The sequence below is a fragment of the Prunus mume genome, linkage group LG3 (assembly GCF_029339155.1).
Source record: "Prunus mume cultivar Tortuosa linkage group LG3, ASM2933915v1, whole genome shotgun sequence".
Classification (NCBI taxonomy): Eukaryota; Viridiplantae; Streptophyta; class Magnoliopsida; order Rosales; family Rosaceae; genus Prunus; species Prunus mume.
Window position 1 is genome coordinate 13,658,958 of NC_142700.1, and position 69,163 is coordinate 13,728,120.

The 69,163-nt window shown below is 36.8% G+C and overlaps 7 protein-coding genes, 1 long non-coding RNA gene and 1 pseudogene across 15 annotated transcripts in view; 7 read left to right on the forward strand and 2 right to left on the reverse strand.

The window, feature by feature from the left end:
- Nucleotides 1-1,562, reverse strand: part of LOC148918797 (heptahelical transmembrane protein 4-like) — a 3,810-nt gene extending 2,248 nt beyond the window's left edge. Inside the window, exons 1-3 of one of the 2 annotated variants that reach the window (XM_089049200.1) lie at nt 1,182-1,562; nt 591-853; nt 1-94 (exon numbers count right to left, since the gene is read on the reverse strand). The exon at nt 1-94 is cut by the window's left edge and continues 219 nt beyond it. In XM_089049200.1, the coding sequence (XP_088905326.1) occupies nt 1-94; nt 591-850 (354 nt within the window). In that variant the 5' untranslated portion in view covers nt 851-853; nt 1,182-1,562. The remainder of the gene's footprint in view (nt 95-590; nt 854-1,181) is intronic. The other variant, XM_089049199.1, reaches the window with a different exon arrangement.
- A 6,062-nt stretch (nt 1,563-7,624) lies between these two features.
- Nucleotides 7,625-10,718, forward strand: LOC103336477 (uncharacterized). The gene is made up of 3 exons (XM_008239526.2): nt 7,625-8,510; nt 8,608-8,759; nt 10,302-10,718. Exons 1-3 carry the CDS (start codon nt 8,258-8,260, stop codon nt 10,455-10,457), a joined length of 561 nt encoding a protein of 186 aa, XP_008237748.2. The 5' UTR covers nt 7,625-8,257; the 3' UTR covers nt 10,458-10,718.
- Nucleotides 10,719-12,874: 2,156 nt separating this feature from the next.
- Nucleotides 12,875-18,113, forward strand: LOC103336487 (uncharacterized). Of its 3 annotated transcripts, XM_016792972.2 has the most exons (10): nt 12,923-13,074; nt 13,601-13,668; nt 13,911-14,127; nt 14,597-14,754; nt 14,845-14,990; nt 15,193-15,255; nt 15,345-15,437; nt 16,650-16,811; nt 16,926-17,116; nt 17,451-18,113. In XM_016792972.2, exons 2-10 carry the CDS (start codon nt 13,656-13,658, stop codon nt 17,758-17,760), a joined length of 1,353 nt encoding a protein of 450 aa, XP_016648458.2. In that variant the 5' UTR covers nt 12,923-13,074; nt 13,601-13,655; the 3' UTR covers nt 17,761-18,113. The 3 variants fall into 3 exon arrangements, with proteins under 3 accessions (XP_088905445.1, XP_088905446.1, XP_016648458.2); XM_089049319.1 differs by lacking the exon at nt 13,601-13,668 and having other exon boundaries at nt 12,875-13,074; XM_089049320.1 differs by lacking the exon at nt 13,601-13,668 and having other exon boundaries at nt 12,875-13,074; nt 16,926-17,032.
- Nucleotides 18,114-22,371: 4,258 nt separating this feature from the next.
- LOC148918798 (protein CYSTEINE-RICH TRANSMEMBRANE MODULE 13-like) lies at nt 22,372-23,756 on the forward strand. Of its 2 annotated transcripts, XM_089048308.1 has the most exons (4): nt 22,372-22,559; nt 22,681-22,778; nt 22,918-23,095; nt 23,506-23,756. In XM_089048308.1, exons 2-4 carry the CDS (start codon nt 22,727-22,729, stop codon nt 23,549-23,551), a joined length of 276 nt encoding a protein of 91 aa, XP_088904434.1. In that variant the 5' UTR covers nt 22,372-22,559; nt 22,681-22,726; the 3' UTR covers nt 23,552-23,756. The 2 variants fall into 2 exon arrangements, with proteins under 2 accessions (XP_088904434.1, XP_088904433.1); XM_089048307.1 differs by having other exon boundaries at nt 22,384-22,778.
- Nucleotides 23,757-32,072: 8,316 nt separating this feature from the next.
- On the forward strand, nt 32,073-34,133 carry LOC148918799 (uncharacterized). Its single transcript, XR_016125276.1, has 2 exons — nt 32,073-32,473; nt 33,768-34,133. It is a non-coding gene; the product is annotated as an uncharacterized LOC148918799 (long non-coding RNA).
- A 10,247-nt stretch (nt 34,134-44,380) lies between these two features.
- Nucleotides 44,381-49,045, reverse strand: LOC103326053 (phytosulfokine receptor 2). Of its 2 annotated transcripts, none has more exons than XM_089049239.1 (3): nt 48,832-49,045; nt 48,512-48,727; nt 44,381-48,386 (listed from the first exon to the last, which is right to left on the reverse strand). In XM_089049239.1, exon 3 carries the CDS (start codon nt 47,816-47,818, stop codon nt 44,660-44,662), a length of 3,159 nt encoding a protein of 1,052 aa, XP_088905365.1. In that variant the 5' UTR covers nt 47,819-48,386; nt 48,512-48,727; nt 48,832-49,045; the 3' UTR covers nt 44,381-44,659. The 2 variants fall into 2 exon arrangements, with proteins under 2 accessions (XP_088905365.1, XP_008226481.1); XM_008228259.3 differs by having other exon boundaries at nt 44,381-48,118; nt 48,246-48,727.
- Nucleotides 49,046-51,926: 2,881 nt separating this feature from the next.
- Nucleotides 51,927-55,472, forward strand: LOC103326052 (uncharacterized). Its single transcript, XM_008228258.2, has 4 exons — nt 51,927-52,363; nt 54,166-54,387; nt 54,569-54,681; nt 54,843-55,472. Exons 1-4 carry the CDS (start codon nt 52,169-52,171, stop codon nt 55,210-55,212), a joined length of 900 nt encoding a protein of 299 aa, XP_008226480.2. The 5' UTR covers nt 51,927-52,168; the 3' UTR covers nt 55,213-55,472.
- Nucleotides 55,473-62,810: 7,338 nt separating this feature from the next.
- Nucleotides 62,811-66,083, forward strand: LOC103326051 (protein DETOXIFICATION 19-like). 2 transcript variants are annotated; one of them, XM_008228255.3, is made up of 7 exons: nt 62,811-63,248; nt 63,738-64,282; nt 64,533-64,619; nt 64,691-64,747; nt 64,849-65,087; nt 65,209-65,327; nt 65,520-66,083. In XM_008228255.3, exons 1-7 carry the CDS (start codon nt 62,955-62,957, stop codon nt 65,640-65,642), a joined length of 1,464 nt encoding a protein of 487 aa, XP_008226477.2. In that variant the 5' UTR covers nt 62,811-62,954; the 3' UTR covers nt 65,643-66,083. The 2 variants fall into 2 exon arrangements, with proteins under 2 accessions (XP_008226477.2, XP_088904435.1); XM_089048309.1 differs by having other exon boundaries at nt 64,008-64,282.
- Nucleotides 66,084-69,025: 2,942 nt separating this feature from the next.
- Nucleotides 69,026-69,163, forward strand: part of LOC103326122 (protein DETOXIFICATION 18-like) — a 2,731-nt pseudogene continuing 2,593 nt past the window's right edge. Inside the window, exon 1 of the transcript XR_016125263.1 lies at nt 69,026-69,163. This exon is cut by the window's right edge and continues 231 nt beyond it. The product of XR_016125263.1 is annotated as a protein DETOXIFICATION 18-like (transcript).

Consider the following 69,163-nt stretch of genomic DNA (forward strand, 5'->3'; position numbering starts at 1 on the left):
AAAATGCTGTAGAGCATGAAGATCAACGACCTCTGGAAGCTTAATTGCAGTGTATATGGTCAGGGAGAGAAAAAGGAAGAACCCGATCAAATGCCTGTGAAAGTACTAATTTGTTAGAGAAATGAGATTGTCAAGTGTTGAAGTTTATGCCCTTTGAGTTCCTACATTTCAGTTACCAAAACGTTATATGCATAAAAGTTAAAGACAACTAACAGGAGACCTCTGGAAAAAAAGGCAAGGAGACATACTTCTACATTAGTGAAACGCCGTAGGTTTGACAAAGAAATATGGAAGACATTTTCAGCTCATTTGTATTCGAACAGTCTAATCCACTTTAATAAACTTCAGAAGAAATAACAATATTTTAAACAGTTTTTACTTTCTCATTATAATTCACAAATGTAACTCCCCATTAAATATTATAAACTTCAAGGGGAAAAATATAGAAACTATTTGAATTAAGCACCAAATTAATAGCTGTTACCTGAAGGCGACAGACCTACTAAACAAATTATAGGTACAGACAAAAGAATCATATAAAACCCATTTATGTATTGAAAAAATGACTCATAAACAGGATAAAGCCTTACGTCCAAACATTTAGCGTCTCATTGTGGATAGTAAACATACTAAGCAAGACCTGCTTCAACGGCCATTCGGACCGGTAATGGCCCAAAATGTACTCGTTGTCCCTTAAGTAGTTGGGTAAAGTGTGGTACTCAACCAGCTGATACTTCACCTTCTTCCACAGCCGCTTTCCTTTACCTTCCTTCGGTGAACACGCCTGATGGTCCTCCATTGCTTCAGATGACAGTTTTGAATCTTCAAAATTCTGGATCTCACTGCCCATTTTCTGTTTATAAGATACCAAAGTTGACCCAAAAAAATGAAATTTATAAGATACCAAGAAATGAACCCAGATTCTAAAGCATTGATCTTTCATTGCATGGAAGACAAAAGATCCAATATCACATCAAATTTTCCTTTTTGAATTGAGCTTTCAACAATTGCAGATAGAACATAAAAGTAAAAACCCAACAAAAAGAATTTATTTTCCCTTTTCTTTTGCTGCATTTTCTTGGAAACCAAGCGGCACACAACATCAACAATCTAATAACAATCATTTGCATAATTGTGGGAAAGCAAAGCTCAACAAGAAAAACCCAGATGAGAAAACGTACCTGCAACTTGAAGAACCACCAGCTGAGAAAAATCAAAGCAGCCCCAGAAGAAGATTCTTCTGGCTCAGACGGGTTTTTAGTGTTTGCCTTTTTTATATATGTATATTCGAGCGGTGATAATCAGAAATGAAACAATTGTCGTTAGGAATAAATTCCAAAAACGAGTGTTCGGATTATGAGAAGCCAAGGAATTTTGTCAATGACTGGGTTTTCTTGGGGATCGATAAAAACCCACAAGAGAAAAATGGACGTCGGTTGCTAAAATAGCTTGGAAATTGAGAGGAGAGATTCGTTTGAGGAGATGCGGAGATGCCAATGGACGTTCCTCGATCGGGCAGAGAGGCTTATATGAGTTTGGGTTTGGCACGTTTGGAGGAAAATGACTTGTCTTGTGAATAATGAAATATATTTTTTCAAGTGCTTAGTTAGACCACGGCAGCCTCGGAGATTTTATGGCATTGAAAAAAAAAAAGGTAAAAAAGGATTTTTCAATACCAACCACACAGGAAATTTATTAAATGAACAAAACATACAGACATTGTCATGTGCCGACATTATACACTATGGACAAATTGATATGAATTCTTAAATTAAATACAAAAAAATAATTTAAAAATTACTAATCTAAAAATGAAAATAAATTAAATAGAAAACTAGCAAAGTCTTGGACATATTAAAGACCACTCGCCACTTTTTTCGACTTTTAGAGCTTTCATCGCTATATGTGAGGTGAGCACTCCTTGAGGACTATATTTCTAATTTTTTATTTTTATTTTAAATAAAAGCTAAAATCCTGAAAATATATGAAAAATAACTAAAAATTTGATTATTAATCATCACCTATGTCGTCATCATAAAATTAAAATATAAGGAATGGCAAGGGAAGGGGGAAAACTTCCTCATTTCTTTGGGCATACAATTTCAGATAACCATAAGCAATGCTATGTCATTTTCAAGTGCAATTACCAATACAAGGGCGAAACTAAAACAAGGAAACAAGGAAACAAAGATTACCTAATAAAGAATGAAAAAACAAAACAAAACTTGAAGATAGAGATTGAGAGAATGTAAAAACCAAGGGATATTTGATGGATATTGTTGAACTTGGATGGCGGCACTGCAACCCATTAAATTTGAACAAAGCCCATCCAGTCAATCTGCTGGGTCAAGGAGGATTTTTAAATGGGCCCTCTTCTTGGGCTGTCCATACAATTTGAATGTGGATGGCAACTACAAAACCAATTCTTGGAAGATCACTGCTGGTGGCTTGTTAAGGGACTCTAATCTAATGGTGCTTGGATTTGTGGTAGAGGTGTCAAACGGGCCGGGCCGGGCCGGCTCATCCCATTTAAATTCGTGTTTTAACGTTTTCGTGTTGGGCCGGGTCGGCCTATTTAATTTATTAGGCGGTGCCGTGTCAGCCCATTTAGTAAAATCATTAATCCTCGCCGCCCAAAGCCCATGTCCATATTGAAACAGGGCGCGCGGGGCTCGTGCCTTGCCCGTGCTCATGCCATACTCGGGCCCAAGAACCAATCCATTTAATTTGAATTTTTTTTCACTTGATTTTTTTTTCCACTAGATAATTCAAATTATAAACCTTAAAAATATAATTAGAGGCAAGAAATGATGAACTATTTGAAAACATTAATCAATCAAACATCCAAACAATATGAAATGTCGAATGGCAAAAAGTGTCCAACTCCACAACATCCACTTCAACTTTTCATCTTTAAACAACTTATTATTTTATATGTTAAAAAATGTATTGCCTTGATTATAAGATAAGCATATACGTCATATGTACTGATTAGATATCAAGTCCAATGTTGTTTAATTAATTTGTAGTTGATATGTTTAATTAATTAAGAACCCAAATAATTTCCCTAAAATGAAAGACATCAAATATATATTTATGATTGAAAAAAAAATATATATGAACAATGACATTAGATATCAAATTATTGCATTTTGACTTTTGAGAAAGAAAAAAAATGTTAAGTGGGCCGTGCTTGAACGTGCTCGGGCCAAGCCCGCCCATGTCGCCATGGGCCAGCCTGGTCCATTGGACCTCATTTTTGATCTGCCCGCCCAAGTTTTGTGTGCCAAGCACGCCCATTAATATTCGTGCTCGTGTCGTGCCGTGCCTCATTTAAATGGACTGGGCTCTTGCCGTGCTGGGCCTGCCCATCCCATTTGACACCTTCTTTGCTAATATTGGAACTGGAAATATTGTGGAGCCTGAGTTATGGAGTCCTTTTAGAGTTGCAAATGGCTTAGGCAAACGGAACTAGGTTCCTTGATGTTGAATGCGACTCTTTATCCTGTGTTTCTCTAATTACTAAGGCTTCTGAACAAGCTCACCTTTTTTTTGGCCTGATTGAAGATTGCAAATAATCATACTCACAACCAAATGGAATCAACAACTAGTGTGTGATTCTCTCAAATGATGATCTCCACCCAAACAAAGGAGAGAGCTTTCTATCTTGAACCAAATGGTGGCTACCAACAACTCTAAACTCTCTTCACCACTTGTTGCAAATAAATCACTTTCATTAGTAATCATATTTTAATTATTATTTCTGTAGTCAATAATTAGTTTTAAATATTTAATTAACTTCATAAATTATTATTTGATAAATAGTAATAAGTTATTTTAATATTAATTATTCACTAAGTAAATAATAATAAAAAGATAGTAGGCTTATGGATAGGGTTCGAGGCTTGAGAAAGGTTTTGGAACAAGTTTGGAAGCTAGGTTTTTTGTTCGAGACTTGGATTTGCTCAAACTAATTTTGTATATAATAATTAATTAATAATAATTAAGTAATTTATTAAATCAGTAAAATATTTAAATATTCTCTAATAGATCAATAATTCAAACGTAATTACTAATTAAAGGAATTAAAAAAGGAAGAAGTAAAGAAAGTAATTTATATCCTGTTTAAAGCGAGAGCCGGGCGGCTATACGGCTTAAATATTTCACTTATAATAGTATCGCCGTACGGCTTTACCCATAAAATATCTATTTTCGGGTATAGCCGTGCGGCCTGACGTTTAAAATATTTGTTCAAAGAGTATACGATTATCTATATTGATCTATATACGGCTTAAATATTTCACTTATAACAGTATAGCCGTACGGCTTTACCCATAAAATATCTATTTTCGGGTATAGCCGTGCGGCCTGACGTTTAAAATATTTGTTCAAAGAGTATAGCCGGCCGGCTATACGATTATCTATATTGATCTATAGCCGCCCGGCTGTACTGTCATTAGTAATTAACTAATATCTTAGCCTTATTTAATCACTTTCATTAGTAATTATATATTAACTATTATTTCTGTAGTGAATAATTAGTTTTAAATATTTTAATTAACTTCATAAATTATATTACTTGATAAATAGTAATTAAAAATATTCCCTTTTTTAAAATAATTTTTAAATATTAATTATTCACTAAGTAAATAATAATTAAAAGATAGTGGGCTTGTGGATAGGATTCAAGGCTCGAAAAAGGTTTTGGAACAACTTCAGAAGCTAGGGTTTTTGGTTTGCGACTTGAATTTGTTCAAACTAATTTTGTATATAATTAAGTAATTTATTAAATCACTAAAATATTTAAATATTCTCTAATGAATCAATAATTAAAACATAATTACTAATTAAAGGAATTTAAAAAATACTAAGATACTACTTACTACATATATTAAATTAAAGAAGTTCACTAAATAAAAAAGTAAAGAAACTAATTTTATATTCTGTTTCGAGAGTATAGCCGGGCGGCTATAAGGCTAAAATATTCTACTTATAGTATAGCGTTAGGCTTTACTAATAAAATTATCTATTTTGGGGTATAGCCGTTCGGCTGGACTGATAAAATTTCTATTTATGGAGTATAGCCGGCCGGCTTCACGTTTAAAATGTTTACTTAAAGAGTAGCTGCGCGGCCCAAAAAGTTCTAACATAAAAACCACAAGCAAGGGCGAAACTACATACAACTTACAAGGCTACCTTGGGATGTAGCCCATGTAGCTTTATGAAGAAAAAACAAAGAACTTATATAGCCCATCAACTTCCCTTCCCACTTGTTGGGGCTATCGTTTTATTGTCTTCTTGGTGGTTTCCCACTATTTCTATGAAGACATCTTTTCATACCCAAAAAAAAAAAAAAAAATCCAACACATTAATTGGGAAATGTTATTTTTTCTGAAGTCTGTTTGTGTTTAGCAGAGAATATATGTGAACAAGTTGGTCCCTTGTAAGGAACCTGTTTAGTATGTTTAAGAAGTACCCTAGGCAGTCCTAAAAAAAACTAGATATATGTGAAACTTATTTATTTTTAAAATATAATAAAATAATATGATATTTGATATTTCGAATGAAGTTAAATTTGACATAAACTTTCAAATCAGTACACAACCCATAAAATTCAAAGTTAACATCTTGTATTTGACATATGCGTTGAAGATGCTCTATCAAGAAAATTTCCCTTTTTGACATGTTTTCAATGTCCCTGCCTAAGGAGTTAAAAAATGGATGGTGATAGGAAGGAAGGTGGTGCAATGATGGTGGGACGAGCAGTTTGGTGAAACCTCATTAGGGAGGGAGGTTGGTCTTTCACCCCTCAAAACACATTTGACAAAAAGAAAAGCTTTTATTAAGAATTAGCCTAACTTCTAGTGTTGGTAAGGGCATTGACATGTTTGGGAAGAAAGGTCAAGCCAATAAAATCAGTTACAATCTCATTGACACCCCTAATTTGGTCTAATTAATTAGATCTTACAATCAGTTACATAATCAAAAACAGAATAACCAAAATGAACATTGAATAATAAATTAGTTGGGAATAGGTCTGCATTCACAACACAAAAGAGGGAAATATTAATTTTGTAATTCCTTATATACAACATGCAAACTAAAATTTGGTTACCAATTTTCAATACTATAAACGAGTTTTTTTCTTTTTCTTTTGTTGGTAGATGATATATCATGCATTGTATTGGCAATATTGGCAATATTATCTTTTTGACGTTTCTTGAGAATTTGATAAAGTTATTTCCCTATGCATGATCTTGCCCTATACTGTAATCTAGTTGTATTTTGAAAGATAAGCTTACCATTTACTGGAATATATGTATATATATATATATATATATTAATACAAGTGATACTCGGGATTGGGGAATCGAACCTATAATCTTGTGTGCTGAAATAAATACTCTTAACTATTTGAGTTACAAACCCCTTTCTTATTTATTGGAAGTTTAAATTTGGTAAAAGTAGGTGACAATTCACAAATGGCGAAACAAAGGAGGTAAAAGCAATTTTACCTTTGAGATACAAAGGATTTAGCCAGATACTACGGAAGAGGCAAAGTAAATAGCATTTTTCGCAAGAGACAAAAATGTTAATCGTAGACTCATAGGTGCAATCTTCCCATCTTTTTATAAGTGTCAGTGTCAATCTCAAAATCCAGTTAATAGTCAAAATTATTTTTCCAAAAAATTATTGGGAAAGTCACTAATTATGCCTAATATAGGAGTTTAAGGGTCAGTTTGGCATTGCTGTATTATGAAAATAATCGTTGTAAGATTTGTTGTAAGATAAATCAATTGTGAGAGAAAGTATTTTGGCTTTTGGTAAACTTTTTGTTAAAAGTGTTATTGGAAAATATTCTTGCATAATCACAAAATAAAAACACCTTATCAGCTGCTTTCCTTTATAACTTCTCTCACAACAATTTTTAACAATAAGTAATTTTCTTATAGTTTACTAAACGGATTGAGCTTCCCAAATTTTTTTAAAAATCACTTATCACCCAAATAAGCAATGCCAAAAGGGTACTAAGTTATATAATAATAAAAAATCATATATAAAACAGATTTTAGAAACATACCCAAAGCTTATTTACAATATAACAAAGACTCTTTTAACTTCTTATAAATTACAAAATTTTCATCGATTTCTTAAAACAATCAAAACCCCAAAATCTCATTTTTAAAAAACCAAAAATACTTAATAGGGCATCAAAGTAATTTGATAATCAAAATTAAATTCAATAGAGCAAGCTGTCATTTTTTGGGTTTGTTTATATAAATTAAATTATGTAGAATTTATCTGTACATTTTATCTCAAAATTATTCGTATTTGATTATAACAGTCATATTGTCACGTGGTGTTGTTGTTACTATGACACTTCTATTTATATATGAATACAGTATAAAATATGTGAATCATGCCGTCTATAAATAGTAACACGAACGATGTAAATCAAACATATACATTGTGAAATTTGTTTATATGTGCAATATAAATCAGAAGCAAAGCCTTAAATTTTGATCAGATCGATCATTGAACCTGAGCTTTATGATCCAGTGGGGTCCCTTCCCCAAGAGTCCCAGTCCTCTGTAGAGCCAACCTAGGTGGTTTTGCAGATCGAACACGTCTGCTGCCATTATATTTGCTTTTCGTTTTTCTTCTGCAGTTCGGTGTTCAACCATAATATGCCTTTCATTTTCTTCACCATCTTAAGTACGCATCCCTCTTCATCACCACCACTATCTCAACGTTGACATAGAATCTACACTATATTATAAGCACCCAGCAGCACCCCTCTTCTTCCTCTAATTTCCTCTGCACACCCAACTATTGGCTCTGAAATTTCCAGCTTCCATAATTCTATTTATTTAATTTTAATTTTAATATTTTTTTTTCTTGGGTTTCTTGGGTTTCTTGGTATTGGATTGGGCGATCGAGATCTTTGCGTTTGTCAGTTTGTCACATCCCTTTGATTCTTGACGTGCGTTGGTGAACGTGAAAGGGTCAGAGACCATTAACTGGGTGTGCAGAGTAAAAGGCCTTCCCTAATAATAGGGGACCCCCAAAACCTCAGCCTCCACGTCACCTTCTGTCACCGTACCCCCTCTATTCATATTTAGAGCTCCATAGAGCATAAGCATACCCTTCATTAAAGTTTCATTTTGCACCTTAAACACCCAAAAACAGAGCAACCCAACAAAAAACAGAGCAAATCAACAAAAGGGTTCTTATAAATTTTGAGATCACATTCGAGATGGGTAATTGCCAAGCGGCGGAGGCGGCGACGGTGCTGATTCAGCACCCGGGAGGCAACAAGGTCGAGAGAATTTACTGGTCTGTGAGCGCCCATGAGGTCATGACTTCCAACCCAGGCCACTACGTGGCTCTTCTCATCGCCTCTCCCACCATGAAGTCTGAGAATGGGGCCCCTGTGAAGCAGCTCAAGCTTCTCAGACCAGACGACACTCTGCTTATTGGACAGGTTTATCGCCTCATAAGTTTCGAAGGTCAATGTTTATCGCCACGCTTTTTATTTGCCTCTTGCTTTGTTTAGGACGAAATGTTTTTAAAAAGAAATTTCTCTCTTTTGTTATATGTATACAGATGTGTTGAAGGAGTTTGCGGCTAAAAAATCTGTGAAGCTGGGGAAATTGCTGAAGGATACAGGCGGCCCTGGCCTGGAAATGAGGATGAAAGACTTGGGTGGTCCGAATCCAAATCCAAATTTGAAGTCCGAGAACCACAACTCCATCAAGGTAACCATGCAAAACTTTACAATTTTTTGTTTAAAATAATCTAATTTATGTCGCACTCATTGCTCTGACTCTGAGTAACAAATCTAACCTACGTCTATAAAAATTTACACTTTTGAAGACCCTATAATTATTGTTTGAATCATATGAGCTCATAATACTCATTTGGGAAGTTTTGGTGATTCAAAATTTGATGTCATAAACTCATATAATATGAAGCTCGGATATCAAGCATTTTGTAGGACTTTGTTTGTGGTTGGTTTATAGGGCATATTGTAGACCCTAGCTTGTGGTTGGTTTGTAGGGCATCTTCTTTTTATTTGTCATTTCAACTCATCAAAGCATCTTTTCAATCCAAAGGGTTTTACAGAAGGTCAGAGATGTTGAGTTTTCTGAAGTTTCCGACTGGTGAATTAAGTAAATTATCGTCTGTAATTCGAAGAATCTGATCTTACTTTAAGCCCACGGATCTCAAGGCGTGTGGGTTTTTTTGGTAACACGTTTTATTTTTGTCAGAAACTTTCTCAGGATAGAAATATATGTAAGAATCTTTAGTTTTTGCAACAGCTATATATATAACGCTTCAAAAATATGGAAAAAATACGGTGACGTGATATAACTTGTTTATGTATCAAAATGTGAATTATGAATAGCAAGAAAATTTTCCATACCAAACCGCATTGTTAGGGTATTAGCCATTAGGAATTTTATGTTGCCATATTTGACAATAAGGAATGGTGGCCACCACTATGTACAATGAATTTAAAGTGCATAACATGTGGGCCAGAAAAGAAAAAAAAAAGCTACACGTTTTCAGTTTGTAAAAGTTCTTTTTCTTGTTTTGTTTTAGGGTTGGTTTCTAAGGGCACGTACAATTATTGGCATGGCCTTTGTCATGAACTCACCTTTTGATTTGCGAAATTTCCACTTGATTATTCATACATTTGAATATTTTTTGGTGGGGTTGGGAATCCACTTACCCTTTACCAATACTGGCACTGATTGAAGTAGTTATCAACTCCTAACCACATGACCAAATTATGCTTTTCTTAGAACACACTGTTTAATATTTGAGTTAGACGTACTTCTAGGTAAGACGTACTTCTAGGTAAACAGGTTTAGTTGGGTTGGGTGACCTTCAAAACTTGCTTAACATTATATTAATGAAACAGAAAGTTGTCATTAACAAGGACATTTACACATCTAATGTTTTTTAAATTTATTTTATCTACATCCTGTTTAATGCGTTGAGAAAATTGTATTTCTACTTAATTTTATTCAACTTTGATATCAAATAGACATAATGCTTTGAGAAAGTTGTCAAACTATTGTTAATAACTTTTGGATTTATCCCAAATTATCTATATTAGGGTAGAAAACCATCATTTAGAGCTTGAACTTGAGTTTTCAACTCTTATAATCGAACCTCTTCAGAATTTTTGTTTGTATGAATTGTCATTGTCTCATGGTGCGTGCGTGCGTGTAAATATTGCACATGCTCAAATATCTCCTTTACTTATCATTTTCAATTATTTTTTTTGGCAGATGGAGCGTGTGAGAAGCAATGGTGGCAGCAGTAGCACAAGCAGCAGCTTCAGAAATGTGGCAAGGAATCATGGAGGTGGAGGTGGAGGTGGAGGTGGTGGTGTTGGGGGGCAATGGAGGCCAGCCTTGCAGAGCATTGCAGAGATTGGAACTTGAAATATATATACGCACCACATGTACGATCATGAATCATGATCTCATCAGAGCCCTTGATTTCTCTGCATGTCAATCTCTCTCCCACCAATAAATTCGAAAAACCATCAGAGCAGCGCAGCAGCTCTTTTCAGTACCTTCATATTCTCTTTTGCTTTTTTAGACAATAGGCCTTTGCTAGCTATAGTCCGATAGGGTTCCAGTGTTTGATGTATGTAACTCGTTCAACTTGGACACGTATACGACTCTTGCAGATTAGATTAACCCTTTGCTTTAACTGTAATTAGCTGCAAGTCATGCACTTCATTTCCATTTTGTTAGGTTAATTAACTTCGGTTTTTCACCATCGTAGGTAGGTCCGCCAAACAACATAAGTTTAGTAAGAGAATATTAACACGCTAGATGGTTGAAATTGCTGCAGTAGTAGCACTGGTCCTGATCTTACAAACTGATTAATTGATGAATTAAATGGATTGGATGGGGTGCTGCAGTTTCAAAAGAAAGTGTGTTTAACAAGCAAGTTTTTGAAAGACTTGCTTCAAAGACTTGCATTGGCATTTACTTCCCCATACTGCACTGCATGCAACTGCAAAGGCTGATGGCCGGATGCAGAAGAGCTTTAATTTGCATTATTATGTGATGTATTGGGTTCAATAATCTCATCCACAGCCAGAGTATCCTACCAGCATTTCTCGCAAATGCATGAAGTCATTTTTGCTTTCTTGGACGTTCTTAATTATTTTCTGTGTGATTTATGGCTCTACAGTGCAACTGTTCCATGGTGACAAGACGGCATAGACTTATAGATATAAAGATTGAATTATAAAGATTGAATTTTACTGTGAGCCATTCAACTGGTACATGTAAAAATATTTAAAAATATTTGATGAAGAATACATTATTCTATTAGGGTTGTGGTCAAATGAGTCGAATGTGCCTTTTACAGTGCACTACAAAACAAAGAACTGCCAATAGGTTTTATTTTTTTCCTAGTGCTCCGTCCACTAACTTCCTCTTTGCAAAAAGGTGTACAATTAGCAAGCTCATGGTTCTTTGATTGAATCATTGAACAACGATTCAATTCTCCTTGTCAACTGTTGTTGATGCACATGCACGCCCATCTTAAATTACATCTTTATTCTTTAAAACTCAGTAGAAATATGTAAAGAGTTTGTAGATTAAGCAATTAAGAGCAGTTATCTTTGCATTTGAGATATTGTCTTCGAATCTTTCATTCCCAAATATCTCTTGTATAAAAGAAAAAAACTTAGTACAAACTTTGTTCTTTATAGTTGCAAATTTTCTTCTTTCGGTTACTTGGTTGGTGGTAGCATGGACTAAAATATTATTATCATTTATATCGAGAAAATATTGATGTCGACAATTTATCAAAGAGCACACACGCAAAGGGGGTTTCGAACCCTTGCCATTCAACTTCTCCGACGCCTTAACCACCATTTTGTTGATGTTTTTGTGTTAATAAGCTAAACTATTTATATTTATAGTCTTTTTTCGAGTTGTTTTTTAAATAATTAGATTTTTAGGTGAGCATATGACCTTTCCTTTTCAACTACTCACCACCTTTTCACAAAGTACTCTTACTCTACACATAGAGATGATGAAGATAGTGAAAATTTTGAACCTCATAGGAACTCTATGTGGTACTAAGTCACTCATATATCTTACCATGCAATGTGTACAGTGTAAAATGTTGTAGCAAATCATTATAAATAAATGATTATGACATATTTAATCCTTTTTCATTAATTACTACATATTTAATACATTCGCAGTGTTTTTCAGCTCACTATATAATCAACTTAAATCAATTAAACCCAACATGCAACGCATTTCCTTCCATTTTTTTTTTGTGATAAACTAATAGATAATTGACTAAATAAACATCTTCCAAAGTTTCAATAAAAATTTCCAAGTTTTTATTCAATTTTTACCGATATCGATAGTTTCTTGATATTTCCATCAAAATTTCTGTGTTTTTGGACCACTGATATTTCCAAAATAATAGATATTTTAGACATTGGGTGGTAGTAAATGCCAAGACAACTATTGAACTATCATTCTTTTATTTACACATGGAAATTGGTTCATGTCAATTTCGAAATTCTGACTATTGTCAAAATCCCAAATTTATTTCCCTCATTCAAATGCACCGTTATTTATTTATTTATAATTTGGCCAGAAGAAAGGAACTATCATTCTAGGGCTTATCATATTTCTTCACATTCCATTTACTGCAGCCTGGGCTTCAAGCGGGATTTAATCCAAATTCCAATTGTTAAATCCGGCCCTTAAAGACTATATATATATATAACAAAGCCCAGCCTGCTAATATCAAACACGTCTCAGCCACGGCTCACTAGCGTCGGTTGGGCCCAATATAAAAGAAAAGATTCTATCCGTTTCAAAATAGCAAACTCCCTTCTTGCCAACGGAATTTCAACGCGCGCCTTTTCCCCCATCTTCTTCTCTGTTACTCGGAACAACCAAGAAACCATGGCTTCTGCTGAACCGGGTCGGATTTTCGCCTGCGTTCTCTGGCTCCTGTTCTTCTTACTCCCGTTTTCGTCCTCTGTGGAACCATCCAGTGAGCTTTCTTTAGGTACTTTTTTTTCCATTAATCTTCACATTTTATTGCGCTTATCCACACTATGAAGTTATAAAATCTAGGGCTTTTATTACTATAAACAGAAATTTGAAACCCTGAAATTAATGTTTTGTTTTTAATGTTTGTGTTGTTGGGCTGCTGAGCTTACTGAGGAAAAAGAAGAAAGTTGAAATTTTGAATCTTTTGCTACGAATTTGCCAAGAATACGAACTCAAAATATAGGTTTTCCATGTAAAATGGGAGGAGACTCGTTTATTTGGTTACTTAATTTTTCTTAAGAATCAAGACAATGGGAAATTTCAAATTTTGGTTTGGTGTTGCATTTTCCTTGTGGCAACGGAAGTATTTTCTGATTTTCTGAATATAAATTTTTGGGATTTCTTACATATTACTATATATTTTGGTTTAAGATACCAAGTATTTTTGTTTTGCTTACTACTTCCATGGGATCTTGTGTGTGTGTGTGTGTAATGCTTGATTATATCAGTTTATTCTTTCTGATACCACTGCTACATTATAGGTGTCGAATGTATTAAAGTTGGATTTTCTTTTCGGAACCAAAATGTGCCTCCTAGATGAAAGCTTTTGGTAGGACTCAAGATCCCACATTGGAAAAATAACCTGTCCTAGGGTGGTTTAAGAGCTCTTGGGCACCCTTCCTTTACAAGCCGGTTTTAGGGGCAAGTTCTACCCATGGGCTCTTAACAGATTTGCTGGACATCTTATGGAGATTAGTTCCTTTAGGCAGATGTCAATGACCTATTTCATGTTGACTGATAAGTTTTACACTTTGGGTACTCATACCCCTTTCTTATGTTTTTCGTTTGCAGTTGCTGCCGAGTCTGCTAGGTTACAATTATCTCATGGCATGCCAGTAAAAAATTCTCCTGGTTCCAAGCCTGGCACTTTAGTGTTGTGTGAAAGAGTTCATATCCGTGGATTGTCAAGGCTTAAATATCTTGGAAAGTTTGCCAACACTGCGAAGCTGAAGATATCAGCAACAAATTCAAGCATTCGCATACTGGCCATTGAGGTTTGTCTCCACAGGTGAGTCATCAATATTGTGGGCCTTATAAGTTGTTAATACTAATTGCTTGTCATGCATTGTGCATGCAGGACTTATTTAACTGAATGGATATGATAATGTCAACGTCTCTGAATTTTGTTCTGTTATAATGAAACATTTTATCATACTGTTAGATTTATGATTGTCAAGTGCATATGCTTGGTAGAGTTTCTTGTGTGCTTTATAGTGTATATTTCCAGTTATGGCATTGTTAAAATTATAGTGAAAGTTTACAAGTGCCTTATTTTATTTCATTACAAATGTATTTTGAACTTCTATTTTCATATTCTGACCAGAATGCATCAGCTATCAACCGAGAATTTTGTTTCTCGTAATGTAATCCCCAGCTTGGAATAAAGATTTAGTTTTGATAGAAAACAGAAACAGTGAAGAATACAGTACCAGTGCATTTATTTTTTACATAAGAAATTTTTTAATATTTTGTTGCAGAAATACATCTCTGGGGATAGGGATGTGCCCTCACAGCCAGTGGGAGAAGGTTGCCAAGGGCTCCTGGTCTGGGTCCATGTCACCCTTTGAGGACAAACTCTTAGATATACGGACAGCTGGTTCATCGTTAGAGAGCTTTGAGGTGTCCATTGAAGAAGGTAACTCTTCTTAGTCTAATAACATATAACTTTACCTCTTACTCTAATCCTTACATTTAGTGATCATTTCACTAATGTTATATTTTGCAGAATTTTTTAGGTATCGCCTAATATTTTTGATATTGGGCATAATCATTATGAGCTTGGCGTCCCTCCTGAGCAAATCATTAGTATTTTATTACAGCAGTGGAATGGCAATAGGGGTGGTCCTTGTCATCTTGATTGTACTTTTTCAGGTAATGTAATCTTCTTTTCCAGTACTAATCATGTCATGTTTATTTTATGTACCATTTTAAAGCTACCTATGTAATCCGCATCCTTGATAAGATTGCTATATGTCCAAGGAAGTCCGTAGAGTCATCCAAGAAGATATAACTGATTAGCAGACTTTTTTCTTTTCTTTTTTTTTTTTTTTTTTTTTTTTCTGGTTGTTTGCAGGGGATGAAGCTTCTCCCAACTGGTCGGAAGAACTCTCTTGCAATTTTTGTGTACTCGTCTTTGGTATGTATCAAATACAAAGCTCAGTTATTTGCCTTTCTCTGTTTTTCATTTACATGATTATGATCCATGTAATTCTTACAATTTATCAGGTTGGTTTGGGATCTTTTCTCCTCCGCTACATACCTGGGTTATTGCGTTCAGTACTCACCGAGATCGGAGTTAGTGAAGACATGTATAATCCTGTAAGTGATCTTGAATTATTCTGATAGTTGCCCTGGTATGTCCACCATAAAGCAAAATGCCTTTGTAATTTTCCATCCAGATTATTCGATTACATATCTTGGTCATGTTTTGCTGAAAGCCTTTATTATATTTGAAATTATTTGTGATTTCTGTTTTGCTACTTGTGGGAAGCTACCACATTGGTCATTTCTTTATTTTCATCTTCTGGAATTGTTGAGTTAGCTGGTTTACTTGGCCAAATATAGTGATTAATTATTGTTTTTTGTTGCAAGTTTTAACAACCATAACAATCGAGGGCACTATGGAAACTTCAGTTGATTACCCAATGAAGCTGGCCTTAGAGGTTGTTTTTATTTAAAATTAAGTTATTGTAGGTAGTTTCAAGTTGCTTTATTGAAAAAAGAAGGTAGTTTTAAGTGATCTGCCTGGAATAATCAATAAACAGCCATCTATTAGGGGAAACAAATTCTCTCGTATCTGCATGGACTTCGGCATAAAGTTGCATATGCTCTAATAAGATATAAACCGGTAAACATCGTTTCCCAACAAAGTATGAATTGTTAAATATCTCTCTCTAATAAAATATGAACACTTTGATATGCTTTTTGGTTTTGATGTACTCTGTATTCTCTTTCAGGTAAGATGTGCTTATAATTCTGCACTACTCCATTACTCTTACCATCTTGGATTTTAGTTTTATTCAGGTGTGTACTAATTGATGCCAAATCAAAATTCAAGTTTTTGAATGGCATGATACCTCGGAGGCTTAGAAGCACACTGTCGTTTTTTACATGTGTCATCTGATATTAGTTATTCTTGTTCTTGCTTTTGCTATATTACGGTTTTCATCTTGCATCTGAGGTTTTAGTCACTTGAGGTGTGTAATGGTTGATGGATCAGAAAAAAGGTTATTGATTCTCAAGATACGCCTGAAGGGTCATTGATGCTAGTTATTGTTCTTGTTGCTTTTATTATATTTAGGTTATATGTTTTGTATGTGGGACTCGCATATCTTTTTCTTTGGGTAAATTACTTTATGAATAGACTTTACATTCTTCATTCACATGATACCCTGGAGTTGACCTTTGTATCATATGAATGATTTAAGAGATCTTGCTGCACCTTATTTTATTTTTGTTGCGACCCAAACACTAAGGATTATGCAGTAACTGTTGGGGTAATACTTTGGAAATGTTTTAAATGTTTTGCAGTTGGCTATATTTCTTCTGGCTTTTGTTTTTCTGGCTGGAGCATGGTTGGGCTTCTGGGCAGTCCGCAAACTGGTTCTGACAGAAGATGGATCAATTGATATAATGACATCTCAGTTTGTTTATTGGTCCATCCAAATTGTGGGTGCTCTTATGACTTTTCAGGTATGTTGTATCAGCCTACACTTCAATTATTGTCTATCAAAATTTCAATAGCAGTGAACATGTAAATGTCTCATTTTCTAGAAAGTGATTTTTTTTATATCCCTTTGCTTTCAGAGTTCTGCTGATCACCTTCTGGCAGCGGAAGCTACAGTATTTGGATTCTTAGCATCGGTAATATTGAAGAAAATCTTTAGATGGAGATTCCTCCGTCGTGTGTACAGGTATCTGTCTTTCCCGTTCTGGAGCTTAGTCATGGCCTTCCATTACTATGATCTGCCATCATTTCCTTCGTCAATATCTACAATGTAAGTAACCACCAAACTATTCCTTTGTCATTATCGACAATCTAAGTAAACACTTACTTCGGAGTTGTCTCCAGATGCCAATAATGCTTAAAGCGCGAATAGGTACAAGTGTGGGTGTTATAACAAAAATGGATACTCATTTCTCATTGTTCTAGTAATCAAAAGGATAATATATAACTTGTGGATGTTATACATGCTTGTAATGATCTTTTGAATTCTCCAAACTTGTATCACATGATCTACAGTTTCATAATTCATGCATGTTTCTTAACTTTCTTTCGATTTTTTGTGATTTTATTTGGCCATTCATGATATGTACGAAATGTTCCTGCAGGAAATTGTCGAAATCACCCAGAAAGAACAGCAGAAGATTGGAGATTCCTGATTCTCCACCTTCTCCGCCTTCTCCACTGTCAGATTCGGGGTTATTTGCCTCTACCTTCCACACCACACCTGAAAGGAGAAAATTCTCAAAAGAAGAGTGGGAAATGTTCACCGCAGAGACGACAAAGCAAGCCTTGCAAGAACTTGCTTCTTCTCCTGATTTTCACAGATGGTGCTCCTCAAATGTAGAAAGAATCAGTGTAGGCCCCCGGAGCACGAGAAAAGTTGCTGATCAACCGCGCCGTTGGTGGCTTCTTTAGTGGTGCTAGGCAAGCAGCTGACAACATTTCCTTCGCAATGTGGGCATGGGCAAAGTTAAGTTGGAAAGAAGCCGAGATGCGTGTTTGGACATAGTCTGGAAAGAAGAAGCAGGAACAACTGTGATGTTGTAAATTCCATAGTTTTGTGCGGTTCATTATTTTTGAGCAACCTGTAGGCTGTATGGAACAAATCGTTGTTTAAGTTAACAGTAGGCTGATTTTTTGGCTCTCTCTCGCAATGATGTAACCCGGAAATCTAAAATTTTCAATTTGTCGTATTACTTGTACAATTTATTTTGTGATTAACATTCAAAAAATTAAATTATATATATTTCTTTTTCTGTGGGATTAAATGCTGTCTGTTTCTCATTTGCAATTCTTAATGGGAACTGAGTTACTTGTCAAGCGCCAACGTTGATACGAAGTGTTTTTGTCAAACTTTTTTGTTTTTAGATAAAAATGTTTTCTTAATGAAGAGAATTACGAAAATATCTTCTGTGAATATCAACACCCTATCGAGATAAGGGTGTATATGTCTATCATTTTCTATGAAAATTACAATTAAAAATGAAACTATTTCCTAAAAATCTTATAACTGTATAAACAAATTTTAATATTAAAATAGGAAAAGAACATATATGCATCTATAAACAATCTATTTTCCATCTTGACCAAAAAAAAAAAATCTATTTTCCTCCGCATCAAAAAAATAATAATCTATTTTCCATCTTGACCAAAAAAAAAAACAATCTATTTTCCTCCGCATCAAAAAAATAATAATCTATTTTCCTATATTTTCGTTTTGGTTATGATAGAGGGATCCGGATCATCTGTTCTGATTTTCTTTGCTTTACTTTTGTTCTTCACACGCCACTTTATTAAAATTTAATTTAATGGACTTAAAAGTTGACATATTATTCTTCAAGCAAAAACCCAATTTACTCCTAATTAAAACAGAAAAAACAACATCATGACGTCAAACTTAATGTCCTATCCCTTTCTTCTTCTTTTTTCTTCCTTCTTCTTGTCACACGTTTTCTTCCTATCTATAATCACAATCCATTCTGGTTTTTCCTTCTTTCTTCCCGCCACACGTTTTCTTGTTGTTTATAATCACAATCCATTTTGGTTGTTACAACGTTTGCTTAGTGGTGGAGTTTGTTTACTCCTTAAACTTGTACGCTATTTTCAATTTGCACTCTCAAATCTTTCTTTTTTTTTCTAGAAAATTAGGTACATGAACTAATTTTTATTGCCAATTCCCCCTATCGTCTAAATAAACACCATCTCATTCAATAATCCGTCAAATCATTAAAAAAAAATTGAAAAAAATTAGAGAAAAAGAGAACAAAAATAAAAAAGAAAAAAATTCCTAGGGACCCACCCTGCGGTTTTCTTCCCCTCCCATTCCTCGTGATCATCACTCTTCACTCCTTCCCCCATTCCCCCATGACCACCACCTGCAAACTCCAGCCCCAAACGAACCCAGAACCCACAGATTGCTTCTTCCTCAATATCTCCGACGCATACTTGTAGGCTCCTTAAGCAATATCCATGTCCATCAGTTTCTGAAGCACCATTTCCAATGTTGTAATCACCCAACTCAAGCATTTTAAGGAAATCTATTTCTGATTAAACCCATTTTAAGCAATCAAAAACCCAACTCGTGAAACCTAACTGTAGTAATATACCACCGCATCTATCAACCAAACTGTTTAAATCTTGAAATGTGGTGGATGGCCTGATAAATGTAAGGAACAAAACAAATAACAAAATATTTTTAAGTTGACCAAATAATTTTCATCTTCTGTAAGCTTGGAAACAAAGAACAAGCTAAGCAGCAGACAAATCAAATCCATATCACCAGATTTCTTCTCCCTCCCCCCTTTCTGTTTTTTCACCCCATCCCCCGCGTAATCAATTGTAATTTGTCACACCAAAAACAAAAACATCAATTGCATAGTCAAAATAATGATCCAAAAAACTAGTTCTGATCCCAAATCTTAGCCGTTTTCCTTGACCTCGGTATTTCTTTTGCTCCTCTCTCTGCCCCCCACCCCAGAACCCCAGCCCGCAACCACCCATTTTCTTCTCCCCCATGACCACCACCGCAAGCCGCTCTCCACTCTCCACCCCAAACCCATCCCCCCCACCAACAGACCTTCCTCGCCTCCCTTTTTTCCCTTCTCTAACTCTCTCTCTCCCCTCCAACCCCCTTCTCTCTCCCGCATTCGGGCTCCAAGAGATGAAGTGGATGGGCCCCGGTTTATTAAAAAGGATTTTATTTTATTTTATTTATAATATATTTTTTTAAACAAATAAAAAAAACTAATTTACCCTCACATTTAACGCAAATTGAATAAAATGTGCTGATTTAGAAAAGAGGGAGAAATTGACAATGAAAATTAGTTCGTGTAGCCATTACGTTTCAAGACCTGGATATTGGGATTGTTTTGTAAGGTCTATTGACTGATGAGTTATGGTTATTTTCCCGAATCAATGGATATGGAATATTTATATATTTTTTTATTTTGATAGAGGAAAGAGAAGGGATTGTGATTACAGAATTTTTGGAGAAACGGCAAGAAGAAGACGTGCTAAGGTAAGACGGTAGGAAAAAGAAAAAAAAAAGAAAAAGAAAGGGAGAGTGTTAAGTTTGATGTTAGTTGGGTTGGGGTATTGTTTTTCTTTTTTTAATTAGGAGTAATTTTTTGTTTTTGTTTGAAGAATGATGTGTTAACTTTTAAGCCCCTTAAATTAAATGTTAAAGAGGTGGTATGTGGAAGACAAAAGTCAAGCAGATTATGGTAGAGAAAATCAGAGCAGAGAATCCGAGTCCATGATAAAGACCACAATTGACTTTTGAAAATGAGTTACTTGAGTGTGAGATAAATGCAAAGAATTTCTATGTAATGAGAATATCATGCAAAGAATTTGTATATAATGGGAATATCATTGTTTTGCTATTCTGACCAATTACATTCCCGCTATGGGGAAAAATTATCACATACATGATGAAACATTGGAAATAACAAAATAGGTCTATTCCCACAAAATAGAAGTTTTTCTCCTTTATGACCGAAGCTATTCTATTTGTTTTCATTAATATTATCCTACTCTCTGTTTATGTGGAGGAAAATAATTTGAAATTTAGCTAAAAGTCAGAAATTGAAAAGGAGAAATTGATATTTCCATTTTTTGGCAACTTAACGTAAAACTCGGGGGTCTTTCGATATAGGTCCAAATTTGAGTTTGCACTATGAATGCAGTTCATCTCTCTTTTGACGTAGAATTGGATCAATTGACTCAACAAGCCAGCCAACTATGCAAAGCCTTGGCCACTGTTTTTAAAACATTTACACATGTTGCCATTGTACAATCAATTCTCTAAATTGTATTAATTACTGCAATCAATAAATTAATATCACATTTCTATTATTAATCTCAATTTATCAAACGCTTTCAACCAGTGAATACCTTATGGCGAGGTATGTATGTCTTTGGGTGGTTTGATTTACCTGCTTTGCAAGTTTGTGTATACCTCCTTCATAGGTAATTTCATATCATATATCTCCTCCATAGGTAATTAACATTCAAATGTATACCTCCTCCACAGATAAATAGCATTCATATGTATACCTCCTCCATAGGTAATTTACCTATCCATACCTAATTAACATTCATGTATATTCCTAGTTCATAGATAATTATACATCCTCCATAGAATTGTAAGAAGAAAAAGAAGGAAGAAGAAAGAAGAAGATGAACAAGATGAAGAAGGAAGATTATAGAAAATCTATTTATTTATTTATTTTTTGTATCAGAGCATGTTTATGAGATTTTCAAAATTAAAATGGATAGACAAGAAAATATTGTATAAATTCAAATTATAATTAACTAAAAGTTCAAATATAGTAATTATTGGCCTAAAATTAATTTCTTACCCGTTTGTGAATTGCAATCAGAATCAATAGTTGTATTAATTAGCTAATTATTATGATATAAATTAGTCTTTCCCGATTTAAATCATAAGGGCATAATTGGAACATGAAAATAAATTTATATGATACATCATAAAATTAGAAAATGAATGTAATTCTATGTGGCATTGAAGTTGGAGGACTTGGATTACTAACAATACGTGTGTGGATTGCACCCAAATTCTATCATAAGAATTAGACTTATACCGAATTATTTATTAAACTTATTAAATGACTCACAAAAAAAAACTGTGGAATATGGGGACCGAGAGTTCTGAGTTTAATTTATGCTAAAAAAGACATCATTTTGCAATTTATATTGACATACATAATAAATCCAAACACTTTAAATTATTAATTGTAAGAAATTTAAACTATAAATATCCAAATTTCGTAATTTAAGAATTCTATACAATTTTCAATTCATCCATTCTTATCTTCCATTATTTTCTTCATTAAAAAAATTTCCCATTTTCGTATAGATTAACACCAAACAAGAATCTTTTATCTTATAACAAGAAACCCCTAATTTTTCTGATACAACCAGTGTAAAAGGACTCAGTCGAGTTGTTGTTGTTGTTAGGTTTATTTATTTATTATAGACTCTAGAGTATTAACACTAGTCAATAGAAATTAGTAGAACAACGGTAAATATTTGGAGAAAGAAAAGAAAATATTCTTTCGAATCCATCCACTACGTAAATTCGCATTATTTCTCCTTTTGTGCGCTGTTAAAGCAGCGTGGAAACCGCGTCTCTCACCGCCTCTTAAGAATCAGTTTCTTGAGCTTATAGGTTTTCAGAGGAAACTTGGTTTCAGGTTCAGTCCTCGAGCTTTAGCCGACTCTCAAAAGTCTTATAAATTCTCTCAAATCTCTCAACTTTTTCAACATTCAATCAAAACTCAGTTGCTAATTTGTTCTCAAAGTCTTAAAAAGCAGGTCTTTTTGGTCTCAACAGAGAAATACAGAGAGAAATTCAGAGAAGATGAGTTACTACAATCAGCAGCAGGCTCCAGTTGGTGTTCCTCCTCCACAAGGTCTGTATCAAGCTGCATGTTGTTTGTTCCTTTGGGATCTTTTGATTTTGATTTTGGTTTCTTCAATTTTGTTTTCAGTGATCAGTTTTTTGTTTTGGTTTTTTCATAATAATACTAACAACTATTGATCATCAAACAGGGTATCCTCCAAAGGATGCTTACCCTCCACCAGGGTACCCTTCACAGGGTTACCCTCAGCAGGAGTACCCTCCTCCACAGGGTTACCCACAACAAGGGTACCCACAGCAAGGCTATGCTCCCCAGTATGCTCAGCAGCCCCCTCATAGGCAAGAAAGTGCTGGTTTGCTTCAAGGATGGTAAGGCCCCTCTCTCCTCGCTCCTCTCTTAGCTTATCTTAATAAATTGATGTAGACTCGTAATTATGAGATGGCACGATTTTGGTGGTTAAAGATTTACCCTTTTGTTTGTGTGTTTGATTTTTTTATTAGTGATTGTTGCCTAATAGTCTAAAATAAGGTGTAATTTTTATGCCGGAAAAAATTGATATTTGTTTTTATGGTAAAAAATTTCCTCTTTTGTTTGTTTGTTTAATTTCTTTGTAATTTTTTTAGTGAGTGTTGTTGCATGACAGTATATATGATCCTTGACATAAGGACTTTATGTTGAAACTTCAACATCCTGTTTTTGTTTTGTTTTAAGTTGAAGCCTCATAAGGACTTTATATATGATCCTTGACATAGTTTGTTTTGATCTAAATGTCTTGCAGTTTAGCAGCACTTTGCTGTTGTTGCCTTTTGGACGCGTGCTTCTGATGGAAATCTTGGCGATTTCATCTTTAATGATTCGTTCACGATTGCTTTACGTTGGGGTAAAGTCTCATTCAAGTTTAGGATAAGCTGTAGTGTCTGGCAATCAGTGCTGTTTAGTTTGGCAATATGTAATGCAGACTCCGGGAATTATATGATGGATTTATGTAAGGATATTTTCTTTCTGAATTGAATGACAGTTTGTTTTCGACATTGTCGCGCTATTGTTCATCAGCAAAATGAATTTACTACGTTGTCTATAGTTAATGGTTCAGATTCAGAGGGTATGTGCATGAAGTCTCTGAGGATTTTAGAACAATCCTCATGGACAAAATCTGAGAATTCTATGACTTTCTTCTTTGTTCAGAATTCTTGTTTTTGGATTATCTTTTGGGTTGGATGTCATGATGTGTTGTATAATGGATGTAGCATTCTATAGATGCCTTACCACTCGTATCATTGGGATACAGATCATAGTCGGCAAGTATAGTGCTTTGCTAATGTATAGAGATGCTTTGGTTTGGCAGGTTGCTAAGGTGGTCTCTTTATTCTTAAGGGGTGTATTCAATTAGGATTCTAGAGAGTTTAAAAAGATTTTAAAAATCCGGATGTATTCAATTTGGATTTATACAAACTTTAAAAAAATATATAACTGTTAGGGTGTATTCAATCTAGACTTGTTTGAACTTTTAAAATATCCGTCTAAATGTGGGTGTATTCAATTAGGACTTGGAAAAAGTCCAAATAAATTTACTTGTATTCAAAAGGGATAGATTTGGAATGATTTAATTAAGTGTTGGAGAATTTGTTGGGTTGCTTGTCTTGACTGAAAAAAACAGTGAGTAGGCTCAGCACAATGATGAAACCAGTGGACAACATATGGATAGCAAAGTGGAGAGGCGTTCGGTCCCAATTGAATTGATGATGAAAGGACTTTTACTTTACTCTAGAGAGATCAAAATGAATGAAGATATTTACTCAACTTGCTCCAAACAAATAGAACTTATTCCAACTAATAATCTTACGAATTAAACAGATACTTATTATATGCCACAGCAATCTGGTCTCATAATTCCATGTCCCTTCATCATCTCTCTCCTATTTTGTCGGATGGTTCAAACTTCATCCCAACTTAAGCAAAGCATGAGGAACTCGATGATAGATGTATATGAACAAAATTGAGGTGATATAAATGGTCCCAGTGCTGGAAGCCTGGAACCACATGTGACAATATATAGTACAACTTTATTATTTTTTATTATTTTTATTATTTTTTATAAAAAGGACAAGTGTCCTTCAAACTCCCGAGTCCCATCCCAACTCAACAGACAAATTTTTATTATTTTTTATGTTAACCCTATCGTTTTGCCGCCTCTCTGCCCTCTCTCTGTGTAAAGGAGAATTTCCCGATGAATATTTCATTAGCTTTGATACAAAAGGTAAGAAATATGAAATACAATCAATTACAATTAATCAGTAATTAGAATCAGTGACAGCTATTATCTAATCAAGGCAATGAAGGAGAAGATCTTGCAGAGGAATTGGAGGAGAGTTGACCGGGCTCGATTGCTGCCCAACACTCTGTAAGTTGTAACCAAAATATCTCATGTTTTAAATACTTGGGTTTTGTTTTGAACCAAAAAAAAGAAGAAAAGAAAATGGCTGCTTTAAGATCAAGGCCATGGAATTACCACCAAACTTTGTGTTCATGCCACTGCAAACCCAGAATTTTCAATTACAATTTGAAGGTGAAAAATCAAAGGGTTGGGGTTATTGGGTTGGCTTGTTTGTGGCAGGGAATGGGAAAAAGAAAGAGAAGGTTAATGGAGGCCAAAGGGTTTGGGTGGGAGGGCCATGACTTGGGGGCATAAGTTATTTCTGAGGAAGATAATAGATTTGTGGAGGCCCTGAGGGAAGTTCAGCCTTATGTTTTCTTAAACAGAGGCAGAACATTTGTTGTGGCCATAGACGCTCTCTCTCTCTCTCTCTCTCTCTCTCTCGGAAATGTATCATGCTCCCCGATCGGAGTTCGGACCCCAAATATGTAAATTCCTGATGCGTCCTTTTTCCATTCTTCACTCCAATTCTTCTTCTATCCATTCAGCCATATGTTCTACATCACTGATTGGTGATGAAACGACCTTACTGCAGAGATCAAAATTAACAATTTTCTTAACTTTTGTTGGTCGAATAAGAGATTTCATATCTGCCTAAAGGCTAAGATACAACGAGGGAACCCAAAGGCTAAGTACAACAAGAGATCTCATAATCAAATGATCATGTGAGGAAGCAAACAATTAACAAAGATATAATTTTTCTTAACTTGGTCCAAAAAATAGAGAGATTCCAACTGAATTCTTATATGCCACTGGAATCTTGTAATCTAATTGAGCATCATACCTTCTTTATCTTTCTTCTATTATTATGGAGGATGGTTCAAACTTTATGGTACACTTTTCTCTTGGAGGATTACAGAGCATATTCCTTAGCAATGCCTTGTAAACATTTGTCAAATTTACTCCACTCCATCCACAGCTTACATTAGGATATATTTCAATGACCCGATCGTCAATTTTTTAAAGCTTCACTAAGCAGTTGGGATGATTGAAAACAGTCTTCATCCACAATGTTCCGAAAAAACAATGTCAAATGAGTTCCACAAAGTGTCAACTTAATAACCTTATTTAAAAGATCTTTCAATAGCGAGGACTCTATCTATATATATTTATGGTGAAGTATAATTCCTACTTTCTAGTTGAAATGTCTAAACTCATATGGAAATAATTAACATCATATGTTGAGATTTTCCATGAGTAACATGGCACATTTTGCTAAGTGGTAATCACTTCATTCTAATTTGTTTATTTGTAATACAAAACCTAACAGATAAAATAAAAGGAAAATGACCAGACTCAAACTTTGCCATAAATATAATAGCCAATTTTCTCTCTCTATCTTAAGCAAGCATCAGAAACTTTAATGGTCCCATGAATTTTGTGTTATATATATCAGGGTTTTTCTTGTTTCTTCTTTTTCTCCAATCAAACAGTCACTTGGCTATGTGAACAAAATTGAGGTGATAGTTGTGGTCCCTCCCCGTGACACATCATCACCTGTCCTATGAAGTACTGTTACTAAATATCTACACTAGTTTGAAGCTTTCTTGTAATGTGAGAAGAACTTATGTGGAAACCGCAAAAAAGAAACTGCGTCTCTTTTTGTGTGCAAATGTGTTATAAAAGCAGGTGTTTTTGGTTGTGAAATTGACTCAACAGAGAAATACAGAGAGAGATTCAGAGAAGATGAGTTACTACAGTCAGCAGCAGGATCCAGTTGGTGTGTTCCTCCTCCACAATGTCTGTATCAAGCTGCATGTTGTTTGTTCCTTTGGGATCTTTTGATTTTGGTTTTGGTTTTTCAGTGATCAGTTTTTTGTTTTGGTTCTTTCATAATAATACTAACAACTATTGATCATCAAATAGGGTATCCTCCAAAGGATGCTTACCGTCCACCAGGGTTACCCTCAGCAGGGGTACCCGACTCCATAGGTTTACCCTCAGCAGGGGAACCCTGTACCCTTCACAGGGTTACCCTCAGGCTCAGCAGGGGTTACGGTTGCCTTGATGGATTGTAAGGCTCCTCTCTCCTCTCTTAGCTTATCTTAGGAAAGTGCATTTTATATTCTGAAGAAATTGATGCTTGTTTTACATGTTGATTGTGACTTGGATATTTGGTGGAGCTTAAACTTCAACATCCCCTTTGTTTTGTTTTAAGGCCTCATTTGGGATCACACACTTTAAAAGTCGCTCATGCATTTTTTTCAAAATAATTAAATTGTAAGTAAAGCACCCGTGTTTGGTAAACAATATTTTTAAAGTGCTGTTAGTAAAAAAGCGTTGTCAAAACCGCTTGGTAAGTTTTAATATAAAATTGTTGTAAATCGGAATAATGACTCAAAAATAGACATGATGTTAAAAGTGCATATGTACTAACATGTGGTAGTAGTGGTAGGTAGTGATGGAGTGGAGGTGGTGGTGGTGGTAGGGATGGCGCCAGGAGGTGGTGGTAGTGACAAAGATGGTGGTGGAGGTGGCATGGTGGTGGTGGTGGTGGTGGATGTGGAGGTTTTGAAGGAGGTGGTGGTTGTGGTGGTGGTGGTGGTGGTGGTGGAGTTGGTGGTGGTGGAGGAGGTGGTAGTGGTAGTGGTGGCGGTGGCGATGGCGTGTGGTTGTGGAGGTAGTGAATGTGGTGGTGTAAGTGGTGGAGTTGGATAAGGAGGTGGTGTTATTTTTAAACCGAATGATGATATTTTGGGAATTAAAAATTCATTAAAGGTTCATCTCTCGCTTTTGAAAGCAGCTTTAAAAGCAACTCATACCGCTTAAAAGTCACAAAAGGCCAACGCTTAAAACAATCGAGATATTTTATTTTTACTAAACACTCTAAACCGCTTAACTTTTGAAGAGTTTTTGATTTAAAAAGTAATCCCAAACTTTGGCCTAAGTTGAAGCCTCATATGACTTTATATATAATCCTTGACATAGTTTGTTTTTGTCTTTTGCGCTTTGACGGACTTTGGTGTTGGGTGAATTTTTGCCAACCACAACCACAACCACACTACATTGTCTATAGTTAATGGTTCAGATTCAGAGAGTATGCACATGAAGTCTCCTGAGGATTTTAGAACAATCCTCATGGACAAAGTCCGAGAATTTGACTTTCTTGTGTGTCCGAATTCTTGTTTTTGGATTATCTTCTGGGTTGGATTTCATGATTTGTTGTACAATGGATGTAGCATTCTATAGATGCCTTACCACTTGTCTCATTGGGATACAACTCATAGTCGCTAGTATAGTGCTTTGTTAATGTATAGAGATGCTTTGGTTTGGGAGGTTGCTAAGGTGGTCATCTTTCTCCTTAATTGTTAATTAGAATCGATAAGAGGTTATTTTAGTTCTGGCCACTCCACCATACTCCCTAATTTGGGCTTAATTACAGTGTTGGGGAAGGGTTTCTTGAGTACTGTGTATTAACCTGAACATGTCTTCCAATTTGGCATGAGCTCCCAAACATTAAAATGTGTCCATTTTCAGTAAAAAAAAAAGTGGGCAGAACTAACAAAAAAATAGTGCGACAAATTTGGGCTTTAGGGGGAAAATTGATACTTTAAAATAGCCTAAAAGAAGAAGTCATATTGGGATACATGGGAGACTTTGGAAAAGACTAAAGGAGAGAGAAATTTTTAGAAGAAGTCAGTAGGGCTTTTTCTTCCTAAATTATTAGCCCTACACCTGACAGAAGGGCAAATGGAAGAAATTGCCCTGAGCCCGAGTTCGAAGATTAAGCCCCAAAATACCTCTAAAAGGCAAGAGAGCCTTAGAAGTATTTTGCTATCTTCACCAACTAGAATAATGGTAACTTGTATAGTTTTGGCATGCTTATAGTCTTTTCAAATTTCAAGATGAGTGGTATGTGGCATTGGAGCAAAATCAACATGGGTTTAGCACTAAGAGAGAAATTAGGCTTGGTTTATGAGAAAAGAAAGTGTTTAAGTAAGGAATGAGGTGTTTTGTGAGGAATTCGACTAGGGAAAGAGGAAAAAGAAAGGCAGAGTTCTTCCGCACGCTGAAAAACAAATTGGAGAAGAAGATGAACAATGCACGAGTCTGAGTTTTGCAAGATAGAGAGAAAAGCTTGCTCTCTGCAGGTTGTGAGTTGAGTTTGTTGGGTAGGGGAAGGCTCAATTTATAGCTGCTGGAAATCACCATTTTTCAAGAAACCCTAATGGCTTCTACTTACTTTGGCTAAGCTTTTCTCCCTTTCTCCTCCCCTTCTCTGACTTCCCTTGGCAAAGATTGTTTCATGCCATCTTCATGAATTCAGGAATTTGGGGGCTCAACATCCCCTTTCCCGCTACTGCAATGAGAGCTCCAATCTTGGTTTGTTGCTTTTCTTCTTTTCTTCCTCTTCCTTGGCCAACTGATGAAGGAAAAGAGGTGCAAATGTATGTTGGTCCAAGGATGCTTCGACAAAGATGCGGATGATATTCATCTGCTCTTTGATGTCTTTGGCTTGGGACTGTTTCAGCAATTTTGCTTAAGGAGCATGCCATCTACCCTTCACGTGTTCTCTGCTTTTCAAAAGGTCTGAAGCTCTTGTGGGCTATTTTGGTTTTTTTCTAAGGGCCAAGATGGCTTTCTAAGCAAATGGGCTTGTTGGGCTTCTTGATTTGGGCTTATTATTTTTGTTGAAGTTATCTCTGGCTAGGTTATTTTGCTTGGGCTTTATTATTTTTTCTCTCGCTTACCCACATGTTAGCCTAAGAAATGGCTGAGTCTCGAGGTTCAAGCAACCCGAGACTTTCCATTTCTTGGTCCATCAATGGGCCTCATGTTGATTTATCACTATCCATGCCACAACCCACTCAAGCAAGCCCCGTATTTGAGTGGCTTGGGCCCACTTAAGCTTGTGTGATTAGGTGTGAATGATAATTCCTGCTTAGCGTGGCGGTAGTTTGCGTGGCATGTGTGCGCTTATATGATGAACTTCGCATGCCCAAATCGGGTTTCTTCTGGTAAAGCATCACATTGGGCCGAGAATTTATTTGGTCGAATGTGAATATTTTGGGCCTCAACATTAGCTCCCTTGATTATCAGCCATGAATGTATTGAAATGGTCCAATAATCAATTTTCAGCCTAAAATAAATTTCATGGCATGGCATGGCATGAGTTTAGGAGCAACTCAAGGATAACAAAGTTAAGAGTCTCAAATTACACCTGTGTCTTTTCCGTGAAGGTTGAGGGGTCACAATGGTCCCACTTAAACCCAATCATTCTTAAACAATCGAGGTGTTGCCTTGAAGAACTTTCCTAGACACTCAGAATTTTGAAGGTCACTTACTAGAGTTACCAAGAGTTGACCTTATTTTGTGGCATGATATAGAAGAAAATGCTTGGTGGATTAGCTCAAGATAACTACTTAGCTCGCATGATTTATTTGCTTGAGTGACTAGAGAGGCTTGATTTTGCATGATTGTGGTTTGCAAGAGTTGCATTGACTAATATTAGTTATGTATGCTTGATTTTGGCTTGCATGATTTGCTTTGACTTGTATATTTGGTATTTGGCTTGATGCTTAGCATTGGTATGTATGCTTGATTTTGGCTTGATACTTGGTATTGGCGTGTATGCTTGATTTTGGCTTGCATGCTTGGATGCTTGGTTTTGGCTAAGGTAGCATGGTTTAATATGGCTTTTGGGACATTTAGCATGGTGGATGTCATTTGACGTGAGTTGACATGCTAGTGGATAGTGGGATCCAATCTTAGAGTTGCGGATGCAATAAGCTTGGATTCACCATTGTGTTTGACTTTACAGTACCAGCCTCCGAACACTTTGAATTTAGAGGACAATGTAAGAAGGTTTATTACATTAAACCTACTAAAGTGATCTTCTAATCAACTTAGGATTACAAAGACTTATTGTTTATTAGGAACTCAAAACCTATCTCGATTAGGCAAGCCTCAAACAGTGTTCAATAAGGATAATGAAGGCTTAAGGGTTTCTAGTTCTACAAGGATTGGAATGGATTAATCCTTATAGCATGAAGGATATCTCTAAGTGTTTCTTGATGGGCAAGACACTTAGAGAGATGCATATAAATAGAAGGCTCCCTCCTAGATCCGAATAACACAACACATAAACAGAAATTCACCCATCGAGTTATAGCCAGAAGGATCTGATTCTCGTGAGAAGAACTTATACCTTGCATCACTAATCTATTCCAAAGATCATCCAATCTTTTGATGCCTTGAAGAAAACTAGCTTTAATCGCCCAGATCACCAATCGCTCCGATTTATGCTCAGAGATCACAGAGACCTAAAAGGCCAGCCTTGTCAAATGACTACTTTGTTTACCTTAGATCGCTAATCTATTCCAGATCATCCAACTGCACCAAAGACCATGTCGACCTCAAAGTTAGTGTTAAACATGTTATGGCTTTAAGGAATTAATGTATGTAACTTTAATGAAGGTGATATCGCATACATGATGGCTAAATATTGGAAGAATGCTTGAAATAGGTATGTGCTGGAAGGATATTTGGAATATAACAAGTGCTGGAAGGATATTTGGAATAGGATAGGTGCTGGAAACGGTTTTGTTTGGCATGGAATAGGTGCTGGAAAAAATGTGACTTGGCTTGGCATGATTAGCTTGGACTTGGATAATCTAATGGTTGAGTTGAATCAAGATATAGCTTGATCCGCATGAGGTTCACTCTTCCGGTAGCATGAATATTGGTGTTTTGGAAAAACGATACCCCTTTGTTGCAATGAGGACAATGATAGCATGACTTCTTCTATGTGCTTCCAACAACTAGAACTGCCAAGTTCTAACATTGCCATTTTTATGATGACTGTATTGCTTGAAAAGCTTGATATTGTGATATTTGGTTTGGTTTGCTTGAAATGATTGCATCTAAGTGAAATGCTTGAGTTGCATGGTTTATGCGTGGATTGATTCACAAATGCTTGTATTGATGGGTGGAAGAAGAGATACGAGTTTGAGAGAGCATAAGAGAGCTGGGCACGTTGTCTCCTTGCTGGCTTGGCCCCCAAAATTTTGTTGCCCCTTCCCTTTGAATTTTTTATTATTTGCAAGTGTCTACCCTCTTTTCCTTTCATTTGGCATGGCATGCTTTATTTTATGATTTTCTCTCATTCTCTTCTTTCTTCTTCTTCAAGACCCAAACCCGTGGGTATTGTGCATCAGTACATAAGTCATATTTCGGAAGCTCGGATCAGAAAACTTCCTTGATCAAAGTTGTTCATCTGCTCGAGTACTATAGCCAGTAAAATTTGCAGAATTTTTTGAATTTTTCTGATACCTCAAAGCTGGTTTGCAACTTCTGAATTCATCCATGGCTGGTGAGTTTTTGCAGATTTTTCTTCTGCATGTGTCTTTAACTTATGATACTCGTATGATTGCGCTTGCTTCACAAAATTTGCTTGAAATTATGTTGTCTATAACATATCCAAAATTGAGGATCATCCACCCATTCTAGTGCTCTCTACCTCCATTTTTCTAAAGCATGTTCATGAGTTGATGTTGATGCCTTTGTTGCATGCTTGTCTTCTATGCTTGAATGCTTGAGTTCCTCTGTATTTCCCAGAATTTGTGAACTAGAAATCGAATTCTAAGGTTGAGCTTTTGATTTAGGATTCTAGCTTGGTGATAAACAAGAGTTATACAAGCTCACTTGGGTATGCATGCCAAGTGCTTGTCAAAATATCTCAAAGTAGCTTGCTGGCTGTTTTTTGAACTTTTGAAATGTTTCTTTTCGAATCTGAGTTGGAGCTTTTGAGACATAAAAATGGACTTCTCAATGGTTATGTTGGAATTGGTCTTGCATCACTTGAAGAAAAAATGAATTTTCGGTGGAATTTCAAAGTAAGGGTTAAGGTGCTGGAGCTGTACAGTTTCTGCTGCATGGGCTGTTTTAGAAATCTGTTTGACATGCTTCCCTAGCTCGAAATGCAACGAAATTTTGGGAAAATGAAGCTTGATATGTCTAGTTCTAATCTGGAAAGTCTGGGATTTGTTGGTTGTAAGCTTGATTTATAGTGATTTTCTAAAGGTGGGATATTCTAGCTAGGATGGTTGGAAAGCTTGTGTATAAGTTTTGCTTGGCATGTTGCTTTTGCTTGGGAATTTAGCATGTCTTTTCTGTTGGCATTGAGTGCCGATCTGAGTATTGCTAAAGCATGTTCTTGAGCAATATTGTCGTGAGAGCATGAAGTGGATTGGTATTGTTGTAAGAGCATGAATTCTTCAATTTGCTTTATCACGCCCGAATTGCTTGAAATGCTTGAATGAAATGAAATTTCTTGGCATGTGAATTGGTATCACACCTTGTGAATTTTGTCAAATGCTTAATAGATGAGTTTGCTTGCACTTTGAGAAAATTATGCTTCCAGCACATCCGTTTGTGTATGAGTACCTTTCCGCGTCTGATTTGGCTAATATATTCTCTTGTTTTAAAAGCTCGAAAGCATGATAAAGCATGAGAAGTCTAATTTGATAGCATGAAAGTGAGTCTTGGTCTCTTGCAACTTGTCTTTGGAAAACATTATGCTTTAATAGCAATTCTACTTCCACTTTTGTTTTCTAGTTCCCTTCCTAACACTGATCCGACCAACGTACTCTTTATTTCCTTTTCAGGCTTGATTGAGAGATTCCACAGCATGAGAAATGCCATCTTCTTACTAATTTGCAAGGAATTTGGTAGCATGAAGGTGAGTTTTGGTTGTTTGTACCTTGACTTGCGATATGAAGGCTTTTGGAAGATTTGAAACTGGCAGAATGTTTGAAATTAGGCATGTACTGGAAGGATGTTTGAAATAGGGTAGGTGATAAAAATTCTTTGCTTATGGAGTAGGTGCTAGAAGAATGTAACTTGGCTTGTTTCAAAAAGGGGAAATAGAAAACTGTTTCTCACCATAATGCAAGATTATCTAGGCTTGTTGTAATCAAAGAGATGATTTATACTGTGTGGCAAAAAAAGGTAGATGAGTTTGCTTGTTTGGATGGCATGGTGTACTTCCTTGAATTTGCTTGGCATGAAGCCCTCAAGTCAGCTTGTTGAGGTCAGCAATTGGTTGCAGAGTTGGGTTATATTCTCTTTGGCTTACTCAGGGTCGAGAAACAAAGTAGAGGCCTGCTTGTAAATATATATATATATATTTTTTTGCAACTTGCTTCAAAGAAGATCTTTGGAAGAAGTAGACTGAAGATGAGAAGGAATAGGCTAAGCGAGTTGTCTGGAAGAGATTCATACAACTTATTTTCCTCCGATAAGTAACAAACAGTTTGCTTTCCTCCAAGAGGAAAACTGAAATTTACAACAGCTTCAGGATTCTTGTCTCTTTCTTTTGCTTGGCATGAAGCCCCCAAGTCATTTTTGCATGTGCTCTTTGCTATGATGGATTCTCTTAAGCCCCCATAAGCCTTTCGCAAGATGTTTTGTCTGAAAAGCTTTAAATTTTGCTGTAGTGCAATTGCATGAATAAAGCTTGTGATTTTTCAGGAGTTGTCGTATGGCCATGAAGAAGAAGTTCTTGCAAGTATTAGTTGCCGAAGTATCCATCTTCAGAAAGACCAATTCTTAAGTATGCCTGAAAATAATGATGGTGCCAAAGTCTGCGCAGAAAAACATGGGGATAATGCAATGATGGGTCAGCTGTTGTGAGCCAGTAACCTTCTCCCGGCACCTACTACCCTTCTTCCAGCACCAACCTCCCTTCTTTCTTGGTGCATTTGAGGTCGCCCTTTGAGGTGATTGACAAGGTATGCCCTTTCCTTTTTGCAATTTCTTGAATCTATCGAGGGGCTTGTTGGGCTCTTCATGCCCATGGGCTTTGCTCGTTCACTGGAATCTCAGGTCCTTCTTTTTAACTTCTGTAGGAATAGATATAGACTGATATCTTGGCCTAGGCTTGTTTTTCGCATGCTTGAATAAATTTGGACTTTTCTCCCATGTTTGTGGAAATAGAAATTGATAGAGTGCATGCTCTGCAATGCTTGAATCCTTTTGCATTTTGAGGAAGAATTTGCTTGTCATGGGAATTGCTTGAAAATTTCGCTTGCCATGGATAAATTGTATGCTGCTTGGGTATTTGCTTAAGTGTTTCCTTTGGCCTGAGTTTGACTTGCCTCTGCTTGGCGATATTTTGCGGTGTGCTGCGTTCTTGACCCACTTTTTGTTGTTGAACTATATGCATCACGAGCGCATGCTTGTAATCGTATGATTAATACATAGGATTAGAGGCTATTGAAAGCTTTGAGAAAAGCACCATTGGTTTATTTTTATTTTTATTTTTTATGAGCTTAGAATTTGGTCATGGGTAACTGTTTATTTTTTTGGCTTTATAAGGATAGACATAAACATGTGTATGATGTGTCTGCAAGGATGTGTAACTCGTAGGTATTTCGTTTTTGTGAAAAAGGTTACTATGAGGTAAATAGTGCTCAGTTTGTAGCACTTGCTTTGTGAAAATGGGTCTGCTGGAATGATTGATTGAGCATGGAATGGGAAATTTGCTCATCATGAGCTCGAGTAATAGATTGCATGATGCTTCAAAAAATATATATATATATATATTTTTTGTTTATGCATTTCGCTTGGCATGAGATAGTTTGCTTTGCTTGGCTTGGCTTGTAAAGTTCATAGGGCTTGCATGCTAGTGTGGAGATTGCTTGGCTTTAACACAGAGAACTAGCTTTATGCTTTGCCGTTTTTTCAGCGTATTCTTTGTTGGCAATTCTTGCAGGGATTCATCGCTTGTCAAGACCTGCCATGGCATTCACTAACCCGTTGTCAATTATTAGTGGCTACCTTTATTCAACGGATGATCAATTGAAGAGGGGAAGGCCCCCTCCATTTTTCAAGAATGCTTGTGAAGATGTTGCAGTAGGCGAAGAGCCAGTGTTGTCTTGCTGCGTTTGTATCATTATGGTTCGGGAAATTCCTCCTCTGTGACTTTTCCCTAAGAAGCATTGTCAATGCATGACGGCATGATTCCCATAGCCCCTATGTTCTTGGGACATCCGATGCGGGGTAGACAATGCCCCGCCTCTTCTAGCAAGGTCGCCTCATACTCATTCTTTTCTCTAACATCCAACATAGTGCCGCAAGATCGCCTGCACCTTCCAAAGAAGGTCTGCCTCCTACTCATTCTCTTCTCGAACATGCCGACATAGCTGCGCTACGCTTCGCATCTTCCAAATAGTCGCATTCTACTTCTCCTCTTCCTGAACATCCAACATAGCCGCACTCGCGCACCTTCCAAAGGTCGCCCCTACTCATCCTCTTCTCGTAACATGCGACATAGCCACGGTCGCTTTGCATCTTCCAAACATAGGTCGCCTCCTTTATTTCGCAGGTTGTTTTCTTTGGCTTGGGGTCAGTTGGCTTGGTGCACAGCTTCCATCTTTCTTGATACCATAGGATGTACTAATCTCCAAGATGTGTAACCTTGTTTTATGATGGTCTGTGTACTTTTCAGATAATCTAATGACTATGTCATTATGACCTTTTAATGTACTACTGAACCACTGGAACTTGCATTAATTTCTGAATGCTTGAGGCATGTTGCATATTTCCTGTGTAGATATGTATATGTACTGCTTTGTTGGCCAGAATTGTCTTTATGAACTGCTTGAATTTTTTTTTTTTTTTTTTAGAAGCAAAATCTTCAAAAGCTTCTTTTGCATGGCTTATCTAGATTCTAGGCTTGACAAAATAGCTTCCCACCTTCCCCAAAGGGTCGAACCAATATGTGCATGATTTCTACTCGGGCTTTATAAAGCTTCCGGTGTTGTATCGTGTTGTTCCAAAGATCATCCATCTTTGATGCCTTGGAAGAAGATCACCTTAGAATCGCTCAGATCGAGCATCGGCCCAATCAGCAGGCTGGAAGAAATGCAGATCACGATCGAAGAAAGCGAAGCGCTCCAGATCAGCAAAATCGCTCCGGATCAGCCCGAAGAAAGAAATCAGCGAATCGCTCCAGATAGATCAGGACCGAATCGTGAGCTCAGATCAGCCAGAGCGCTCAGATCAGCCGCTACAATTCTGGTGAGGAGATCACAGAGACCTAAAGGCGCAGCCTTTGTCAAATGACTACTTTGTTTACCTTGCACTGCCAATCCGTTCCAGCATCATCCAATCCCCATCAAATTAAGCCCCCAAGTATGAAAGGGCCCAAGGTTGTGCATGACTTGCAATAGCACGAAAGCTTGCGGCTTAGGTTGGCATGTATTCGGCATGTGTTGTACTAGGATGCCATGCTCAGAGATATTTAACAGAGCCACGCTGTTCTTGCTTTGCTTGCCTGCAGCTCATAACCAAACTAATCAAAGAGTGATTTGCAGCTCCTAACCCATTGTACTTTCTTCAACCTCTGTGAAGTTATGAGAGGTTACAACAACTGCTTCTTGATAATCTTGATGACCAAATGAAGCCTCCGAGGTGGCTTTCTTCCAAAGCATGTCCAACGTGAATACTTCATCACTGGAACCATGCTCCCATCAATTAGCAAGTAGCCATGGGGTGTTATAGCTTGCGATTTTGAATATTTGCCTCTGTTGGCATTCCTCATATTTCCAAGGTTGCCACATAGCCTCCAGTTTCTTTGGGTCATTCTTCCACAGTGGCACAATACGTCGCCGTCGAGCAAGTCATCAAAGCACGTAATGACAGTAGCCATCTACTTTCCCCTTCGTTTTGGCAAGGGGTCCTTGTCAATAGCTTGCCTCTTAGAGTTTTGTCATGTATCTCGGCGTGTAAGAACTTCCTTAGAGTATGGCAAGCAGTGGTGGATGTTGCAGGTGAAGAATGGATGAATATAGGAAAATACGCTTCCAAAGCACCCTTTCTTGAAAGCTTGACATCGCTTCAAATTCTGATTGCTTGGTAAAATAAACTTCATCTTGACAGCATTTAGGTTCTTCCAGCAGTATCATAGCACTACCTTCGCAATATTTTCCTTTCATTCGCCATGAATTGAGATGTTTTCCTTCTTGAGTAAAGCATAGTGCTTGGATTCCTTGACTAAAGCCTCTGGCTTGATGATGCTTGATTATGGAATTGTGGCAATTGAGACATCCCTGATAGCCTTTTGGTTTTGACTCCTAAACTTAGTCATTGGAATGGTCAAGGCTTAGAAAGTGCTTGAGGCGTTGGAACATATCAGTTATGGCAACTTAGGTATTGTTTGTTGCAAGTAGAACATGTTTTAGGAACCAAAAGCTTGGACTTGGCTATTGAAGCTTGAGCTTTGCATGTGGTCATCTGAGCAAATGTGTTGGGTTACAACAACAAGTGATGGCGAACTTGGAGGTCATAGTAACATAATTGGGATTTTAAGGAGATTTTTGGTCCTGGGAATAGTGGTTTTGGTAATAATGGATTTTTAAGCTCATTTGGGGTTTTGGAATCATTGTGGTGATTGCAATGAATTCCTTCCTCACCAAGTGCACCATAATCATCAAAAAGATTTGATGGGCACAGGCTACAAAAACTCTTGCAACATGGCCTTCTTAGTATTTGTTTGGGTTATTGCATGGCATGATGAACTTGGGATATCCTTTTGTTGCAACGGTGACTTTGGCATGATTCGGTGGTAGCATGTGCTTCTGGCAGCGATTCTTCCAGCAGTGGTGTTTGGATTTTGACTGGCTCTGTTCTTCTTCCACCCTTCCAGTGGCTCTTTCAGTGGTGCTTGAACTTCTATGACTGGAAGTATAGAGAGAGATTTGTCTAAGGAATAAATGATAATGGCAGTGTGTTGAGATGTTGGGTAGGAAACATGAGAGCATTTGTTTTCTTGTTTGTTGTTTGGAGGCTTGGGTCCCTTGCACAGACCGATATAATGCTGCCTTGGTGAAGCCATTCGCAGAGATGAGGCTAAGAGCATTGAGCAAGTGTTCCTTCTCCCTCTCTCACCGTGTTTTCACAACCCTAGAGAGGTGAGGGCTGCTATGAAGGTGATTTACGGCGATGGCTAGACTTGCTGATGATGTATCATGGCGGAGAGGTGAGCAGAGCTAGCCTCAACCATTGACGACGGTGGTCAGCGGCTTGCACGTTGGTGAAGCCCCCAGTCGTCTTACAAGATATTGTTTTGCTTGAGAATGGATATCTAAGACACAAGCAAAGGGAGCACGTGAGTAATCTATATTATGTTTGTTCTACAAAGTAGATAGCCAACGAAAGGAAAAAGAAAAAGAAAGAGGAAATGCTCTTATCTCTTTATTTCCTCCGGTTTATTGCTTTGGTCTTCTTCTTTGGAGGCATTGGTGCAGATAGTGGCTTAATCCCCAGCAGTAGTCGCCAATTTATGTAGGGCTTTTTTCTTCCTAAGCCTACTACGGGCCGATCACGTAAAGGGCAAAATGGAAGAAATTGCCCCTTGAGCCTGAGTTCGAAAATTAAGCCCCAAAATACCTCGAAAAGGCAGTAGAGCCTTAGGAAGTATTTTGGTTATCTTCACCAACGAGAATAGTGGTAACTTGCAGATAGTTTTGGCATGCTTACTGGATAGTCTTTTCAGCTCAGCATGAGTGGCATGTGGCATGGGAGCAAAATCAACATGGGTTTAGCACTAAGAGAGAAATTAGGCTTGGTTTATGAGAAAAGAAAGTGTTTAAGTAAGGAATGAGGTGTTTTGTGAGGAATTCGACTAGGGAAAGAGGAAAAAGAAAGGCAGAGTTCTTCTGGCAGCTGCCAGAAAAACAAATTGGAGAAGAAGATGAATAGTGCACGAGTCTGAGTTTTGCAAGATAGAGAGAAAAGCTTGCTCTCTGCAGGTTGTGAGTTGTTTTTGTTGGGTAGAGGAAGGCTCAATTTATAGCTGCCGGAAATCACCATTTTTCAAGAAACCCTAATGGCTTCTACTTACTTTGGCTGAGCTTTTCTCCCTTTCTCCTCCCCTTCTCTGACTTCCCTTTCTTGGCAAAGATTGCTTCTGTCTATTTTCATGAATTCAGGGGATTTGGGGGCTCAACATCCTCCTTTCCCGCGGCTGTGCAATGGGAACTTCCACTCTTGGTTTGCTGTTTTTCTTCTTTTCTTTCCTCTTCCTTGGCTGAATCTGACGAAGGAAAAGAGGTGAAAATACATGCTGGTCCAAGGGATGCTTCGATAAAGACAGCATGCGAGATGATATTCATCGGTTCTTTGGATGTCTTTGGCTTGAGATGGTTTCCAGTGACTTTGCTTAAGGAGTCTGCCATCTGCTCTTCACGTGTTCTCTGTTTTTCAAAAGGCTGAAGCTCTTGTGGGCTATTTTGGTTTTTTTCTAAGGGCCAAGATGGCTTTCTAAGCGAATGGGCTTGTTGGGCTTCTTGATTTGGGCTTATTATTTTTTTTGGTTGGGTTATCTCTTGGCTAGGTTATTTTGCTTGGGCTTTTGGGCTATTTTTTCTCTCTTGTGCTTACCCACATGTTTGGGCTAAGAAATGGGCTTGAGTCTCGAGGCTCCCAAGCAACCCGAGACTTTCCATTTCTTGGTCCATCAATGGGCCTCATGTTGATTTATCACCATCCATGCCACAACCCACTCAAGCAAGCCCCGGGTATTTGAGTGGCTTGGGGCCCACTTAAGCTTGTGGTGTGATTAGGTGCGGAATGATAATTCCTTACTTAGCGTGACGTATCGTTTGGCGTGGCATGTGTGCAAAGCATATGATGAACTTTCGCATGCCCAAATCGGGTTTCTTCTTGGTAAAGCATCACATTGGGCCGAGAATTTATTTGGGCCGAACCGTGAATATTTTGGGCCTCAACAGTAGTCTAAGCCTTTGCTAGATCTCTCAACTTTCCAATATGTAACTTTTTACCTTCACATTCTCACACGCCTCCACACGTGTGGCGAATTTTCAAGCTTAACACGTGGACAACACATTTTGGGCTTTAATATGTGGGCAACCTGCTCTGATACCATGAAGGAAGTTGAGGAATTGTCTAATTGGGCTGCTCTCCCATTGCCAATTGGTTTTGGGGTGGAACCTGTGTTGGCCCCTACGGCCACACGTGCTCCCACACTACCCAATATGTGTTATCCACGTGTTGAGAGTATTTGTCCCACATTGAAAAGTTAAGGGACTTAGCCTGCTTTCGACAAAAAAAAAAAAAAGGACTTGGCCTGAGTTTATAAGAAGTTAGGCTACTCCCCCATTACCAATTGGTTTTGGGGTGGAATCTCAATTTCCTTCACATTATTCGTAATAAGCTTGAACAAATCTTGTTCATAATCTAGATGATCATTTAGTTTAGTAACACTCGGTCTCTACTTTATTGGAATAGTTATTTGAAGTTCAAATTTCATGGAAGATAGTTGTTAGAATTAAAGAATACGACTAAGGAGTATGGACTAAGGAGTATGGAGCCTTATAGAGCTCAACACAATAAAAAAAAACTATACCTCAGCGCGTTCATAGGCAGTGAAGAAGTAAACCTTGGAGAATCCGCTACATGGGTTGAGTCAAAGCTTCAGAGGCAACTGCTCTTCTTGCTATGAACGTTGTTGCTGCTATGTTTTGCTTACTTCCCTTTTTCGACCTTGTTATTTTTCTTCGGTTCTTCTTCATCAAAACTATGCTAGCGGTTGATATAGTCACATAAACAAATAAATATCATGAGAAGGTGAGCGAAACGTGGAGGGGTTTTGGAAACACAAGGACCTCCTATTTTGGTGATCATACACATTACATTTGGGCTCAGAGAAATGTAGGCTCCAAATAAGACCCAATTGAACAGATTGATTCTGGTTTGAGCCCAAAAAAATCAGCCCACTTCTCTTTTCCTTTATGTGGACAGAGCAGAAAGTTGGTGGTGGAGGTGTAACAGCAGAAGTTCTATAGTGAGGGTGTTGAGGTTATATCTGTTAACTGTTGTATTAAATTGGTTAATTGTTGTATAAAATTAGTGTTTCCCTCTTTTCGGCCAGGTAGGCCGATTGAAGGAGTTTTGGGTCCTTCTTCTTTTTGAGTGTGGGGCGTGCCACCACCAAGCCCCGAATTTGAGCTTGAATGGAATGTGAATAGATGAATGTGTTGCGTCCGAGATCTGACTTTAATCAAACGATTGTTCGGCCGAGCAAGGAACCTCCTCACGGCCTAGGTTCTTTCACTACCTCAGATTCAAGGCTTTATGTAAGTAACCAAATTATGTGGAGTGGGTGGAGATGAAGATTGAAGGTGAAATGTAATGAAACGAAGAACACGTGCATAAAGTATAAGGTGCTTGAATTTAAATATAATTGAAAGACAAGTGCAGAAAGTAAAGTGCGTAAATAAATAATTTAAAGACCAATGCGTAAAGTAAAGAATGTAAAGACAAGTGCGTAATTTAAAGTGCGTGAAATAAAGAATTTAAAGAAGAGTGCGTAATGTAAATTGCGTAAATTAAATAATTGAAATGCAAGTGCGTAAAGTAAACTAGATTACGAAGAACAGTAAAGAAACATGAATTGAAGTTAAAATAGAATTGAAAAACAAGAACAAGAATGTAAAGGCATAATTGAAATCTACGGAAACTAGAACGGGAAAAATAAGAACTAGGCTATGGTTACATTATGCTACTCTTAGAAGAGAATGTAAAATGACAAGTTGTGTGTTGTGGCGGGGGTCCTTTTTCTCTTCCATAAACTTGGTATTTATAGGGGCTTCGGTGCGTCTCAATTTGGTCGGTCGTCAATTGGCCTTCAAATCAATCATAATTGCTCCAGAATATCTTTAATCCCTTGCGTGTGATTTAATGTGAATAATAATATTTGATTTGATTTTCCTTCCATCTTGAGCTCTCCCACAATAACTTCAGTTGACCATCAAGTTGGCATAATTCCTATTTGAATTGTAACCTATGATAAAATTCTCATACGGATTATCTCTCTCCTTATTTAAACATTGACTGATTTTATGTATTCGGCCTCTTTTAGTCTTCCGACCGTATCTATATTTTTGGCCGCATATAGGCATATCTACATTTTCGGTCGCATATAGGCTTTCGAACGCTTTTATGCTCTCGACCATATTGATGTGTTCGGCCAGATTGGTGTACTCCACCACATGTAGATATTGTGCTATATTTATGATTTTGGGCTTCTATCTGACCTTATTGATTAGGCCCACCGAAATATAACTTGGGCTCACTATTAGCTTAATTGTCGGATCTCAGGCCCGACATGGTCAAATTTCAACCAAACTCAAACAATTGGTTAGTTTGATCCGATGATTAAGTATAGAATGATTCAGTGTAACATAGCATATAACTTTAGGCACTTGAATAAAGTCAAGCGAGTCAAAAGAGGAGGATTTCTTTAGACATCTTAGAGCTTAAGATATAAACCCTGGTGGTCCACTGCAAAAGATGCAGCCATGCCATCAACTTTCATAAGTTCCCATTAAAGAGAAGTCCAATCATTGTTTTGGCAGGGGAGGAAACAAAGACTTGATTACATCATCAAAAAGCTTCAGCACACAAAGAAGATTGGAAGCTCAAAGCCTAAAAACATGTTTTATTCTCCTTGTCCCAAGTAATCCACAAAGATAGTGTTTAAAATTATAGATGATGCTTAAAATAAACCTACATAAATACATAAAGATTGTTCTCTTATCAAACGTGTCGGTCCAATATGAGATTTATATTGCTAGGTTGTGAATTTAGATCACACATTCAAACAAGAATGTTCTCTATTTTTACTTATTCAGTCAAGAATGTTCTCGTTTGCAATTTGAATGTGGACATTTTAATGCAACAAATGCATGCATGTCTACAGTCCATTTCAGATGTAAAGGCAGGGGAGTAGATAATTTGCTTTTGGAATCACTATCCTTTTGAATAAGCATGTCCAATAAGAACACATCTCTGTTTAATTATTTTCTGAAGATTTTACAAAGGTGGAATGTCCATTGTGATTGTTATCAGCTTTTCTCTTGGGGGATGGTGACTCCCCCAACTTGGACAAGAAAAAAAGCCAGAAAGCCCGTTTATCAGTAATGAGGGTTCTCTCATAAGAGAAGAATTTAAAAAGCCTTACAGGTCTTGAATTATAATGAACAAAAAAGATATGGATGAAATATTAGAAACTCACTGTCACTGTATATGTAATAAGTAACAATTCATATGCATTATAATATTATATACATATAAATAATTTCAGGTATTCAAGTCATGTGTCTACAATGAAGCAAACTAGATACAAATGCTAGGAAAAGAAAAAGCATTTCAACTGCTATGTGCCTTTCATCACCAGAGAACACAAAACTGCCTATAATAATAATAATAATAATAATATATAAGGAAAAGAGGACAGAAGTTCTACAAATTTTGAAATGCTTATTTCGGGTAGAAGTGGCCAACATAGCCTTTGTATACATATTACATCTTTGAGCATAAAGTACCGAAGGAGTGTTTTCTATAAGAAACCAAAGAGACTGCACCAACCATAGACTTGCAATAGTGTTGCTTTACAGGTATACCTTTCCATTTTGGGATCCTAAGGGAACCTCAGTTCAGTTCCATAGGATGAAATGAAACGCAGCAAGGATATTCATTGTGTCGCACTCTCAAATCCAATACCGTCGAGCCACGAGACAACTTCTTCAATAGACGGTCTCTGCCTTGGATTGGGATCTAGGCATTTGCAGGTCACACCAAGCACTTCTAAAAGCTGCTTCTCATGATCCTTATTCCAAATTGATGAGTCTATGATCTCCTCCTCTCTCTTCTCAGATTTCATTTGAAACATCCATGATACCAAATCTCTGCAGTTTTTCCCTCTGCAAACTTCTACAGGCCTCCTACCAGTAAGAAGTTCAAGAAGAACAACACCAAAGCTGTAAACATCGCCCCTACAGGTTGCAGTCAATGTCTGACTATATTCAGGAGGAATATAACCCAAAGTCCCCACCAAATCTGTCGTAACATGAGTGTCATAAGGACGAAGTAGCCTTGAAAGACCAAAATCAGCCAGGTGAGCTTCAAATTTTTCATCCAGAAGAATGTTGCTCGTTTTTATATCCCGATGCACTATATTTGGCTGACAGCCCTTATGCAAGTAGGCTAATCCACGAGCTGCACCTTGAGCTATCTTAAGCCTTGCATCCCATTTCAGAAGCGAAACACCATCAACACTTTCATGCAGCCAATAATCCAAACTTCCATTCTCCATGTAGGAGTAAATTAACAACCTGTCATTACCATGCCGACAATAACCTTGAAGAGAAACAAGGTTCTTGTGCTGAGCTCTTGAGAGGGCTTCCACTTCAGCTTGAAACTCACGTTCCATCTGTCCACATTCCCCAGAAAGTCTTTTGATTGCAGCTTTTGTGCCATTGGGTAGGTTGGCTTTGTAAACCAGACCATAACCACCACAACCAATTATGTTTGCTTGGTTGAAATTGTTTGTAGACTTTAACAAGTCTGTTACTGTAAGTTCCTTACAGTCTGAATTCTGAAAAAGCACCAATTTTGAAGATGCTAGTGCTCCGGATAACCTGTGCGGCCTGCTGAGGTCGTCATCAAAATCATCATTTTGATCCTTTACTCCCCTCCTAGACATTTTAAGTAGACCAACTGCAAGAAGCAAAGCAATCCCAACCACTATGCTGATTGTGACACAAAGGATGCTGTTCCGACGAAATCTGTTGTTTGAACTGGATGGCATTACAGGCTTGAGACTTGTATTACTGACATCACCACATGGGATATATATTTCCCCACAAAGTCCAGCATTACCCTCAAAGCTTGAGCTCGGAAAGCTTAAGAACTGTCCTTCGTTGGGAATTACCCCATGCAAGTGATTATTTGCCACACTAAACTTAGACAAGAATGTGAGCTTGCTAAGCGACGGAGGGATGGAACCATGCAGATCATTGAATGATAAATCCAATGTTTCCAAGTTCTCCATCTCTGAGATAGAGCTGGGGATGGTCCCAGTAATGTTGTTCCTGCTCCAATCCAAAGCATGGAGCTGCTTCAGTCGTCCGATTTCAGGCCAAATTGTTCCGTTTATTCTGTTATTGCTCAAGTATATTGAAGGAGGAAAATTCGAGACCTGGTTGTATTGCAGGCCACTAGCACTCTTATTTCGTTTAACAAACAGCGGGATGCCAGCAGATGCAATAAGATTTGAATGACTGCAATTTGTAGATACGAAGCTTTTCAGCTCTGTCAGACTTTTCGGGATTTCTCCAGTGAGAGAGTTATTTGAAAAGTCCAAATAAAACAAGTTCTCCATCTGACCAATCCATGGAGGGATGCTGCCATCCAATTGATTCCATGACAAATCAAGTACTTGTAACTTCCTGCAGCTCAATAACCAAACTGGAATTTGGCCTTTAAGAGCACAATTCCCAAGTGCTAAAACCATTAAGCTTTCAAACCCACTTGCATTTTTTGGAATCTCCTCACCAAGGAAATTTTTTGTAAGAATAAGAGTCGTGAGATTTTTGCACTGCTGCAGCACAGAGAGTGCCCCAGATAAGTTCACAAAACTGTTATTTGACAATGAGATAAAGAAAAGGGATGTGAGTTTTGAAAAATCTTCAGGGATTGAGCCCCTGAATTTATTCTTAGCAAGGCTTAAAGTTTTTAACTCACGACAATAAGACAGTGAATTTGGAAGGAAGCCAGAAAAACGATTAGTAGCAAGATCCAGTGTGCAGAGATTAGGAAGACCAGTGAAATTCAGATCAATAGAACCTGATAGAGAATTGTTTCGAAGATCAAGAACTCGAAGATTTGAGCAGAGTGCCAAGGTTGAAGGCAATGGCCCAGATAACATATTTGAATGTGCAACTAACAGTTCTAGTCGTCTAAGGTTCCCAAACACATTTGGAAGTTCACCAAAGAATTGGTTTCCAAAAATGACTATGGTCTTGAGGCCAGAGAGCTTACTCAGTTCCTTGCTTATCGGGCCGGAAAGAGAGTTCCCAGAGACCGAAAGCTGCTCCAAAGCTGAAAATGAATACAAAGACTCAGGTAGATGGCCTGCAAATGAATTGTAGTCCAAGTGCAACTGTTGGAGAGACCTGCTGCAATTTTCTAAGCCTTCAAGACTGCCCGTGAGACGGTTCCAAGATATATCAAGAATTTGAGCTTCCCTGGAAGAGCTACAAATTTGAGGATTGAACTGACCAGTGAATGAATTGTTGCTTATGTTAAACACCACAAGATGTGGGAATCCTCCTAGCTCAGACAAATTGCCTTGGATTGAATTGCTTGAAATATTCAGTACTTTAATAGACTTCAAACCAGAAAGCGCACCTGAAACTGGTCCTGACAGCATGTTATTGCTCAAGTCAAGAACTTCCAGGTGATTCAAGAATGAGAGCTCTGCAGGCAATCCACCTTCAAGATGATTCAGAGAAAGATTAAGCAACTTCAGCTGATCCAATTGTCCCAACGAGCGCGAAATCGACCCTTTGAGACTCCTGCTGGGAAGAATCAACTGGGTGACTCTACTAGCAACTGTCCCATTGTTCACATTCTCACAGACAACACCATCCCATTGGCAGCAAATTGAAGTCTTGTCCCATGCTGTGATAATGGACCCATTTGTAAGGTTTCCTGCAAACTCTCTCAGTGCATGGAGATCATTTCGATCACAGGATTGGATTGGGGAATTAAGACCCAAAGAAGAAGCAAGATAGCAAGCCAAGAATAGACATTTGAGGAATGTCATTGGAATAAACCCCAGTGTCCCCATTTCTGAAACCAAAGCAGAGCCCCAACTCAAGGCAAGGCTAACAATCCTATAAAACTCAGCTGAACAAGATGTTATTGGGCATGCACTGCTTTTCAGAAAAAGAAAAAAAGAGGAAGGAAGATATCCAAATGAAGAAACTTCTACACCCAAATCCCCAAAGCCCTTCACTTTAAAACCCAGCTTGCAACTTCAAATGAAGCAAAATTTACAAGTGAGTAAAACAAATGCAGTCACCAATGCCCGCTTGGAGGATTGAGATCCCAAGACCACAAATATGGAAGCGCAGAAACTTACTTCAATCTGAAGATGTTGAGCAAACAGTGCCCCGTTATAGAAAGAGAGAACACACACAAAAGAAGGAGCTTAAGTACTCACATCCCAAAGCACCTCATAAAAACAACTTGCAAGTGAAGCAATGAACACTGACCGCTTAAAAAAAGTGAAGCAGTATTTCAAAACCAGTTGAAAGATCCTCCAAGTCCCCACATGAGCTCAAGAGTCAAGACCCTTGACTAAAAATCAGCAACCCCAACCAAACCCCCTATTTTGCTGAACAAGCATCCTCCGTCTACACCAAAAGAGAAACACCCAAATGCACAAATTTCAAACCCACATCCCAAAATCATCACAAAACACCAAATGAAAAAGCACGCAAGAGAAGCATAAGAAAAGGAGGAAGCTTTTGAGGCCTACCACTAGAACCATGAACCCTCAGAGCCCCACAGTGAAATGGAAAAAGGTTTCAGGGTTTCACAAGCATTGCCATCACTTGGCAGTAAAGTAACCCAACACAGCAGAGTCCCCCGCTTTTTTGTACCTAACATCAAACAGTGAGTGAGTGAGTGAACAGTGACCACCTTTTCCACATTTGGGTCTTCTCCAATTTCAAAACCAGACGTCTCTCTCTCCCTGAATTTTCAAAGCCAAAAAACAAATGAGATAGAATATAAAAAAGAAGAAGAAAAAAGCAGTCAGATATTTCAAATCAAAGACACAGTAGTGTAGTGCAGTACAGAAAAGGAAACTTCTCTCTTTCTTGAGAATCTTTATTTTATTGGGCAAACACACTGCTGAGAGGCGAGAGGTTGGGGGTTATTTTAGTGGGTTGATTTTGATTTTTGATTTTGATTTGAACTCGGCACTCAAGGAGCTGACTTTTTGCTCAAATTTTCTCTTGGATTTTATCTCAGTCTGCAAAAGTCACACTCTTTGTCAATACCCAATACCTACTATTGTCTCCTTTCTCTTCTCTCTCTGCAGAAAATCAAAATTGTAAAAACAAGTCAAATTATTGAAATTATTTTTGTGTTATGGTAGGCCCCGGTTTGATGAGGTTAGGACGAGGTTTAGTGCGGTCTAACGAGGACAGTATACTCTTAGCTTCACGCTTTCGTGTCGCGCGTGGAACTAGTTACTAGTTTATACTCTTCACATATGTGAAAGAAGTGGAGAAGGATGTTTGGGCGTGGCCTACACGCGTTGTGCCAGCCCGGCTGGTGAATGAAAATAGTTGAGTGGAGAGTCAAAGTGAGCAACAGTAGATGCTTTGCGGTGGATCGAGCGGCGGTAGGCGGACGTCACGGGTATAGGTTATAGGCAGCCGTTGGATCCAAAATAGGGGAAGTTCTTTTCTTCAGCCACCGGATTTTCGGGTCAACTACTCAACCTACCCTCACGTGAATTCACCCAACCCCCATACACTTTTTCTACTTTTTCTTTTTACCAAAAATAATTTTTTTTTATAACGAAAATTAACCCCAAAATAACCTCTTCCCTTTTCATTTCTTTCTTCTTATTATTCAAATCTTGATTTTTGTTTTTGCTTGGTGTTTAATCTTAGTCGTGTATTATAAATCTAAGGATGTGTGAGTAACAATAAGCGATTTGTAGTTCAAGCGGTTAAGATCAGTCTCCTGCATCCTGAGGTCTTATAATTTCTCATCTCTCAATATCGTTTATATAAATTAGACTAGCCCCTTGGCACATGCCCACGCACGTACCAATTGGTTTCCTTTTTTATTTTATTTTTAGAATTAAGAAAAGATAACATAGGTAGTTATGTTCTATAAAAGTATGACCTATTATCTGATTTTGTTTTTAATTTTAATTTTTTTAAATATGAAAAAAGTGAATTTATCATATTATTCTCATTTAATTAATAATTTCAATTCTTAATATTTAAATTAACTAAGGGCATTTTATGGTATTTTGAATGTTTCACCATTCTCTGCCTTTTGCTCTATATATATAGATAGATAAATAAATGTGTGAGCAACAAAATAAAAAAATTCATAACATGTACTTGTTAGTTAGGCAATAACAAACAATATCAAAACAAGTTTGCTTAAAATTACAAGATGAAATTTGATGAAAAATATTACAACCCCCACCACCCCCAAAAAAAAAAAAAAACCTTGACAAAAGTCAACTGGTAAAAGTTATAGCTTAAAAAGTTGACATGGGTTAAAAACTCATTATGTTATCTTGGCTGGTTACAATTTCTTTTTGCCTTCAGTGCTGGGAACTTTTGGTAAACTTTCATGATTAAACCTCACAGCTGACAAGTGAAAAGCTTTACACAAATCAAGGGATTCATCCTTAAATTGATGACATTTCCCACGATAAAAAAACATCACTGATAGCTTATTGATGGGCTTTGGCTTTAGGTCGTTGACAACGCTCAAAGCAATGGTTTAGAAAAAGATACCACACATTAAATGTTAATTGGATTTTCTCCATCAACCGCAAAGTGCTAGGACTATAGATGACGAACTAGCTCTGGCAAAGCAAACGGATTATCAAATGCCCAAGAAGGAAAGAAAGGGAGAGGTTGCCGGCAAAAAATTGTTATAGGATGTGGAAAGAAATTTGGAGTTGTTCTGTTAAGAGAGTAGTTTTCCGGTGGGATATGTATTTATTGATACTATATATCTTATGGCTTGTATATTTATTAGGAATGGACTTAAGGATTTGGAATTGGACTAGTTGATCAGATTCCTAGTTTTAAGGGTAAATAATTATGGATTAAGATTTTAACATAGGACTCACATGATTTTTGATACTTATGCGTTAGTAAATGCATGGGATTAGCTCAGTTTTTACTCAGTTGGGAGCCTCCTGGTTTAGATATGTTGAAATTAAATATGGATGGTTCTAGGAGAGCAGCTTCAGGTTGTATTGGTGCTAGCGGAGTGATCCGTGGGGTTAATGGCAATTGGATTTGTGGTTTTGCTGTGAATTTAGGCAAGGGGCAAATCCTTGAGGTTGAGCTTTGGGGCTTGTATTTTGGGCTTTATTTGGTATGGGATAAAGGTTTTTCTAATCTTCTTATTGAGATGGATGTTGCAATTGTTGTTTCCCTTGTTCAGCAAGTTGGAACCTTAAGTTGTCATCCTCTTGTTGCGTTGATTCAGAGCTGTTGTGTTCTTATGAGGCGTATTAGCAACTGTCACCTTACTCATGTTTACAGAGAAGTGAATGTTGTAGCTAATCGTATGACTAACTGGAGCTTTAACTTGGATTTGGGGGTTTGTTATTTGGATGAGGTCCCTGCTTGGGTTAGCTTTTTCTTGGAGGATGATTTTTTAGATGTTGTTAGGCCTCGCTTGATTTGTACTAGTTAGTTGTCATTTCTTTTGGGGGTTTGTCCCCCCTATCTCATAAAAAAAATGCATGGGATTATAATAATTCTAATATCCATGTGTTAGGGAAAGAATGAATTCGAGTAATTCAAATACCCATTTTTATAAGTAAACATGTCATGAAAGTAAAGCTTTATATTTTCCAATGTTATAACATGTGGTCAATGGGGTCTAGCACAATGTAAAATGACATTGACTTGCAGACTAACGTGTCAGGTTCAACCGCCACGAGACCTTAACAGTGTGTATGAAAAAACACTCTCTCCTTCTTCTTAAACACTTTTAACCGCTTGAGTTACAATTCCTTATTCATTATATTTTCTTGAGATTTATACATAGTTGCAAAAAACTGAAAAGTAAGATGAAGCAAGTTGCAAACATGTCTTTAGCTCAATAGTAAGTAGTCTCAGGTTCGAACCCCAATTAAACCTCTCCTTCCCTCCCCTTCCAAACCCTGAGAAGAAAAAAGACTAGGTAAAAAAGCCCAGGACCAAATGTGCCCCGAAACCCAACCAAATTACCACTTGGGTTAAGCTTGTGAGTTAGGAGCCTCCCTAAACGGCTAAACTTGACCCGAATTATGTAAAGAATCCGAATCCGATTAGCTTGATCTGACCCGATTATAAGTGCCACCCCCGAAGGCCTATCCGCTTGTCCCTGGTGAACCCATTTGCTCTGCAATGACATTGCTGCTCTCATCGGTGAATTAATGGCGGAGATGAAGAGTTTCAAGACAATTGGGGTCGTGGGTAGCGGCCAAATGGGCTCTGGAATAGCCCAACTCGCCGCAACGCATGGCTTTGACGTTTGGGTCCTAGACACCGACCAAGACGCTCTCTCCAGAGCCACCAAGTCTATCTCTAGCTCCATCCAGCGTCTGGTTTCCAAAGGACAACTCAGTCAGGTTGGGAACTCTCTTACTTTGAAGTTACAAAGAAAGTGGAAGAATAAGAAATGAAAAGGAGAGATAATTTTGCCACATGATGTTGATGTTGAATTTGTTGATAAATTGGAAAATCAGTTAAGTTTGAGCTAGAGGGTTGTAGCGGCCCCTGGTGGGTAAAGTTTAGTTTTTTATTTGCTAGTGAATTTAGTGATTTTTAAAACTAGTTGTTGGTGGTGTGAGTTTTATTCTTTATATGCTTCCTTACATGATGGGCTGAGCTTCCATTTGTCATTGATTTTGTGAACTGCTGTGAGTCGATGTCATGAGTACCCTATACTTGCTTAGGCGGAGGCTCGATGTACACTTTTTTTCTATAATTTTATGCCTTACATAACTGTGACTCGGTGTTCTTTGGCTATGAGTAATGTGTGGTGAGAATTGTAAATGTCTTTAAGTTATGAGAATACGGCAGGGGTCCACGTACCCATAAGCGGTAAGGGGCAAACACGTGTTGCAGGCAAACCTCAAAAGCTCTGGTTGAAAATTAACCGAACCCTTGATGATACTAGTGGAGGTATATATGTACACAGCCAAGAGGATTTTGTCTGATAAGGGTGCAAAACAACTTCAGCTTCACTAACCTGAGAGTCAGGTTTTTCATTCTTACTCTGTCTGGATATATATCCACTTTACAGAGTTCTAACTGGAGCTCTACTTGATTAGATTGTTTGAGTTTGATGGGCATTGTCTTCATCTGAGCTTATGGTAGTTTGAGCCATTTCCAGCTACGAATTAACCTTGTTGATCATCACCGTTTCAAAGTCTCGCATTTTACCCTTTTCAATGAAAGTAAAGTTTGTAATATGCTCCTTTAGTTGAGTTTTCCTTATCATCTCATTTCCCGATTGAAGATGGTGTCTTCTTCAAGTAAATCAGCATTTGTTTTATATAAATTTGGAGAATACTGAATTAACTTATTAGCAGTGGAATTCAAGCTGTTCCAAAGTTTTTGTTTTATGACGGCCTTATTTAGTTATTGTTGAAGAACTATATAGTTACAATCAGTGCTACTTTGATCATATGTATAGAATGAAAGGAAACCATACACATGTTCACACTCCCGCACACCCACAAAATTAGGGCTTGCATGCACAGATCACACAGGAGAGAGAGCTTTGGGGTTCAGTTCTTAAGAACTTGTCAGTGCTACTTTTGTCCTGATGGCTCTTCACTAATTGTTCTCATGAGCTACTCTCAAGCATCAGTTGATTAATGCTGTTATATTCTTGAATTATAAAGGGTACCAAACTGGATAGTGTTAACACCTAAAATGTTGGCTTCAGCCAACTCATCTGGTTCTATCTTTGTGTTTGTGTTCTATGACAGTATCGGGAATTGGAACCATGGTGAGTACTTGTCGAAAAAATATGTGTGTGTCTGTGTGTATATCTAGATTTAAATAAAGAACAATTTCAAGCTGAATGGAATCCTGAGGAGGAATTGCATTTGAAGGCTTTGCTGTGAAAATGGTTTTTCCTAGGAAATAAACCGTATTCAATTTTAACACTTCACTAAATCCTGCTTAAAAGGGATATCTTAGCATTTATCTTTGAGACAGGGATGACACTAACTGAATAGTTTTGCAGCTAAGCTACAATGGTGAGCTCTTGGCATACCTGAATTCAGAGTAAAAAACCACTGATGAAAAAGAAATGTTTCCTCTGTGATTTGAGATCTGTCATATGTGCATTATATAAACGAGAGCTTGTTTCACTGTAAGGGTGGGAAGTTTAACAAATCATTCCATTTCTTTTTAACAGGCTGTAGGTAAAGATGCTTTGGAACGTCTATGGTTTACCTCAAACTTGGAAAAGCTTTCTTCGGCAGATATAATTATCGAAGCTATTGTGGAATCTGAAGATGTGAAGAAAAAGTTATTTCTTGAGCTAGATAAGATCACAAAAAGTTCGGCCATACTGGCATCTAATACAAGTTCCATCTCCATTACTCGCCTTGCGTCAGCAACTAGCAGACCACACCAGGTTATGCTCAGAATATGCTGCTTCTTTTTATCCTGAGATTATGCTTATGATGATAATGTTAGAATTAGAACTGAGAACAATTTATAATTTTTTTTAAAAAATATTTGAAAATAAACAAATCTTGTGCTGATTAACTATCTATGAAAATATGTGACGTTAGAAATCTGATTGTGATCTCCAGGTGATCGGCATGCATTTTATGAATCCTCCTCCTATAATGAAACTTGTTGAGATTGTGCGAGGAGCAGACACATCAGATGAGACATTTGATGCTACAAAAGCCTTGGCAGAAAGGTTTTTGACTTGGATACCTTGAATTCCATGAAAAAGGAAAATTTTCCTTTTGTTCCCCTTGGCAATTTACCATGCACATTTCTGATTAAGTTACATTTCCTACTCATATAGCCAAATAAATTCCCTGCCATCTTTTTAACTGTGGACTGTTGAATTGGCAGGTTTGGCAAGACAGTAATATGCTCGAGGGATTATGCGGGCTTTGTTGTAAACAGGATCTTAATGCCGATGATTAATGAGGCATTTTTTGCACTTTACACAGGTGTGGCAACAAAGGAAGACATTGATGCAGGAATGAAACTGGGAACAAATCATCCAATGGGTCCTCTAGAGCTTGCAGATTTTATTGGATTGGATGTCTGTGTGTCCATTCTGAAAGTTCTTCACGCTGGCCTTGGGGACAATAAATATGCTCCCTGCCCCATCCTTGTACAGTATGTTGATGCAGGTCGTCTTGGAAGAAAACGAGGTATTGGGGTATACGACTACCGTCAAATGCTTGGATCAGTTAATCCCTCATCCAAACTTTGAACTATAGGCGTTTCCGGAATATCTAATAGCCATTGTCTATATGGTACATTGTGGTTCACTTGAAATAATCGTGCAACACATTTCTATTTCAATCTTGACCTGCCAAATATAAAGCTTGAAGGTTCTGAGTTGTAAAGGGGAGCCACTTAAGAGGAATCTTACAAAAACCAATGGCAAAGGGGATCCTCATAGGCATGTACACTGGTTGTGGATTGTATTACTTTTTTCTTTTAATAACATAATTCCCCCAGATTATTGCATTTTCCCCTTGTTCATTTTAATTATTTTCATGGTGGAGGCAATGCCAGGTTAAATATGCACTCAATTTAACTACACATTTCACTGTAAAATATAGTAAATCCGACTATACATTGTTGCTGTAAGTTTCTGTAACCACACCTTTGATTTGAGATGGAAGCATTTTTCTTCATCCATGGTATTTAAAGCTACAAAGGAATCGGTGACTTTTTTGACTCTGGAAACCACAGCGTGGTTGTAGACAGAGGGCGGTGATAGTTACAACTCAATTGAGAGAATACAGTGATTCCACAAGTTGTTGATTGGCACTCACATGGCATGGCTCTCTCAACTCAACTTTACCCGGAAGAGGTGGAGCAAAAAGAAAGCTATTGTCAAACACAAAAATAGTTAATTTGTTTATCAAACATCATCATTCCTCTTAATGGTGATTAGAGTAACAATTACACTTTCTGTTTATCTTGTTTTTCATCCCAGCAATGAAATTTATACCCACTCTTTACGTAAAGTGTCTTCATCATTCCATCATTGAAATGTGTTGTCTATTTGATGCAGCAGTATATATCCTAATTTTTTAAGGTTCATTTAGCAGCCGAAGTCATGATTTCACAAAATTTGTTTTTTTCCTTCTTTTGAAATTAAGGAAAGGAGGAGGCTAATAATTTCTTAGTGCAAGCGATTGGGGGAGGAGGAGGTTTTCTTTTCACAAATATTCATTAGGTGTCTTGCGGTTTCGAACTTCTGTTCACATAGATGAAAGTGCAAGAGCTCAACCAATTGAGCTATACCCCACGGGAAAGAATGCTAATAATTGGTAATCTAAAACATGTTTGCTTTTATTGCTTGCCAGCTCACTGAGGACTGAGCTCACAAATCTTTAGTATGTGAGAAGAAATCAAGAACAGTCACTCTTGTTCATTATGTATGCTTAAACATGACCCACAAAGGAGAGCCTATTAAAGAGATTTAGCTTCATTGTTGATCATGGCCAGCCCCACAGGCAGACCCTAGCAAGTTCCATTATAAACCTGGCATTATTAGGCAGGCATCTGCTTTATTGAAAGTGATTGAAGTGGAATCCAATGGGCTCTCTCTTTTCTTTTTTTCTTTTTGTTTAAGTAAAAAACCCCCAACAACATTAATAATTAGATAAGAAAGAAGACAGAAAGGGAAGGCAAAGCTGAACTTTTGCTATACATAAGATTTGGAGGACAATCAGAGAGCAGAGAGTTAAGGTGAAAAAGCTATGAAGTTCTTATTCCAGTGCCCCTGCTGCTCTTGTTTCTGCTTCATGAAGCCCAAGAAAGGCAAGGCAAGGGTGAAGGCAGCAGCAACTGTAGCATCCAAGGATGAGAAGAAGGTTGAAACCAAGGAAGAGAAGAAGGTTGAATCCAAGGAAGAGAAGAAAGAATGACAACAATGCAGCTACCTACATCTGATAGTGCATGCATAAATGAAAGCATATGTGCTTTGTTTATGCTTTTCTTTCTTTCTTCTTGTTGATTAATATTGGTGGGTGCTGTAATTAGTATGTACAACAAATTGTACTTACAGTTTGATCCAGCAGCTTGGTATGTTAATAAACTACTGGCTTGTGTTGTGTGTCCTACTTTTCAAAATCCTACACATAAATAATCAAGTGTCATCTGATCTTTAACCTAAGTTTCACATAATGTAAGTGAATTTTCCCATTCTCATATAGATCTAATTGTTTATTTTTCTGAGAAGATTGCTCTCTCTCTCTCTCTCTCCAACATGCAAATTTTTCAGGTTCTGATTTTAATGTGAGGATGCAGCATGTTGTTGTAACTTGTAACAGCGAGAGCTGGGATTTGAAATTAGCTCTACCAGTCTGTAGTGCTTTCAATGATACATGTTGCCTGAAAAATCTTGCATATGTTTGCAGATTTTCTTCATTTTTTACAGATCTGATAAATTTCCCTGCCTTACCTGTTGCAAGCAAACATGTACGGGTGAGGTGTCCACAGTCCATGCCTCTGCCTTTGTTGCCAGTACAGGAACAAAAAGTTCAATTATTTGCTTTGAAGCATAATGCAGATTCCACATTTATGTAAATTTATACAATAACTAAATTCAAAGTTCAAACAGTAACTTCTTTACAACCTTCTGCACTTTTTATTATCTGGGTTTGAGATTGAGTAGTAGCCTAGACAGAATGAACAACTGAATATTTACTTCTTTGGGAAAATGAAAATTTATATGGTTTCAAAGGAACCCAGAGATGGGTAAAATATATATGGGCAAAAATAACAGCACTGGAAGTAAATTAAAATTGATCTCAACCATTATAAGAGTGAAAAAAACTCTGGTCAGATTTGTGATTTTAATGGTAGAATATGAAGTTCTGTATCAAATCTTTTTACATGACAGTGAGTTCTTACTCTGTCGAATTTTGTATTAAAAACAAATCTTTTGGAGCAAAGAAAGGGACAGATTTAGGTAAAATGCATGTCAATAATTGAGTACGTTCATGTGGCCCCAATCATTGACCTAGCTAACAAAATTATGTCTCCCTCACAGACAGTCACTGGTGATTCTTAGAATCCGTCCAATTCTGTGCAAGTGAACAGAGAGATAGATCCAAGCAAAATGTTTTTATCATACCCACGCACATGTGAATTATATATTGATTGGTGTAACATCTGTGCTGTAGGAGCCAATGAAACTTTAAAGAGTGAAGGAGAATGGAGAGCCATTAATATGAGAGGGAGGTTCCCACATGTTGGCAAATAAATGGGCCGAATAGGCTTGGGTTTGGGCTTCCATCTTGAGCCTGGGATTAGGCTCTCGCTCTTGCAATGATTGAGCCTAGTTGAGGTTAAGGGTTATGTTGAGGCAAGAGATAGGGACTTATGTAAGGGTCATATATAAGACACTCACTATAGAATGACTATATTGAGGAGTGTGTTGGAGGGTAAGTAATAGTCTAAACTACAGGGGAGGGAGATTTATCACACACACACAACTATAATGCTGTGGTGATTCGAAACTGAGACCTCAAGTCTACAAGTCAAGACCCTTTTTCACTGGGCTAGACCGTATTGATGATTAATGTTGCTTTAAAAACTTTGTATATGATAGAAGGAATGTTGAAAATTTATTATTAAAAAATGATGTCATCGTATCAGTGAAAAATAAGAGTGATAATAGAAGCAAAATTGATCTCAACCATAACAAGAGTCAAAACTCTAGCTAGATTTGTATTCTTAAATTGTAATGGGAGAATATAAAGTTTGGTAACAATATTTTATAGGACACTACTTCTCTCCTTCCCTGTAAAGAGGCATTCATATTTCCTGCAAATCACAGTTAGACACAAGCAAAAACAATGTATCAAAAACATAAAAAGAAAAATCTATACGCACATACATGTCAAATTATGATTGGCAAGAAAGTAGAAACTCCTATTTTAGAGAATAAAGCAAGTATTTTCCCTATTTTAAAAGCCACGGGTGAAAAGGGATTGTTACTTTTGTTGAATTTTGGATTACAAGCAAACCATTTGGGCCAAAAGATTAAAAAGGGACGTGATTAGGAGTTCGTCAACCTTTTGGGACAATGCTAGCTAGCTATACAGAATTTATAATTACATCTATTGAATGTATGATGTAATCATCTACGTTTAGACGTGATTAGCACTTCTTTGTTAAAATGTTGACATTTTCTTCTTCTCCTTGTGGATTGTCTTGTTTGTTCTAAGCATATAAAACATAGGACGAAGAGAAAAGGGAACTTTCTTCTTCTTCTTTTATTTGGACCAAAAGGAACTTTCTTCTTGTTTGTTCTTCTAAGTTTTTATATATTATTTGGGTTCTGCACATACCCATAAATAAAATCAAGATCATCCTTCATCTATTTTCACATACTCACATCCATTCAATTTTCTTTTACATACAAAAAAACTGCACATACCCATAAATATAATATAATGTTGGGCTTTTAAAAACATTTGGAGGCCCCTAAATTTTGGGGGCTCTGTCGCACAGCCCACACATGTCATGGGCCGACTCTGCCCATACCCAATGTAATTAACTCTTTTTAACTCAGGTTGGGTATATGGGTGAGATAATATTTTACAAATTAACCATGGCCATGGTCTCCAATTGTTCTGAAAATCTCCAATAAAGTAGGGGCGGCCATGCATATCTCATAATAAGAAGCTGATATTGTTGACTTTAAAAATAGACACCTCATGCTCCCAATGACTTCTTTATACATTAGTATATATGCATTCTTGTATATAATTCCAAACACCAACACACTCATGCACACAAATGTTAGAAGATGTATCAAATTTGATTTCTTCATTTTCTACTTATAAAAATAAATCACTCCTAATTTCAGTCTTTGTGGGTCCTAATGTTTTGGAGGCCTTAGGCGAATCACCAAAATGTGGCCTTCTACTCTCTATGTATATTTATGTGCATTTTTTTTAGTAAGTTAAAAAAAATTATATGAACTCAAAGTCACAATTATAATCTAAAAAGAAACAAACAATATGTAATTCACAAAACAAATTTATAAAATGCATCAAAACATCACTTAAATATCACTCGTCTTGCAATTTTCAAAGCAAAAGTATCAATTGACTTTACATAATCAATTTTTTTATATCATGTAATGGATAACATAGCTAAGAGTTGACCGAATGTAAGACTTGATCAACTTCAACTTTGAAAAGATTTTTTTTTCCCCATTCAACTAGGTTAATTTACTTAAGCTGTAAGTTTAAATAAATATTAGCCCTTTATTTGAGTTTCCTCGTTTTAGTTTTAGAGTGAATAATTGGCCTTTTATTTATTTATTATTTTATAATTATTTATTTTTAAATAACGATACTTGGGCCTAACATAAAATTAATCCAGTACATTTTTTTTTGGGAGTTTCACTAAAACACCCAAAATGGGGGTTGAAATTATAAAAAAACCCAAGCACTATTTAAACATATAAACACACCCAAAACCCATCATTACACACACTCAAAACCCATTTATAAACACACCCAAAAAGTTGACTTTAGGGGTTGATTTTGGGTGTGTTTCTATGTTTAAATAGTGCTTGGGTTTTTTTATAAATACATGTCTAGAATTGAGTTTATTTATAAATTTGTATTTTTTTTTTAAAGTAACATACGTATGTATATATAGAGGTTTATACATCCAACGGAGTCTAGCCCAAAGAAAAATGGATATTGACTTGCAGACTAGTAGTCTCAGGTTTGAACTCCCATGACACCTTGGTAGTGTGTGTGAGAAACCACTTCCCCTTTGTAGTTAGACTATCGCTTGTATTATAAAATAGAAGTTTATACAAATTGGGGTCCTCCCAATTTGGACTAGGCGGGCGCCTTACCTATGCCAGGGGCCTCCCATGTGTCTCATTCAGTAGGGGTTTCAGGATTCAAATGTCGACTAGGCAAAACTTACATACTAAACTCGACGGTATGAGTAAATTTCATTAATAAACATAAAAAGATACACCTTATTAGGAGACGTATGAGCTTTACATTCAAATGCATCTCTATTTATAAATAAAAGTTAAACAAATACAAAAACTAAAACTAGACGACGTAATCCTAAATCACGTTAAATTAATAAACTAATTCTCATAATATCATCAATGTGTTTAATCAAATATCTCAACAATAAAAAAAAAAAAAAAATCAAACATCTTAACCGAATTTCTAAAATGAAAGCCCTAATTTAATTTCAACAAAATTTTCAAATTATAATTCATTCCTAATTAAACCTAGAATACTCAATTTCAAATTAAAGATGCATATGATGACTAAAAAGGAGAAAATTAAAAGAATAATTGTTGCAAAGAAGAGAGAAAAACAAGAAAATAGGAAGAAGAAAATAACTGTGGAGGAAAAGAAGAAAATAAAAATAAGAGAGAAAAGAGATGAGGAGGAAAGAAAGGGCAGAGAGAGAAGAATAATATATCCCATATATATATATATATATGATAAAAAATAGTGTGAGTATAGGCCATGGCCCATACTTGTCCTATGCTGGGAGGGAGAAGTTGATGTCACAAGGAAGAAAACAGAAATAAGTTGCTGTAGACGTAGACAAGAGGAGAGAACTGCTACACCAATCTTGTTTTGAGAATGCTAGTAACCTTCTTTCTAATATTTTCTTTTGGACTTTCTCTATTTTTTACTTGACATATGTCATTCTTTCGACAAAAAAAGACATGTGTATTCTCCTTACACTTAAAACAATGTCATTAATATATTATATAAGCTAATTTTTACTTTCCAAATTTACCTTTATTAAATATATTCAATTTATCCCAAAAAATTTCACAACTTTCTCACAATCTTATTAATTTTTTTTTTTAAAGTCAATTTTTTTAAATTTTAAAAAATGTCTGCTTTTAAAAAAAAGAGGAAATGTCCCTTTTAAAAAAAAGTCAAGTTTAGACTTTTTTTTAATTAAAAAAAAGGACATTTCCTCTTTTTTTTAATTTAAAACAAACATTTTCTTTATAAAAAAATAATTGACGTTAAATTTTTTTTATTAAAATGGTAAGAAAGTTGTGAATTTTTTTTGGATAAATTGAATAATAAGGGTAAACTTAGAAAGCAAAAGTTAGCTTATATAATATATTAATGATATTATTTTAAGTGTAAGGAGAATAACACATATCAAGTAAAAAATAAAGAAAATTAAAAAAAGTTAAAGAGAAGATTACTAGCATTCCTCTATTGTTTTTAGAAAAACGCACCTGGTCTCACTGTTGTTAATTGTGAATGTGTACGTCAAGTTTCAAATCAAGTGGCCCATGAAACAAGTGGGATCTTGTGTGCTAGCGGTTCATACTTGTCTGGTAGCATATCTCTTTGCCCAAAAGAGATTTCTGTTCAACAAATCTTCCTGCCTGCCAAAGTCACAGCTTTTGCCTCCTTATTTATTAGGGTTAAATAGCATTTTTGTAGTTGTATTTTGTTAGAATTATCATTTTGGCCCATATAAGTTGACGTTTATCTGTTTTGACGTGTGTGTGAGCCTCAGAATGTGCCCGTGTGCACGTTTATGCCCAAATTATACGAAAAATACCAAAATCAGCCAAATTGAACGTGTATATATCTATATATATAGAGTAAAATGCAGAGAATAGTGAAATATTTAAAATACCAGAAAATACTCTTGGTTAATGACAATATTAAGAACTAAAATTATTAATTAAATGAAGATAATATAGTAAATTCACACTTTTTCATATTAAAAAAATTAAAATTAAAAGAAAAATCAGATAATGAATATATATCTCTCTCTCTCCTACCCTCTTGTCTGTGTCTAGATTGGAATTTGAGATCTTGAACCATTCTATATCTTAAAATAAATATCCACATGCCATTTTTTTTAATTAAAAAGAGAACGCATTGCACAACAGCAGAATAAGAAGAAGAAAAAACAAGAAACAGAAGAAAGACAGAGGTAGTGCTAGAGATAGATATGCCAGCAAACACAGTTGCAGAATCTGCAGACAGGAGCACTGCTACACCGTTATTAGAGGCAGGTGGCCATGGCGATCAACAAGGAAGAAAAAGGGGGTGGTGGAATAAACTGTTGGACATGGAGGAGGCCAAGAACCAGGTCTTGTTTTCCTTGCCAATGATTCTTACCAATGTTTGCTATTACTTGATCCCCTTGATATCTGTCATGCTTGCTGGTCACCTTGGTGAGCTTGAACTTGCTGGTGCCACACTTGCCAATTCATGGGCCACCGTTACCGGTTTCGCTCTCATGGTAAGGTAACTCTCTCTCTCTCTCTCTCTCTCATGTCCTGTCCATTTTGTATACTATTAGGAAAACCAATGGAACAGTCTGTATGTGGGACTGGAGTAATTTCATTTGCTCTGTCTCTGTGAGAAAGAATGGAAGCCCTTTTTTTAATAATGCTTTAGATGTGCTCTTGTTATTAATTTTTCAGAGGAGATGAGCCTAATAGAAAATCCAAGCAGTAGGTTTAAAAAAAAATTTGTGCTCTTGTTATTGGTATTCAAGTTTCATATGGGAAAAGCCATGTACAAGAATTGTGCACCTAGCAAGCAGCCTGTGCGGTTCAGAAAATGATCACCAATATAAAATTTGGACTTGTCTTTATATTTTAATATTCTAGTAGCTAGCAATTCTGAAGTAGATGTCCAGAGTTCTATCTGAGATGACATAGATAAATTTGATAAGATTCCAGGTCAAACTTTGAATTGTTTTCTTGTCTACTATTTATTGGTTTAGATTGGGTTAAGTGGAGCTCTTGAGACACTGTGTGGGCAAGGATTTGGAGCAAAGTTATACAGAATGTTGGGGATATATCTACAAGCCTCATCCATAATTTCTTTCTTGGTCTCTATCATCATATCTGTAGTCTGGTTCTACACAGAACCCATACTTATCTTACTTCATCAAGATCCTCAAATTTCAAAATCTGCCGCTCTTTATATGAAATTTCTGATTCCGGGATTATTTGCATTCGGCTTCATGCATAACATATTGAGATTTCTTCAGACACAATCCGTTGTAATGCCGTTGGTCTTCCTCTCACTGATCCCAGTGGTTATTCATATTTTCGTTGCATATGCTTTGGTACATTGGACAGCTCTTGGTTTCAAGGGAGCTGCCCTAGCATGTTCAATTTCAATATGGATAGCGATGCTGATGCTGGCCATGTATGTTATGTTTGCAAAGAAGTTTGAGCTTACATGGGAAGGATTTTCGATAGAATCGTTCCATTATGTCCTTGCTGCCTTGAAACTTGCCCTCCCCTCAGCAGCAATGGTATGGTAAGTGTTCAAATTTTCTTTGCCTTTTTCTGTAAGTTAATGCTTAAATCCCAGATGAGGCACATAGCCTCATTCAGCTATAGACACAGACTATAGAAGTAGTTCAAATGCTCAGTCAAATTCAAATACACGAAAGACTGATTGTCAGCTTAGATTTAAGACCATATGTTAGAAAGAAAAAGAACCATACATCAACTGTGCATGAGATTGATTTGAAGTATTAAAATGCTTCACATTTTTATCTTTCCAGCTTGGAGTACTGGGCTTTTGAGATTCTGGTGTTATTGGCAGGACTGATGCCAAACGCAGAACAAACCACTTCACTAACTGCAATGTGGTAAGCTTTATGCTCTAAACTTCTGATTATTTCCACCTGCCCCAAGTAGCCTTTTCTGATTATATCTTCAGTGTGAATACAGAAGCAATTGCATACATGATTACATATGGCCTCAGTGCTGCTGCAAGGTTGGTTTAACAATAATTTCCCAGGTTCTCCTTACTCCTAGTTTTTCGGTATCAGCATTCTGTTTCATACCTTGAAACAAACATTACTTGTTGTGGTGTAGCACAAGGGTGTCAAATGAATTAGGAGCAGGCAATCCTGACAACGCCAAGAAGGCAATGGCTGTGACTCTTAAGCTCTCTGTGCTTCTTGGTCTCCTTGTTGTTCTGGCTCTAGCATTTGGTCACAATATATGGGCTGGCTTTTTCAGTGACAGCAGTGCAATAATCAAGCTTTTTGCTTCTATGACACCATTTCTTGCAATTTCAATAATGGCTGATTCTGTGCAAGGTGTCTTGTCAGGTAGGATCCTCCACTTTCCTAGCAGGAGCCAATTCTATCTGTTCTTTTGCATTTGAAGTTTGTTCTTTTTCCCTTCTTTTTCTTGAGCATCCATGGAAGTTAATTGTTTTTGGTATTTCAGGTGTGGCCAGAGGATGTGGCTTTCAGCACTTGGCTATGTATGTAAACTTGGGTGCATTCTATTTGGTTGGCATGACAGTTGCATGTGTTGTTGGATTTAAGTTGAAACTATATGCTAAGGTGAGACAATTAACCTTGTAGCTAGCTAGTAGATGAATAGTTTTGTTTTGTTTTTATACAAGCGATATTGGGGAAGGAGTAATCGAACCTAGTACAAGAATAAATGCTCTTAACCATTTGAGCTACGAGCCCTTGCGAATTGTTTTGTTTACGTTTCAATTCACACTATGTGCTCAATTTCTTTTGGTACAGGGATTGTGGATTGGCTTAATCTGTGGTCTTTGCTGTCAAGCCGCCCTACTTTTGTTGGTTACACTGCGCACAAAATGGACCCAATTGGATGTGCCTCATAATAGAGATGCAGTTTTGGTCTAAATGAAGGTCAGGCAAAAGTAAAAAACAACAACGTGACCACTTGAGCATACTATTTGACTCCACAACCATTTTCAGTTTGAGGGGGAGGAAGTCATTTTATTCCTCCCCTCTCCCTTTCTCTCTTCCGGCCCTTTCCTCTTTTCCTCCATTTTCAGAGACATAAGGTTTATCCTATTTGTTTTCATTTTGTAATAATTTTCCTCACTCATCATAGGCGGATGCATCTCGGCATTCGATCTCCACCTTCGTTTTAGTGTTGGATGTCTACCACCATCCTTTTTGCGATTTCTTTATGTTTGGAATAAGTTGTAGAGACTCTTTGAGTTTTCTGTGTAGTTTTCACCTCTCCTTTTATGAGGGTTTTCACCTCTCATTTGTGAGAGCTTTCCACCTATCTTTTGTGGGAGTTTTATTTATATTATTATGACTTGGTTTTTTCAAGCTTTATCTATTTTTGGTTGTTATGAGTTTGCACTCTTAGTTGGGATGCCTATGCCAGAGTTTCTTCGATCTTGCATGATCTTTAGTGGATGAGCCCCAGAGTGTCTTAATTTTGATGTTAGATTGCCCTATTATTGTAAGGCCCATTGTGTCTAGGCTGAATTATCAATGCAATCCCATAATTTCTCAACAAAAAAATTAAATAAATAAAGGGTTCAATTTCAGCATTTATAAGTTCACCAAACGTGTGACATGACTTTTGTTCAATTTAACTAAAATAGCACAATCGAAGCCATCAAGCGTGGCTTATTGGTCTTAAGTGATCAAATTAGAAATACCAATAATGTTGGATCAAGACTAGTATTTTATGTTCACGATAGTTCGTTTCCTAAAAAAAAAATATAAGTCGGGACATACCTCACTTGGAATATTAAAGTTTTGCTTCGTTTCTTATGAAAATGCCTGTTTCCCCGCGGGGGTCCTCGTCTGTCCCCGATCCTAACATGGGAGATTTCGGGGCCAAATGGGTATCGGGTACGGGATTCCCGAACTTGAAAAATTCCCCGACGGGTATGGGAATGGTATTGGCGTCCCCATCCCCGAAAATATATATGTTTACATTTAAAGAAATAATTATAATATTTATATTTAACCCTAAGTTAACCCCCCTCTCCTAATTCTTCCTAATTTTCTCTGGAATTTCATGTTGATGTGATTTTGAAAAGTTGAGTTGAACTTTATAGTTAATTTGCATATGTTGAATGATAATTTAATATGAAACTTTAATGTTAAAATGTATAATAAATATTTTTTATGCAAAAAAAATCGGGAATTTGGGAGGGTATGGGATAGTGCCCCGACAGGAACGGGTACAGGGACAGGGATTCCCGAAACCTATTAAAAGGGGATGAGTTTGGGGACGGGGTCGGGGATAGAGAGCGGAGATGAGGATAGTATTGTCATACCCGGCCCTTACCCGCCGTTGCTATCCCTACTTTTTCTTCAAAGATTTGGCCCAACCTTGAAATTTTTTTTGGTCAAAAGGAAATTTCATTACTAAAGAAAGATTATAAAAGGATAGCTACATAAAGTAAGCTCAAAATAATTAGGTTAGGTTAGAGAGATGTAGGAGGCACATAGTAATTCTTTTAGATAAAGTAAGCTCAAAGAAATACATGGTCCAGTTCCTCCATCCACGCAAAATGAGCCCAATATGCCTAAAATCCATACAATACCAGACACTTGCTTCAGAGAGAGCTTAGATCTTGCGCATATAAAGTTGACACAAAGGGCCATGTTAACTTCCATACCAAGTTGCCAACCCTAGAGAATTAACATGCCTTATTGCAACGTACGTTATGGATCATTTCCTATAAAGTCTTCAAAAATAAATAGAAGGCATGGAGAAAGAAACAGATATTAATTACCGAAAATTTAAATTAAAAAAAAAAATCAAAACTGAAAAACACATGTGGATGGACTGCCTCTGGGGATTGTTGCACTACTTTCAAAACCGCTTAATCAATAATAATTTATTAATTTATTAATTTGTGAAAATCTTTGAGAGTTCTCATCCATTATTATTAATTTTGAAGGTAAGTCGTAACATCAAACAGAAGACAGTTTGTGTAAACTTCTTTTTTTGGCATGAAGTTTGTGTGAAGACGTTGATGGATATAGTATGTTCTCTTGGCTCTTGTTAGACTAGTTCCTCTGGGGATTTCCACACAGTTCTTAATCTTTGTACCTTTATTGTTGTTGTGTGTTAATGTGGCATTTCGGGTCCACTTGGATGGAGTGACTTCAAATCTATAAATTTCTATGACTTATAAAGTTAAACTGTTTGTTTGGACTACTACAATTCATGTATACCAAGATTTGAATAAGGGAGAAATAAAGAAAACAAATGAATTTTCAAATGGCTCATTTCATACAGTGATTTCAAATAGGAAAATAATTCTCTCCTTATCATGTACATAGAAGTTCCTACATTCTTGTAAATAGTAGTGTGACATGTGTACATAAATTTTTATTTTTATATTTTTGATGAATTATTTTTGTATATATGTCAAACTGTAATTTGCAGTAATGATGAGTTACAATAAGGGGCAAGTAATATCCTTGCAGTAAGTCTCCATCTCTCTATTTGACAAAAAAAGAAAAGTCTCCATCCCTCTGAAATTGGCCTCTTCTGCATTGTATGATGAAGTTCTCTATTTGACAAAAAAAGAAAAGTCTCTATCTTACCTGTGGTCTGCCAGTCATTCCAACCACCATCATTAATCAATTTCCTTAAAAACATTTGCGCTATGCATGAAAATGGAATTAAATTATTTGCCCAAGGTTTGAACCCCAGGCCTCAGTAACCTTCTTGCAAATCTAATTTATTTTCTAATTTTTTTAATATATCAAATTTAACTCTATTATCAAATCAAAATCCTTTATTTCAACACCTCCATTCGAACCTGTCAGAAAAAAGTAAAAAGGAAAAAAACAGAAAAGAAAGAAGAAGACAAAAGCTTGGTGTGTACAGTGTAAGTGTATTGATGGAGATGACAATCACAATACGACTCTCTGTGTCATGAGTGTGTATTGGGTCTCTCTCAGACAATTGTTGCATGTGGCTGGCTACTACTATCCGTAGCGGCTAAATTATTTCTTCCCCAATCCAAAGTGCAGCACGAATTATAATTGATTGATTGTGAGTCGGTCGGATTTATGTTTGTACAAGTCCTGCTATTTAATTTCTGACAATATGATCCTGACCATACATTATGTTTGACACCTGTAAATTTATCTCTTGTGCAGTATATATTAATCTTCCACGTGATAAAAGCAGAAAAACAAAAAGGGCAAAACCAAAGAATAAAATAAAAATATAAAAAGATTTAAGTTTTAAATGGCGGTGGGAAATCCCAGTTTTTGAATGGTACCTTCTAGTTTAGCCTCTTGACATCCAGAGAAAAAATTATAAGAAAACAAGACGAAGAAGAAGAAAACTAGAGAAGAAGAAGATGGCAATGTTAGCAAACACAGATTTAGCTAGGATAAATGAAACTACCTGGGCACCCTTATTAGAG

Excerpts from the sequence above, each read along its gene's own strand:
- LOC103336477 (XM_008239526.2), top strand. The coding sequence starts at position 8,258 with ATGGGTAATTGCCAAGCGGCGGAGGCGGCGACGGTGCTGATTCAGCAC. Across the intron at positions 8,511-8,607 it reads TCGCCTCATAAGTTTCGAAG|ATGTGTTGAAGGAGTTTGCG; the intron begins GTCAATGTTTAT and ends ATATGTATACAG. Across the intron at positions 8,760-10,301 it reads AGAACCACAACTCCATCAAG|ATGGAGCGTGTGAGAAGCAA; the intron begins GTAACCATGCAA and ends TTTTTTTGGCAG.
- LOC103336487 (XM_089049319.1), top strand. The coding sequence starts at position 12,969 with ATGGCTTCTGCTGAACCGGGTCGGATTTTCGCCTGCGTTCTCTGGCTC. Across the intron at positions 14,128-14,596 it reads ATTGAGGTTTGTCTCCACAG|AAATACATCTCTGGGGATAG; the intron begins GTGAGTCATCAA and ends ATTTTGTTGCAG. Across the intron at positions 17,117-17,450 it reads CCTTCGTCAATATCTACAAT|GAAATTGTCGAAATCACCCA; the intron begins GTAAGTAACCAC and ends ATGTTCCTGCAG.
- LOC148918798 (XM_089048308.1), top strand. The coding sequence starts at position 22,727 with ATGAGTTACTACAATCAGCAGCAGGCTCCAGTTGGTGTTCCTCCTCCA. Across the intron at positions 22,779-22,917 it reads TGGTGTTCCTCCTCCACAAG|GGTATCCTCCAAAGGATGCT; the intron begins GTCTGTATCAAG and ends ATCATCAAACAG. Across the intron at positions 23,096-23,505 it reads GCTGGTTTGCTTCAAGGATG|TTTAGCAGCACTTTGCTGTT; the intron begins GTAAGGCCCCTC and ends AATGTCTTGCAG.
- LOC103326053 (XM_089049239.1), bottom strand. The coding sequence starts at position 47,818 with ATGGGGACACTGGGGTTTATTCCAATGACATTCCTCAAATGTCTATTC.
- LOC103326052 (XM_008228258.2), top strand. The coding sequence starts at position 52,169 with ATGGCGGAGATGAAGAGTTTCAAGACAATTGGGGTCGTGGGTAGCGGC. Across the intron at positions 52,364-54,165 it reads CCAAAGGACAACTCAGTCAG|GCTGTAGGTAAAGATGCTTT; the intron begins GTTGGGAACTCT and ends TCTTTTTAACAG. Across the intron at positions 54,388-54,568 it reads CAACTAGCAGACCACACCAG|GTGATCGGCATGCATTTTAT; the intron begins GTTATGCTCAGA and ends TGTGATCTCCAG.
- LOC103326051 (XM_008228255.3), top strand. The coding sequence starts at position 62,955 with ATGCCAGCAAACACAGTTGCAGAATCTGCAGACAGGAGCACTGCTACA. Across the intron at positions 64,620-64,690 it reads ACTTCACTAACTGCAATGTG|TGTGAATACAGAAGCAATTG; the intron begins GTAAGCTTTATG and ends TTATATCTTCAG. Across the intron at positions 65,088-65,208 it reads TGTGCAAGGTGTCTTGTCAG|GTGTGGCCAGAGGATGTGGC; the intron begins GTAGGATCCTCC and ends TTGGTATTTCAG.